We start from the raw sequence: 56,109 nt of genomic DNA on the forward strand, positions 1-56,109 counted from the left end.
AGGTCAAAATTCTTAATCTGAAATGGAAAGTGATTATTATACCTTCCTACCCTACTGTGTGTGTTCCTACCCTTTCCAGTCTTCTTGCAGTACATTTTAAGTATAGCTCACATAACATTTATCTCAGATTTCAGAGCATGGGGGAAATCCCATTCATGTGGCACCAGGTACAGTGTGTGCGTTCCCAATGGAACCCTATTCCCTGTATAGTGCACTACTTTTGACCAAAGCCCTATAACATAGGGATCATAGGAGCATAGGGCCCTGGTCAAAAGTAGTGCACTATATAAGGAATAGGGTGCCATTTGGGACACAGATTATAACCGTTATGACCTTCTAGATGCTTGTGAGGCCAGGACTGGAGACAGTGGCAAGGGAACAGTTACTGTAGTATGTAGTTTAATGTATGTAGTTTACTAGAAACTTTTTTTTATTTATTGTTTATCGGTCTGACCTGATATAACTTTAACGGTACATTAGCTATAACATCATAAGAATGCATTGTATTAGAAAACATGGATAAACTAAAATACTTTTTTTTATTGATTAAAACATAATGAAAATTCTGTTTGATTAACACACCCAGACAATCAGAATAATAATTAGTCAGAGAACTGGCCCTCGGTGTGGCTTTCCATTGAGAGGCATTATGTGTTTTGCAACGCAGTCAAACATTTGACTTCCTCTTCTGACGGGCAAACAGGTTCATGTCAACAACACGCCTTGAGTCACACACATACGCGTGCTCACACACACACACACACACACACACACACACACACACACACACACACACACACACACACACACACACACACACACACACACACACACACACACACACACACACACACACACACATAGCTCTCTCTCACACACACACACACACACACACACACACACACACACACACACACACACACACACACACACACAAAAACCACAAAATCACACACGTTGAGGGACTTAGATGGAAAGTACCCATAGAAGCCTCAAGCCACTCAGATGTGCTGCCCGGCAAATAACATGACGCAACGTCACAGGAACACAATAATTTCTCTGGGCAGGAACTGTATAGGAACTGAGTCACATACAACCTTTGAAAAAGGAGAAAAATCTCCTGGATGCAGGAACGTGGGAACATTTCCTTTACATTTAACGTGTTAGCGCAGATCCTCCGCACTGCATATTGAATCTAGGCCTTCACTGTCATTAAGCAATGGTCACACAGGGACAGAGATGGTCACACGGGGACAGAGATGGTCACACGGGGACAGAGATGGTCACACGGAGACAGAGATGGTCACACAGAGACAGAGATGGTCACACGGGGACAGAGATGGTCACACGGGGACAGAGATGGTCACACAGAGACAGAGATGGTCACACGGGGACAGAGATGGTCACACAGGGACAGAGATGGTCACACGGGGACAGAGATGGTCACACGGGGACAGAGATGGTCACACGGGGACAGAGATGGTCACACGGGGACAGAGATGGTCACACGGAGACAGAGATGGTCACACAGAGACAGAGATGGTCACACGGGGACAGAGATGGTCACACAGAGACAGAGATGGTCACACAGAGACAGAGATGGTCACACGGGGACAGAGATGGTCACACGGGGACAGAGATGGTCACACGGGGACAGAGATGGTTACACAGAGACAGAGATGGTCACACAGAGACAGAGATGGTCACACAGAGACAGAGATGGTCACACAGAGACAGAGATGGTCACACAGGGACAGAGATGGTCACACGGGGACAGAGATGGTCACACGGAGACAGAGATGGTCACACAGGGACAGAGATGGTCACACGGGGACAGAGATGGTCACACGGAGACAGAGATGGTTACACGGAGACAGAGATGGTCACACGGGGACAGAAATGGTCACACAGGGACAGCGATGGTCACACAGAGACAGAGATGGTCACACGGGGACAGAGATGGTCACACAGGGACAGAGATGGTCACACGGGGACAGAGATGGTCACACAGAGACAGAGATGGTCACACAGGGACAGCGATGGTCACACAGAGACAGAGATGGTCACACAGAGACAGAGATGGTCACACAGAGACAGAGATGGTCACACGGGGACAGAGATGGTCACACAGAGACAGAGATGGTCACACGGGGGCAGAGATGGTCACACAGAGACAGAGATGGTCACACGGGGACAGAGATGGTTACACGGGGACAGAGATGGTTACACGGGGACAGAGATGGTCACACGGGGACAGAGATGGTCACACAGAGACAGAGATGGTCACACGGGGACAGAGATGGTCACACGGGGACAGAGATGGTCACACAGAGACAGAGATGGTCACACAGAGACAGAGATGGTCACACGGGGACAGAAATGGTCACACAGGGACAGAGATGGTCACATGTAGACAGAGATGGTCACATGTAGACAGAGATGGTCACACGGGGACAGAGATGGTCACATGTAGACAGAGATGGTCACATGTAGACAGAGATGGTCACACGGGGACAGAGATGGTCACACGGGGACAGAGATGGTCACACAGAGACAGAGATGGTCACACGGGGACAGATATGGTCACACAGGGACAGAGATGGTGAATAGAAGGGGAATGTCTAAACTTTCTCTGTCTTCTCAATTTGTCTCAGGTGCCGCTCACGCTTGAAACATTAAGATTATATTTCCTGCTTGTCCCCATTGTTTGGTGTAGCAGTAATGTTAGGGGTTTGTCCCCATTGTTTGGTGTAGCAGTAATGTTAGGCGTTTGTCCCAATTGTTTGGTGTAGCAGTAATGTTAGGCGTTTGTCCCCATTGTTTGATGTAGCAGTAATGTTAGGCTTTGTCCCCATTGTTTGGTGTAGCAGTAATGTTAGGCTTTGTCCCCATTGTTTGGTGTAGCAGTAATGTTAGGCGTTTGTCCCCATTGTTTGGTGTAGCAGTAATGTTAGGCGTTTGTCCCAATTGTTTGGTGTAGCAGTAATGTTAGGCTTTGTCCCCATTGTTTGGTGTACCAGTAATGTTAAGCTTTGTCCCCATTGTTTGGTGTAACAGTAATGTTAGGCTTTGTCCCCATTGTTTGGTGTAGCAGTAATGTTAGAGTCGTCATTGTTTGGTGTAGCAGTAATGTTAGGCGTTTGTCCCCATTGTTTGGTGTAGCAGTAATGTTAGGCGTTTGTCCCCATTGTTTGGTATAGCAGTAATGTTAGGCTTTGTCCCCATTGTTTGGTGTAGCAGTAATGTTAGGCTTTGTCCCCATTGTTTGGTGTAGCAGTAATGTTAGGCTTTGTCCCCATTGTTTGGTGTAGCAGTAATGTTAGACTCCCCATTGTTTGGTGTAGCAGTAATGTTAGACTCCCCATTGTTTGGTGTAGCAGTAATGTTAGGCTTTGTCCCCATTGTTTGGTGTAGCAGTAATGGTAGGCTTTGTCCCCATTGTTTGGTATAGCAGTAATGTTAGACTTTGTCCCCATTGTTTGGTGTAGCAGTAATGTTAGGCTTTGTCCCCATTGTTTGATGTAGCAGTAATGTTAGGCTTTGTCCCCATTGTTTGGTGTAGCAGTAATGTTAGGCTTTGTCCCCATTGTTTGGTGTAGCAGTAATGTTAGGATCCCCAATGTTTGGTGTAACAGTAATGTTAGGCTTTGTCCCCATTGTTTGGTGTAACAGTAATGTTAGGATCCCCAATGTTTGGTGTAACAGTAATGTTAGGCTTTGTCCCCATTGTTTGGTGTAGCAGTAATGTTAGGCTTTGTCCCCATTGTTTGGTGTAGCAGTAATGTTAGGCTTTGTCCCCATTGTTTGATGTAGCAGTAATGTTAGGCTTTGTCCCCATTGTTTGGTGTAGCAGTAATGTTAGGCTTTGTCCCCATTGTTTGGTGTAGCAGTAATGTTAGAGCCCCCATTGTTTGGTGTAGCAGTAATGTTAGGATCCCCATTGTTTGGTGTAGCAGTAATGTTAGAGTCGTCATTGTTTGGTGTAGCAGTAATGTTACAATCCCCATTGTTTGGTGTAGCAGGAATGTTACAATCCCCATTGTTTGGTGTAGCAGTAATGTTAGGATCCCCATTGTTTGGTGTAGCAGTAATGTTAGAATCCCCATTGTTTGGTGTAGCAGTAATGTTAGGATCCCCATTGTTTGGTGTAGCAGTAATGTTAGAGTCGTCATTGTTTGGTGTAGCAGTAATGTTAGGCGTTTGTCCCCATTGTTTGGTGTAGCAGTAATGTTAGGCTTTGTCCCCATTGTTTGGTGTAGCAGTAATGTTAGGCTTTGTCCCCATTGTTTGGTGTAGCAGTAATGTTAGGATCCCCATTGTTTGGTGTAGCAGTAATGTTAGGCTTTGTCTTCAGCTGCTGAAACTGTGTGAACAAAACTTTTTTAATTTGATTTGATTTATTTGATCATGTAAAAACACAATTCCACCACACATGTAGATGCAAGGTATTTTAAATCATCAAGGATAACAGTTTTTGTTTTCTATTTCCATTGTGGTCCTCTTGTTTTTGCCCGGTAGCCAGGGACTTTGAACCACTTTGCAGAATGTGAATGTGCAGCTATACCTCTTGGCTGTGGGTGAGAGGAGGAGGGGGAAAGGAGGAAGTGGAGAGGAGGAGGTGGAAAGGGGTGGATGACAAGCCAACAGAGCCCAAAGGTCACATTTCGAACCAAACCCCAAACACCACGACCACCACCAGTATTCTCATACACCCCCACACAGTGACATCACAGTCTAGAATCCCACCTTACATTTGGGATCCCAACAAGATGGAAATGCATGGCCAGCAGCTACAGTGTGCACCATAGAGGATACAGTCCTGTTAAACACAGGGATAGATACAGAACACATCACCAACACACACACCTACCTATCTAACCTCTCTCTCTCTCCTACCCTCCCACCCCCTCTCCCTTTCACACACATATATACGTAAACAGTGACATCAGAAAGCACTTTCAAGATTCACACCTTTTATCAAATACTCAACAACCAGAAGAGATGTCTCTGTCTGCACACCCCGCCCTGTGCAACTGGGTCCTGGACGTCCTGACGGGCCAACCCCAGGTGGTGAAGGTAGGCAACAACACTTACATTATGCTGACCCTCAACACAGGGGCCCCACAAGGGTGCATGCTTAGCCCTCTCCTCTGCTCCCTGTTCACCCACGACTGCGTGGCTTCACACGCCTCCAACTCAATCATCAAGTTTGCAGACGACACTACAGTGGTAGGCTTGATTACCAACAACGACGAGACGGCCTACGGGGAGGAGGTGAGGGCCCTGGCGGAATGGTGCCAGGAAAATAACCTCACACTCAACGTCAACAAAACAAAGGAGATGATCGTGGACTTCAGGAGACAACAGAGAAAGCACGCCCCCATCCACATTGATGGTGGAGAAGGTGGAAAGCTTCAAGTTCCTCGGCGTACACATCACAGACAAGGAGACAGGAGGCTGAAGAAATGTGGCTTGGCCCCTAAGACAGATGTACCATTGAGAGCATCCTATCGGGCTGTATCACCGCCTGGTATAGCAATTGCAGCATCTGCAACCGCAGGGCTCTCCAGAGGGTGGTGTGATCAGCCCAACACATCACCCGAGTCACACTGCCTGTCCTTCAGGACACATACAGCACTCTGTGTCACAGGAAAGACAAGAATATCATCAAGGACCTCAGCCACCCGAGCCACGGCCTGTTCACCCCACTACCAGGCAGAGACAGAAGGCAGAGACAGTACAGGTGCATCAAATCTGGGACCGAGAGACTGAGAAACAGCTTCTATCTCCAGGCCATCAGACTGTTAAACAGCCACCACCACTAGCCGGCCACCGCCCAGTACCCTGCCCTGAACTTAGTCACTGTCACTAGCCGACTGCCGCTCAGTACCCTGCCCTGAACTTAGTTACTGTCATTAGCTGGCTACCACCCGGTACCCTGCCCTGAACTTATTTACTGTCATTAGCTGGCTACCACCCGGTACTCTACCCTGAACTTAGTCACTGTCATTAGCTGGCTACCACCCGGTACTCTACCCTGCACATTAAGCCGGGTGTACACGACACGACTTTGGCCACGATTTAGCTGTCCCAGACAAGTTTTTGAGATCTGAGACAAAATCCCCCATGTCGTTGCCTACCTGGGGCGCACGGCTGTCACTGATGATCTGAGCGGGTCAAAGACACAATCTGAGGGATACCGATCTCGTCTTTGAGCCGTCCCAGACGTCCTGATATTTTAAACATGTTTGATTTTATTGGCACAAAATCTGGAATGGTCTTGAGGTGTGAGATGTGCAACGACACGTTTTGAGAACAGTGATCAGCAACAGCCAATGAGAGCTCGTCAGAGAAGAAGCCAGTGAGATGATGACGTTGTTTCACATCAACCAGAATGTGTAGACTAGAGCAGGACTAATGACTAATACTGGTATGAATATATAGACTAGAGCAGGACTGATGACGAATACTGGTATGAATGTATAGACTAGACCAGGACTAATGACTAATACTGGTATGAATGTATAGACTAGACCAGGACTAATGACTACTACTGGTATGAATGTATAGACTAGAGCAGGACTAATGACTACTACTAATATGAATATATAGACTAGACCAGGACTGATGACTACTACTCGTATGAATATATAGACTAGAGCAGGACTAATGACTACTACTGGTATGAATATATAGACTAGAGCAGGACTAATTACTAATACTGGTATGAATATATAGACTAGAGCAGGACTAATGACTACTACTAATATGAATATATAGACTAGAGCAGGACTGATGACTAATACTGGTATGAATATATAGACTAGAGCAGGACTAATGACTAATACTGGTATGAATATATAGACTAGAGCAGGACTGATGACTAATACTGGTATGAATATATAGACTAGAGCAGGACTAATTACTAATACTGGTATGAATATATAGACTAGAGCAGGACTAATGACTAATACTAGTATGAATATATAGACTAGAGCAGGACTAATGACTACTACTGGTATGAATATATAGACTAGAGCAGGACTAATGACTACTACTGGTATGAATACATAGACTAGAGCAGGACTAATGACTACTACTGGTATGAATATATAGACTAGAGCAGGACTAATGACTACTACTGGTATGAATATATAGACTAGAGCAGGACTAATGACTAATACTAGTATGAATATATAGACTAGAGCAGGACTAATGACTACTACTGGTATGAATATATAGACTAGAGCAGGACTAATGACTACTACTGGTATGAATATATAGACTAGAGCAGGACTAATGACTACTACTGGTATGAATATATAGACTAGAGCAGGACTAATGACTAATACTGGTATGAATATATAGACTAGAGCAGGACTAATGACTACTACTGGTATGAATATATAGACTAGAGCAGGACTAATGACTACTACTGGTATGAATGTATAGACTAGATCAGGACTAATGACTACTACTGGTATGAATATATAGACTAGAGCAGGACTAATGACTAATACTGGTATGAATATATAGACTAGAGCAGGACTAATGACTACTACTAGTATGAATATATAGACTAGAGCAGGACTAATGACTACTACTGGTATGAATGTATAGACTAGATCAGGACTAATGACTACTACTGGTATGAATATATAGACTAGAGCAGGACTAATGACTAATACTGGTATGAATATATAGACTAGAGCAGGACTAATGACTACTACTAGTATGAATATATAGACTAGAGCAGGACTAATGACTACTACTAGTATGAATATATAGACTAGAGCACGACTAATGACTAATACTGGTATGAATATATAGACTAGACCAGGACTAATGACTACTACTGGTATGAATATATAGACTAGAGCAGGACTAATGACTAATACTGGTATGAATATATAGACTAGAGCAGGACTAATGACTACTACTGGTATGAATATATAGACTAGAGCAGGACTAATGACTAATACTGGTATGAATATATAGACTAGAGCAGGACTAGTGACCAATACTGGTATGAATATATAGACTAGAGCAGGACTAATGACTAATACTGGTATGAATATATAGACTAGAGCAGGACTAATGACTACTACTAGTATGAATATATAGACTAGAGCAGGACTAATGACTAATACTGGTATGAATATATAGACTAGAGCAGGACTAATGTAATGACTACTACTGGTATGAATATATAGACTAGAGCAGGACTAATGACTAATACTGGTATGAATATATAGACTAGACCAGGACTAATGACTAATACTAGTATGAATATATAGACTAGACCAGGACTAATGACTACTACTGGTATGAATATATAGACTAGACCAGGACTAATGACTACTACTAGTATGCATATATAGACTAGAGCAGGACTAATGACTACTACTGGTATGAATATATAGACTAGAGCAGGACTAATGACTACTACTAGTATGAATATATAGACTAGACCAGGACTAATGACTAATACTAGTATGAATATATAGACTAGAGCAGGACTAATGACTAATACTGGTATGAATATATATAGACTAGACCAGGACTAATGACTAATACTAGTATGAATATATAGACTAGAGCAGGACTAATGACTACTACTGGTATGAATATATAGACTAGACCAGGACTAATGACTAATACTGGTATGAATATATAGACTAGAGCAGGACTAATGACTAATACTGGTATGAATATATAGACTAGAGCAGGACTAATGACTAATACTGGTATGAATATATAGACTAGACCAGGACTAATGACTACTACTAGTATGAATATATAGACTAGAGCAGGACTAATGACTACTACTGGTATGAATATATAGACTAGACCAGGACTAATGACTAATACTGGTATGAATATATAGACTAGAGCAGGACTAATGACTAATACTGGTATGAATATATAGACTAGAGCAGGACTAATGACTAATACTGGTATGAATATATAGACTAGAGCAGGACTAATGACTAATACTGGTATGAATATATAGACTAGAGCAGGACTAATGACTACTACTAGTATGCATATATAGACTAGAGCAGGACTAATGACTAATACTGGTATGAATATATAGACTAGAGCAGGACTAATGACTAATACTGGTATGAATATATAGACTAGAGCAGGACTAATTACTAATACTGGTATGAATATATAGACTAGAGCAGGACTAATGACTACTACTAGTATGAATATATAGACTAGAGCAGGACTAATGACTACTACTAGTATGAATATATAGACTAGAGCACGACTAATGACTAATACTGGTATGAATATATAGACTAGAGCAGGACTAATGACTACTACTGGTATGAATATATAGACTAGAGCAGGACTAATGACTACTACTGGTATGAATATATAGACTAGAGCAGGACTAATGACTACTACTCGTATGAATATATAGACTAGAGCAGGACTAATGACTACTACTGGTATGAGTTTGTACTTGCCTTTAACCAAAGCTAAAGTGTAAAATCCTTCCAGCTCTGAATATTTCAATCTATGTTATTCAATTCAACATGTATTGATATTTCAACTCTGAATGACAGCGTGAATGTCTGACTGAACGTCTATGAGTCTGCTTTGAGCCACAGCTCATCGTAGCTATGTTAACCAAGTGAATAATCATGTAGTGAATGTCTGACTGAACGTCTATGAGTCTGCTTTGAGCCACAGCTCATCGTAGCTATGTTAACCAAGTGAATAATCATGTAGTGTGTGAATGTCTGACTGAACGTCTATGAGTCTGCTTTGAGCCACAGCTCATCGTAGCTACGTTAACCAAGTGAATAATCATGTAGTGAATGTCTGACTGAACGTCTATGAGTCTGCTTTGAGCCACAGCTCATCGTAGCTATGTTAACCAAGTGAATAATCATGTAGTGAATGTCTGACTGAACGTTTCTGAGTCTGCTTTGAGCCACAGCTCATCGTAGCCACGTTACAATCTAATCACAACATTGTTTTTCACGAGACAGCGTGGTATCAAGAATCATCACATCCAAGTGAATAATCATGTAGTGTGTGACTTCCTGTCTGTGTCACATCGTTTAGTGTGCCCACCACTACGTTGGCAACAACACAACAAACTACAGGAAAGATGGTAGTTTAAAGTGAGACGCTCAGTAATGTTAGATTAAAGTTATGTAGTGTCCACCCGGTTTTAGAGACTGCTGCCCTATGTACGTAGCTATTGAACACTGGTCACTTAATGTTTACATACTGTTTTACCCACTTCATATGTATATACTGTATTCTAGTCAAGGTTCATCCTATACAACTACTGCTGTACACATTTTCTATTCATATACTGTCCATACTGTCTATACACACCATCATCGTACATATATATTTAAATTCTGGACTCTGACGTTGCTCTTTCTGATATTTCTTAATTCCTTTCTTTTTATTTTGGGGATTATTGTGTATTGTTTTGTATTGTTAGGTATTATTGCACTGTTGGAGCTAGAAACACAAGCATTTAGTTAGGTATTATTGCACTGTTGGAGCTAGAAACACGAGCATTTAGTTAGATATTATTGCACTGTTGGAGCTAGAAACACGAGCATTTAGTTAGATATTATTGCACTGTTGGAACTAGAAACACATGCATTTAGTTAGGTATTATTGCACTGTTGTAGCTAGAAACACAAGCATTTAGTTAGGTATTTAGTTAGGTATTTATGTTGACTTGACCAAATATTTTGATATGGTAGACCATTCCATTCTTGTGGGCCAGGTTAAGGAGTATTGGTGTCTCTGAGGGGTCTTTGGTCTGGTTGGCTAACTACCTCTCTCAAAGAGTGCAGTGTATAAAGTCAGAACATCTGCTGTCTCAGCCACTGCCTGTCACCAAGGGAGTACCCCAACTCTCCATCCTAGGCTCCACGCTCTTCTCAATTTACATCAATAACATAGCTCAAGCAGTAGGAAGCTCTCTCATCCATTTATATGCAGATGATACAGTCTCAGCTGGCTCCACCCCGGATTTTATGTTAAACGCTCTACAACAGCTTTCTTAGTGTCCAATTAGCTTTCTCTGCCCTTAACCTTGTTCTGAACACCTCCAAAACAAAGGTCATGTGGTTTGGTTCTCCCACAGGTGTGATTACTACCTCTGAGGGTTTAGAGATTGAGGTAGTCACCTCATACAAGTACTTGGGAGTATGGCTAGACGGTGCACTGTCCTTCTCTCAGCACATATCAAAGCTGCAGTCTAAAGTTAAATCTAGACTTAGTTTCCTCTATTGTAATCGCTCCTCTTTCATCACAGCTGTCAAACTAACCCTGATTCTGATGACCATTCTACCCATGCTAGATTATGGAGACGTAATTTATACATAGGCAGGTAAGGGTGCTCTCGAGCAGCTAGATGTTCTTTACCATTCGGCCGTCAGATTTGCCACCAATGCTCATTTTAGGACACATCACTGCACTCTATATTCCTCTGTAAACTGGTAATCTCTTTATACCTGTCGCAAGACCCACTGGTTGATGCTTATTTATAAAACCCTCTTAGGCCTCACTCCCCCCATCTGAGATATCTACTGCAGCCCTCATCCTCCACATACAACACCCGTTCTGCCAGTCACATTCTGTTAAAGGTCCCCAAAGCACACACATCCCTGGTTCGCTCCTCTTCTCAGTTCACTGCAGCTAGCGACTGGAACGAGCTGCAACAAACACTCAAACTGGACAGTTTTATCTCAATCTCTTCTTTCAAAGACTCAATCATGGATACTCTTACTGACAGTTGTGGCTGCTTCACGTGATGCATTGTTGTCTCTACCTTCTTGCCCTTTGTGCTGTTGTCTGTGCCCAATAATGTTTGTACCATGTTTTGTGGTGCTACCATGTTGTGCTGCCGCCATGTTGCGTTGCTACCATGTTGTTGTCATGTTGTGTTGCTACCATGCTGTGTTGTCATGTGTTGCTGCCATGCTATGTTGTTGTCTTAGGTCTCTCTTTATATAGTGTTGTGTTGTCTCTCTTGTCGTGATGTGTATTTTGTCCTATATTTATATTTATTTTTTATCCCAGCCCCCATCGCCGCAGGAGTCCTTTTGCCTTTTGGTAGGCCGTCATTGTAAATAAGATTTTTTTCTTAACTGACTTGCCTAGTTATATAAAGGTTCCATTAAAAGATAAGGATTTAGCTAGGTAGTACTAGCATTTAGCATTTAGCTCGGTAGTACTAGCATTTAGCATTTAGCTCGGTAGTACTGCCCTGTTGGAGCTAGGAACACAAACATTATGCTGCACCTGCAATAACATCTGCTAATATGTGTACGTAACCAATAAAATGTTATTTGATTTTGATATTACACGGCACCTGTTAAAACCACACATGACACATCATCATCCGTCTCACTAGGCTGTAGAAGAGCCGTGCTTCTGTCTTTGAGGTCACAGCGTCAGTCCTCTCACAATAGTCAAGCAGACATCATGCACCATACACACACTGTATGGCTCACTTCTGCTTTTACTTTTACAGGAGCACTGTTAAAGGGGAACTACTGTACACACGACCATGGCTCTTCTGCACAACTACTAAAACACTTCTCTGGACAGTATTGTCTTGATTTTGCTTACAGAAAACCAAGTAAAATCGCAGTCTGACATTCAGGAAACCAATAAATAATACAGTGATCTATGTTTTTTTCTTAAATAGACCTTGTTTTATAGAAACGTGATGATGGAGATCATTTGACATGAACAATACATCTGCTAAATGTTGATCAAATGTTTTGAATTGGGTAATCTTAGTATGGATTCTGTCAGTCAAATACACCAATGGTTGTTTCATCTAAATTGTGTATTATCTCTCCCAGTTGATAAAACTCCCCCACCTTTGATACTTCAGTATAATTTCCATCAGCCTCAGGGCGACCTCTACTGGCTGAAAGGGAATAATGCAATGGAGCCACATCTTTGATGGAACTGACATCCTCAAGAAAAGACAAAAAGTTAATCACTTCAGTGCAATTTTCTCAAGTACGTTGTACATTTTCAGAACACTAAGGTTAAACATCTAAATAGATTATCAAAATGGCTCGCATTTCAAAACTCCAAGCACATTTTCAATTGACTGAGTACAACAAACAAATTCACAATATCACTTGTTCACTGCACCAAATCACTCTTTCAATTTCAATACATATTCAGTATCCACTTTTCAAAATGCAATATTCATTTTACTTTTGATATGATTTTCTTGTAATTTGCTTATAATACATTTAACTATCACTTAATCAAACTGCTCAAAATGGATTAACTACTGAACCAGGATTATGTATTTATTATATTTAACTAGGCAAGTCAGTTAAGAACAAATTCTTATTTACAATGACGACAAACCAAAAGGCAAAAGGCCTTCTGGGGGGATGGGGGCCTGGGATTAAAAATAAAAAATAAATACAATATAAATATAGGACAAAACACACATAACAACAAGAGAGACAACACTGCATAAAGAGAGACCTAAGACAACAACATAGCAAGGCAGCAACACAGCATGGTAGGAACACAACATGGTAGCAGCACAAAACACGGTACAAACATTATTGGGCACAGACAACAGCACAAAGGGCAAGAAGGTAGAGACAACAATACATCACACAAAGCAGCCACCACTGTCAGTAAGAGTGTCCATGGTTGAGTCTTTGAATGAAGAGATGGAGATAAAACTGTCCAGTTTGAGTGTTTGTTGCAGCTCGTTCCAGTCGCTAGCTGCAGTGACCTGAGAAGAGGAGCGAACCAGGGATGTGTGTGCTTTGGGGACCTTTAACAGAATGTGACTGGCAGAACGGGTGTTGTATGTGGAGGATGAGGGCTGCAGTAGAAATCTCAGATGGGGGGAGTGAGGCCTAAGAGGGTTTTATAAATAAGCATCAACCAGTGGGTTTTGCGATGGGTTTACAGAGATGACCAGTTTACAGAGGAGTATAGAGTGCAGTGATGTGTCCAAAAAGGAGCATTGGTGCCAAATCTGATGGCCGAATGGTAAAGAACATCTAGCTGCTCGAGAGCACCCTTACCTGCCGATCTATAAATTATGTCTCCGTAATCTAGCATGGGTACAATCGTCATCAGAATCAGGGTTAGTTTGACAGCTGGGGTGAAAGAGGAGCGATTACAATAGAGGAAACCAAGTCTAAATTTAACTTTAGCCTGCAGCTTTGATATGTGCTGAGAGAAGGACAGTGTACCGTCTAGCCATACTCCCAAGTACTTGTATGAGGTGACTACCTCAATCTCTAAACCCTCAGAGGTAGTAATCACACCTGTGGGGTTACCAAACCACATGACCTTTGTTTTGGAGGTGTTCAGAACAAGGTTAAGGGTAGAGAAAGCTAATTGGACACTAAGAAAGCTTTGTTGTAGAGCGTTTAACATAAAATCCGGGGTGGAGCCAGCTGAGACTGTATCATCTGCATATTAATGGATGGGAGTGCCTCGTTAACGTATATAGTTTGATAACTGCTGAACACTGTAACGTTCGATATTTTTACATCATAAATGTATCAATATACATCAATTTATGTTAGAAGTTTTCAAACCAAATCATATATATTCCACACATTATCTGAATGTTGTCAAGCAGAGAGACAGCTGATTCTGTATTAGCTGCCAAGTTACATAGAAAAGGTGATCTTGAACAATGGAATGCACACACCGTGCTAATCCAATGCTACACCAATACATTAACCAACTGCTTTACAATACCCCATCAAAACCCCTTTATCTGATGGTTCTATGTATGTACGTTATAATCATAATGAAACTGTAAGACTGACATACAACATGCTCACGATCTGCCATCGGATACAAAAAAATATGGTTTGTAAAAAACAATTCTGCGTGTCAAGTTATAGCTAAATACTGACTAAACGATGTTCTCAGGATATTTCACAGACAACTCTTCATGAATGACTCAGGGGTGAAAGATGTGTTCACCTCAAATGAATGCACAATCAAAGGTTCTGAACATAAGACAGGGGGCATTACAAGTGTTCTCAGTTTAGAGTTTTGTACTTACAGTTTTGAAAATATACTACTTTACATCTTAAAAACGCACCGAAGCTATTTAAAAAAAACTGTTATTGACACCAAAATGCTACAGCCAAAGTTAATGTCAGAGAAGTGAAGCTTGCTCAGCTGGATTACAAATACAATATCAGTGCTTTATTAAATAATCCCTCCATGGCTTTGAGTAGGGAGATGGATCAACTGAAGTTGAGGATCCCTGGTGTCTGATACACGCCGTTTGGTGAGAAGAAGACCCTGTGGTGAGGACGAGACTGAGGAGACCATGTCTATCCTTTTGTATTTTGATTGAGTGTTTGCCTGATAAAGTCATGCTAGGAGATGTTAGTTATCCCATGAGACCGTTTGTTCCGAACCCCATACTGTGTTTCAGGTGCCAATGGTTATGGCCACTCATGTTGCAGCAGTGTGTAGGAGGGAGATTCCTAGATGTGAGAAGTGTGCAAGAGGGCATGGGACAAAGGAGTGTGTAATTTCTGAGGAGAAAGTAGTTTGTTGCAATTGTGGGGGGAGACCATTTTGCTGGGGATCAGAAATGTCCTGTGCGAGTGAGACAGGTATTGGCTGCCTTGGCTATGAGACAGGTTAAGGTTTCCAGGGTTCGAGCAGTGCAGAACGTGACATGGGTGATGGGCCAAGGGTGAGGGATCATGAGAGGATACCAGTAAGTAGTAGGCCAGGACTGAGTGACCCGGACAGTTGGTGTTTTAGCAAGGTTGGTTTCTTGGTGTTCATTTCTATGATAATTAACTGTAGCCTAATGCACAGATGGAGGAAGTCACAGAAGATAAAAGCAGCAGCAGCAGAAAGGTTATTGGGAGTGAAAGATTTTACGCAGGGCAGGCTCCAGGCATAAGCGACATAAGCTGTCGTATAGGGCTCCCCCCAAAAATATATACACTGAGTGTACAAAACATTAAGAACACCTTCCCCCCCCCCCCTTTTTGCCCTCAGAACAGCCTCAATTTGTTGGTGTCGAAATCTGTAGCCCTGATATCCAGGGGGCCCCCACTGATTTTGTTAGATACTCTCACTCAGATATCATAGCATAAGTCATGGCAAAATGCGTAAAATTGCAGGAAATTAGCTTTAAAACAGCAAAACTTTCTCTCAACGGCAAAATTGGTAGAATTTAAGGAAATTAGCTTTAAAACTGCAAAAAACTTTCTCTGCCCTATTGGAAAATAAGTAAAACTGGATAATTTTTTAATAAAATTGCTACATTTTCTCTCGACCCATTGGCAAAACGTGTAGAATTGTAATAAATTAGCTTTAAAACTAAAAATGTTCTCTCCGCAGTCAAGAGGGGGGCCACTAAAATGTTTTGCCCGCTTGGTGGGGGGGTCCCCCAACCAAATAATGGTCTAATGCCAACAATGAAACAAGGGTTTCATTGCGCCTTGCGCCCTGTGACTTTAATGTAGATGACTTAATGTAGATGCCTTAATGTAGATGACAAGGTGTTTACCCATGTGATTGCTAACAGACTGAAAGAGGGCATGACATTATTAATAAGTGATACTCAATCTGACCTATTAGATTACAGACATATGATTGATGATGGTTTTATTTTTTATTTAATGTATTTTTATAAAGCTTTTGATATGATTGAACACCCATGTATGTTACAAACACTGGAATATGTAGGTTTAGGTGAAAACGGTGTAAAGGTGATTGGAATGTTATATGATGGTAATAATAGTTCAGTATCTCTTCAACATGGAACATCTAAATGATTTGACGTGAAGAGAGGAATTCGTCAAGGATGTCCCAGCTCACCATTACTGTTCATTCTTGCGGCTGAGTTATTAGCTATCCTTATAAATGTTAGTCTGAAGAACAAATCTTACTGCAGAGACTTACTACAAGATTTCACTAGAAGTTCTACAGTCAGAATAAGAACTAGATCATTTTCCTTTATCACCTAAAGCTAAATAACTTGATCTCAAAACAATGAATGACATTTACCCATGTAATGATTTCATAAGACAGAGATTCAACTTTGACTTTAACCATTGTGTGTTTTGTTATTCGGATATTGAAACGGCAGAATAATTGTTTCCCCCATGTCAACCTACTAAAGCCTTTTGGGGTGCATTTCAGTACTAAATCACATAATGATCTATTCATTTCAGTACTAAATCACATAATGATCTATTCATACGCACGTTAACGTTTATCAGTTTGGTTTTCTAATGGAGGACAGGAAAGGTGAATGTACAGTATGTATAACTTGATCATAATTGGGGGGTTTTTAACTACCCCATTTATTGTTTTCTTAAACAAGGTAAAGTGAAATAAACAATCTTTGAAATTGGTTCAATCCAAACAAGCCCTTAATCTTTATCTCTGTAATTTGATTCCTGAATAAATTCCTGAATATTTGTACAAGTTTGCTCAGTCTGTTTATTGAAATAAATGTTATTTCTACATGTGAATTATGTCTGTTTGATTTTTAAATGTCTAGGAAAACAAAACACTTCTCTGGACAGTATTAGTATTGTCTCGATTTTTTTGCATTGTTAACAGCAGTAAAATAGCAGTCTGACATTCAGAATATCATAAATAATACAATGATCTATATTTTAAAAAATAGACCTCGTTTTATATTTAAAAAAATTTGACGATTGAGATCATTTGACATGGACAATAAATGTGATAAAAGTTGTATTAGTATTGGTTCTGTCAGGCAAATACACCAATGGTGTTGCGTATTTTCGCTCCCAGTTCTCTCAGTTGAAAAAACTGTCCCACCTCATCTTCGATACTTTAGTATTATCTCCATCAGCCTCGGGACGACTTGGAACGGAATAATGCAATGGAGCCAGAGCCCTCTAGGCTCTACTAATCAACGCCGAAAAGATACAACAAAGTTGCTGACTTCAGAGACGTTAAACTTGCCCAGCAAGAATGAAAATACAATATCAAATGCGTTATAAAATACATCCTCTCTGACTTTATGCTTTTAAACCAATTATGTATTGTTTAAAACGTTTTCCGTATCGTCTTATTGATTATTTTGGTCTGGCACACAGGAGTCAGCCATGGAGCTAGATCGGTAGCAATTTGCTAGTTACTACGGGGAAGTGAAGGAAAAACGGTTAAAAACGGTGTAACTTCAGACAATTTGTACGATGGCATCGCAGCCTCCTCCTAAACCGTGGGAAAGGCGGATTCCAGGAGCAGCCATGAGTGCACCAGTTAACTATCGGTAAACAAGTTATTGCTTACTTGACTAACTATGTATGAGTTAGCTAGCTAGCGTTAGCCTCTTATCAAGGCCCAGGCCCTAACTAGGTCGGAGCTTGTTGTTTTGCGTTTGCCTAACGGACAGAACTAGCTAGATTTCTATATTTGACAATAGTTTAGTATTGGACTGTTATTGGATAATAACTCAACCAAAAGTGCCCACCGAGTTCCAATCTAGTTATTGTAACGTTAGTTAGCTAACGTCGTTACCTGTGACTGGCATGTCGTTTGTTTGTTATCTAGCTAACGTTAGCTAATAGACGTAACCCATTGCACTACGTTAAACACACCTAGAGTGCTCAGACTTCTCTTTAACTACGAAACCAAAGGAAACTAGTTTTGAGGCGTTTTTATTTTTAACATTTTGACAACACGAACACGTGATTGATTTGAATGTTCACTGTTTTATAAGTTATGCCCCTCTTTCCAATCCACCAGGTCAACTGACTTTGCCCCACCAGGTCCCTCCACCTCCGGCCTCTCTGGTCCCGCCGGTCCTCCCGTCTTGACCCGCATGGTGCCCCCTGTCCCCCCTCGCCCTGTCCAGTCCATCCAGCCCTACCGTCCCTCCTACGGCTCCTTCCCTGGCTCCTCACACAACCCCTATGGTAGCTCCAGCCTCTACGGTGGAGCATACAGCCCCTACAGTCCCTACAGTGGTGGCTATGGCATGGGAGGGGGGCTCGGTGGTGGCCTTGGTGGGAGCCTGGGCTACAGCCGCTTCGGCCAAACCGGTGGTGAAGACGTGGCGCCCAGTCGGTTTGTCCAACAGGCAGAGGAGAGCAGCCGTGGCGCCTTCCAGTCCATCGAGAGCATCGTCCAGGCCTTCACCTCGGTCAGTATGATGATGGACGCCACCTTCTCGGCCGTCTACAACAGCTTCCGAGCCGTGCTGGATGTAGCCAACCACCTGACACGGTTACGGATGCACTTTACTAAGGTTCTGTCGGCCTTTGCCCTGGTGCGCACCCTGCGCTACCTGTACCGCCGCATACAGAGGATGCTGGGGCTGAGGCGTGACGGTGAGGTGGAGGACCTGTGGGCAGACAGTGAAGGAGCTGTTCTGGCGACCAGAGGTGCTGGAGCCGCAATGGAAGACCCCAGAGCCGGAGCGGTCAAGTCGTGGCCCATCTTCCTTTTTCTGGCTGTGGTCCTAGGAGGGCCCTATCTCATCTGGAAGCTGCTGAGCTCCGCCCAGGGGCCCGAGGAGAGCGGTGAGGCCCCTTACTGTCTGTGTGTGGGCTCTCCTGTATATCCTTTGTCTCTCTGACTGCCTGTCTGTTAACCACAGTTTCACGACCTCAAACAGATGGGTTAATCTGAACATACACTGCTAATCTGGCTCTGTGTATGCTCATAAGAAAGAGAAGTATGCTACATGCATTTTGTTTGTTACGTTAGTCAGCACCTTACCAAAAGGATGTTTTTACATTTTTACTTCATTAATATTCCCTACAAGGACTATATAATTACATTTTGATTGATTAAATCCCTATGCAGTCACCAACTGGGCTAGTGGGGAGGATGACCATGTGGTTGCCAGGGCGGAGTATGACTTCACAGCTGCGTCGGAGGAGGAGCTCTCACTGAATGCTGGAGACATGCTCAACCTGGCTCCTAAAGGTAAGAAACCAGGAGGAGAGGGGGGAATCAAACCCACAACCAGCACCATGCTCTAACCCAGTGTTTCTCAACTCCAGGCCTCCAGTACCCCCAACAGTTCACCTTTTAATTTAAAAAAAATTGTAGCCCCGGACACCTTATTCAACTTGTTAGCTAGTCATCAAGCCTTCGATGAGTTGAATCAGCTATGTTTGTCCGTATATTTGTCCGTATGTTTGTCCGTATGTTTGTCCGGATGTTTGTCCGGATGTTCGTCCGGGTGTTTGTCCGGATGTTTGTCCGTAACTTCACATCAACGTAGTTGAGGGGAGACGAGAGTGGGCGGAGTGTACCTCCGACTACATCTAGTCGCTGTCAGTTAATACGAGGAAACGGTCGGTGGTTGTATTAGATTAACATTTTATTATAAAGGTAAGGGTTAAAGAATTTTCATTTTTACAGGTATCAACTGTCAGCGACTCGATGTAGTCGGAAATACAGTCCATACTCTCGTCTCCGCTCAACTCTGTTGATGTGAAGTACATGGTGGAGTTGAGTTTTACTAGGCTAGTTTGCCTGGGACATGTGCTGTTGGGGGTACTGGAGGAGCGGAGTTGTTTTACTAGGCTAGTTTGCCCGGGACATGTTGTTGGGGGTACTGGAGGAGCGGAGTTGTTTTACTAGGCTAGTTTGCCTGGGACATGTGCTGTTGGGGGTACTGGAGGAGCGGAGTTGTTTTACTAGGCTAGTTTGCCCGGGACATGTTGTTGGGGGTACTGGAGGAGCGGAGTTGTTTTACTAGGCTAGTTTGCCCGGGACATGTGCTGCTGGGGGTACTGGAGGAGCGGAGTTGAGAAACACTGTTCTAAACCAGGAAGCCATTGGAGCCACCAGATTAACCTTGAGATGCCGAAGGAGCCTACTGCCATCTCTCAGGGTTACCCAGTGCTGCAGGCAGGGCTCGCGACTAACTTTTTCCGTCACTGTCCCAAAGTGCAATTTCAACTGAACATAAATCGTCCCAAAATGTAAAATGCTTATTTTTTTATTTGTTGATATGCCAACGTGGATCTAGGTAATTTGCAATGCTTTTTAAAGTCATTGGTGTATTTCTGAGACAAATACAGTCAATATTACATCAACTTAATTAGTTAAACAAAACTTTTTCATCTTAATGAGAACAGACAAACATCCATTATATAATTGTAATGTTTCTAAAACAATACATGTATTACTAGTAAGATGTCATGTGGTGTATTGTTTAATTTCATTTTTTGTGATCTAAGTCTTTTAACCAATGTTCACCTGTCCCTTTCTTAAGGGTAGGAGGTTAAAGTGGTAATGGGACTTGTCTTTTTTGTGCCTGTGAGATAGAGGGCTGCAGTCCAAACACATTTTACCCCCCTCAGCCCTCGCGCTAGCCACTTCCCTCGGGGGGGAATCCCTGTCGAAACCAGATGCAGTTTGATTGCCATCTTAAGTAGAGGTCCAATTCACACAAACGTTACCCCCTCGGCCGTCGATTCAGCTCAAGGGAGCAAGTGAACTACTTTAATCGCTTGTGGGGTTGATATGACCCACAATTCAATGCAAACTGTAGTCATGTGTCAAACTCTGGTGGCCTTGAAGTGTCATTTAGTCAACATAGCTGAGGTACACTTGGATGTGACGATGTAAAATGTCATTCAAAGGCTGAGGGTTTAGGGCTGAGGGTTGTCTACTTTGTGTTTGGACTCCAACCATAGTCTGACTAGTATCCCTAGCAGTTGAAACTCCAACATAGAATAACAACCTAGCTTGAGAACAAAACAATGTCAATAGCCAAGAAAACACAAGGACAAAATCTCACTTCAGTAGACTTTCATTTAGAGTAAATTAAACAAACGTTTGTGCCTGTGCACAGCGCTTCTAAAAATGAACCTGTCATTCAGCTCTTCACATGCACGCAACACCCAGACAGGAAGTGTTGCAGCGCGAAGCAGAAATGAACCTGTCATTCAGCTCTTCACATGCACGCAACACCCAGACAGGAAGTGTTGCAGCGCGAAGCAGAAATGAACCGGTCATTCAGCTCTTCACATGCGCACAACACCCAGACAGGAAGTGTTGCAGGGCGAAGCAGAAATGTGTTTGGTTCAGGTCAGTAAGATACCATATTGTCTAGAATACCATAGGTGACCCCGTTTCAGGAAACTAGATGTATGCCGCGTGTCACTACTTCACAGGAGAGACGTTTGATCATAAACATAAAAAAATTGAAATGCGTTTTTTTTTTTTTGCGGAAATGCAGTCTTGAACATGTGAACTTTCATGTGCCTTTTAATAACGAACTTGTATGCCGTCTGTAAATACGAATACAATTGTTAAATTACGCAAGAGAAATGACACAGGACTTCTTATTTAATGAAGGGGTTTGCAGTCTGCCGTGAAGAGTTCATCCATATATACGGATAAGAGTCTAGCTAGTTTCAGATATTATACCTTTCTAATTTTGTCAGTTATTTTCATTGCAAGTTAAAGCTTACTGTTAGCTAGCTAGCTGACGTTAGATGGCTGGCTCGCTAGATAACATTACGTTTATGATCTGTGTGTAGTAATGTTGCAACCAGTCAGGATATTCTCGATGGTGCAGCTGTAGAACTTTTTGAGGATCCATGCTAAATCTTTTCAGTCTCCTGAGGGGTAATAGGTTTTGTCATGCCCTCTTCATGACTGTCTTGGTGCGCTTGGACCATGTTAGTTTGTTGGTGATGTGGACACTAAAGAACTTGAAACACTTGACCTGCTCCATTACAGCCCTGTCGATGTGAATGGGGGCGTGTTCAGCCCTCTTTTTCCCGTTGTCCATGATCAGCTCCTTAGAGAGAGACTGGCACTACATTACCAGGACTCTGACCTCCTCCCTATAGGCTGTACCGTTGTCCATGATCAGCTCCTTAGAGAGAGACTGGCACTACATTACCAGGACTCTGACCTCCTCCCTATAGGCTGTACCGTTGTCCATGATCAGCTCCTTAGAGAGAGACTGGCACTACATTACCAGGACTCTGACCTCCTCCCTATAGGCTGTACCGTTGTCCATGATCAGCTCCTTAGAGAGAGACTGGCACTACATTACCAGGACTCTGACCTCCTCCCTATAGGCTGTCACATCATTGTCGGTGATCAGGCTGTTGTCTGTTGTCGTCAGCAAACTTGATGGTGTTGGAGTCGTTCTTGGCCATGCAGTCGTGGGTGAACAGGGAGTGCAGGAAGGGACTAAGCACGCACACCTGAGGGGTCCCGGTGTTGAGGAGCATCGTGGCAGATGTTGTTGCCTACCTTTACCACCTCAGGGCAGCCTGTCAGGTCCAGGATCCAGTTGCAGAGGGAGGTGTTTAGTCCCAGGATCCTTAGCTTAGTGATGAGCTTTGTGGGCACTATGGTGTTGAACGCTGAGCTGTAGTCAATGAATAGCATTCTCACGTAGGTGTTACTTTTGTCCAGGTGGGAAAGGGCAGTGTGGAGTGCAATAGAGACGGCATCATCTGTTGGGGTGGTATGCGAATTGGAGTGGGTCTAGGGTTTCCCGGGATGATGTGTTCATGTGAGCCATGACCAGCCTTTCAAAGCACTTCATGGCTACAGAGGTGAGTGCTATGGGGCGGTGGTCATTTAGGCAGGTTACCATGGCGTTCTTGGGCACAGGGACTGGTCTGCTTGCAACATGTAGGCATTATATACTGGGTCAGGGAGAGGTTGAAAATGTCAGTGAAAACACTTTCCAGTTTGTCTGTGCAGGCTTTGAGTACACACCCTTGTAATCCATCTGGCCCCCCGGCCTTGTGAATGTTGACCTGTTTAAAGGTCTTACACACATCGGCTACGGAGAGCCTGATCACACAGTTGTCCGGAACAGCTGGTGCTCTCATACATGCTTCAGTGTTGCTTGCCTCGAAGTGAGCACAAAAGGCATTTAGCCTGTCTGGTAGGCTCGCGTCACTGGGCTACTTGCGGCTGTCCAAAGGCAGTAAGACACAATCCTATTGTTGCACCTTCAGATATTCCCTCTAAGTTTCCACCATTAGGCTGAATATCCATCTGTCGCTTTATTATGAGGTGCGCGTTTGAGAACGTTGTTCTCCTGTAATAGAATTTTGGAACATTGACATGAGACGAGTGAACACATTTCTGTGCTTGTAATATAAATGTATTCATAGATCAACTTTGAAGCTACATGTGATATGTTTCATCAGCCTCGTCTTTGTGTTTAAACATTTTACTATGGAACCGATGAATGCATTTTATATTTTTCTGGCCTATCGTCCCGGCAACTGTCCCAACGTCTGTTTTGAACCGTCCCAGACAGTTTTTTATCGTTCTTGAGACGACAGGACGCCCTTAATTTCAATCCCTGACTGCGGGAACAGGATCCGGCACTTCCGTTTGGATGCCTACGTTCTGGAACCTACTTGCCAGGTACTTCTCATGGCATGAAACACAATTGTCACTGTTTGCAATGTAAAAAGGATATTAAGAGCGATCAAAGAGAAATCAAGTTGACTCCTCGTTAATTATCCTGCCCCCTGCTTTGGCCTGGGCAGGACCATTCTTATAGGGAGGGGGGGTTGCGCAGTAGTGTGTTAGAGCGTGTCTTACAAGATGTCTACCCTTCTTCTCTATGGTCCGTAGTAGCAGAGTGTTTGGGATCTGACATGGGGCACGTGGGAGGTTCCCTCAGCCCCACAGAAACGTCATAGATACAACCCACAGACTCTTAGACCTACTCATCCACACAGAAATATAGGTCCCCCCCACCCCCACACACATATACACATGCATTAACGGTTTTGACAGCCCAAAAGTGTCACACCCCCACACACACACGTACGGTGACCATGTTTCACATCAGCCCACGCTTTCTCTCTCTGTGTTCTCTCTCTCTCTTCTCTCTTCCAATTCAAGGGGCTTTATTGGCATTGGAAACATGTTTACTTTGGCTTAGCAAGTGAAATAGATAATAAACAAAAGTGAAATAAACAATAGAAAATGAACAGTAAACATTATACTCTGTGGGTTCTCTCCATCTAGAGGCTATCCCTCCTACAGTGTCACCATTGTGATGTCACCGCAGGTGGAAATATCAGTGTGTGTGTAACGCAGACTTGAGAAAGGAGATTGTCAGGGTTCTGACTCGAAAGAGAGGGGGAGAGAGGAGAATTGACGTAGACAGCAGCCTTGGTAAAACCACAATGACGAGAGGGAACAAGGAGGTAGGGTCCACACTTAGAGAAGATTACTAGAGTTGGTTTAATTTTGCAGTAGGCCTAGATCAATTATTTACTAAGACATCTTAAATCGATGGGTTTTCCTGTGCGTATACCGGTAGGATTTATCTGCTGCATTGTTGGTCACTTCATTGTTTTCTCATGCACTCTGGTACCTCGGAGCCCCCTCCTTCTCTCTTGCACTCACTTTTGTTCCGGCACCTTCCGATTTAGAAATGAAGTACTGCGGTTACCACTATATGTTATCAGGGGGAAAGAGTGCTGGAGGCCTTGGGTGGAAGACAGCTAGCACTGTAGCAGGCAGGTCAACAGAACACCATTCAGAATGGGTTACATACTGAATGTGTTCCTGTTAACTAAGTCTGCTAAATGACCATGTTATATCCTCTCTCTCCCCTGTGTGCAGAGCATCAACCCAGGCTGCGTGGGTGGCTGCTGGCCAGTGTAGACGGCCAGACCACAGGCCTCATACCTGCCAACTACGTCAAGGTCCTGGGGAAGAGGAGAGGCAGGAAGCACGCTGAGCTGGAGAGGCTGGCTCAGGTTCAGGCCCAGCCAGGGAACCCACTGGGCACCTCCCTTCAAGCCCTCCAGCCTAACCTGGCTACGGGCCCAGTGCCAACTCTAGCCCCAGGCTTGGTTTCAGGCCTAGGCCCAGCTGAAGCCGTCCCAGTAACTATCCCAGAGGAGCTGCTGGAGTGCGTGTATAGGGAAACACCAGCCGGTTACAGCAGCCTGGGCCTGGGTGTAGTGCCTAGCACCACTACAGCTTCAAGCACAGTGCTCACCATACCAGAGAAGATGGACCTGTGATGTCTGACTTTGTGTTTTCCCACACATCTGTTGAGGCTGTACGTGGTTTGTTGATGAGCTGTTCTGTATAGCTCGGTCCCGTCCAGCAGTGGGGAACCACTTGATCTACATCCAGAAGGTGATTCATGTTCACAATTCAGTGGCTTTGGTTTGCCATTTAATCTGCCTGGAAGCAATTAGTAAGGTTGGTATATGAGGTATTGAGTACCTGGATAAAGGAGAAGTGGTTCTATCAGACATCTAGATATGAGTGTTTCCAGAACACTATCTTGGTTTGGATGTCTTGTCAGTAGTTATCTAAACCAACCAATACCTATCCTGTACCAGCCTTGTCAGTACGGTTACACTACATTTTAGCCCAATAATGATGCATATTTAAATGTTTTTGATATAGATTTATTTAACAGTGAATGAGTACATTAAGATCAAATTAAGTACGCTAAGCGATTATGCTAATATTTGAGAGAATATTGCATCGTTTGACGTTGACAGGACAAAGCCATAATATTATGTTTCTGAAATTCACCGATTTGTTCCACGTTAATGTCGTTGGTTTGATATTCAAAGATAAATTCATGGGAATAGAACGGGCTTGGAAGCTCTAACCCTGGCAATTTGACTGGTAAACTCATGGGTACACTCACAATGGCTGCCTGATTGTGACTCAATCGTTTCCATGGTATTTTGGAATGTTCTATCAACTCCTGGGTTGCCATGGTAATGTAAAACATTTATTCAAATGATGCTAGCTGATGTGGCTCATGGAATGTATTGTTTTTGTAATGTCAGTTGACATCACAGGCCCAATTGAAGAGTACAACTTCCTACTTGTACTTCCTGGCTCGGGTCTAGGTTGAAGATGGGAATATTTTAGACCTAGGCATGGGTACGCTCAATGTCTACCAGTCCACCTATTATGTCAACATTGACTTGGAGACTATTTATATGGACAAATTACTATCAAGGTTCAGATTTGGTTCCAATGGAAGGATTGACTTGGTTTTAAATCGGTGTTAATATGGTTGTAAAATGTTGTTTGAAATTCGGGAATGGTCCAACTATATCTTGAATGTTCTGTAAAATGTCCTAAATATTCAAAGTGCAGTTTTGAACTTGGAAAATAGAACTATCAAGATATATTAAATCAAGCAGTTTTGTTGAATGCATCTGTGTAAGAACTGAAATAGCGGTCCTCATTTTGGGGTGTTTCAGTGGCATTTTTAGTCCTCACTCTCCTGAAAAACTGTAATTATGTAAATACAATTATTTTGGAAATAAACATTTTCAAAACCTGAAAAGTGGCCTTTGGCTTTTTCTTATTAAGAAATGAAAAACGTATTATACACATCACATGGCAAAAATACATTACTAACTTAACCTGTTTAGTTTTATATCATTGGATGTTAATTGTTTTGAAAATGTAATGCGTCCATTATAACAAGGTTAAACACGTGGTTACACACCTGCTGGATACAAAATAATTTCCCTTCATTTGATTTAGCCGAAAAGGGCACTTCTGTCGCTAAGCAACCCCGGGACGCGGGACCACTGCACCGGCTGCTGCACTGCGGCACCGGAAAAGCGGAATCAACGCAACAGAAGATTTGGGGACGTTACAACGACTGGCGGTTCGTTATCTAAACGTCATTCACGAGCGTTTTAGGGTGTTTCCATCCCGTATGCAATGCTGATTGAATGTCTTGTCTGTCCATCAAATCGTCCCCGGGATGATACTGCAGAGAGAGTGCACTTATAGCTAGCTAGCTAGTAGCATTAGCGTTAGAAGTGGATGACGGCTACTGTACACCGAACGTCCTATCATCCGGACCACAGAAGAATCCGGTGTCATCATTGAATCAGTAAGATACAAGATAACCGTACAGCCAACTAGATACTACAAGTATTTTGGAACTATAATACAAACTAATCGTATTTAGCTTCTAGTACAGTGATGTGCACTATAGGTAGCTAGCTTGCTAGAATAAGCTTCTGACAAAAATGCCATTAAATTTGCGTTGGACAGTTCGACTACAGCCAAAGACAAAGGGGCGTTCCAAGGGAGGAGAATCCATCCTTTTTGCAAGAAGATAATCGACGTAGCCAAAAGTATGTGTGCGTTGTTCACCGCGTATGCTACTGACAGTCAGCTTTTTAATGACAACGTTGGGACAAAGTAGGAGTAGCCTATTCCAGAATTTGGTTTAGAGATGCTGTTGGATGTCAAGGCTTTCCATACATGCTCTTGTTATTCTTATGTATCTATGTCAAGTAGACCGTCCCATTACTATTGTTGATTGAAGAAACCTCAGCTTTCTGTGCGCATAAAGTCGCCTCCACCTTTTGTATGATGGTGTCCTCTCACTGAGTCTACCTTTAACAGAATAATGCTCTGATCTCTCTCACCCTTCAGACGTAATAATGTCATATCGCTGAGTCAACCTTGATCTCTCACCCTTACCTGCTGACAGACATGAGTCGTTACTGCACCCTGAACAACAACTTCCCCAATGACAACAACCTCCTGGTCCTGGACATGGTGCTGAGCTCTCTCTGGAGCGTTCCACAGCCCGTCAACTGGGACAACGTGGCCATGCTGGTCCCTGGCTTCACACCCAAGGAGGTAAGCTCTACATGCACTGCAAATTGGGACAATAAACATATTGATTGATTGAAGCTATAGTAGCTGACGGCTACAGTGCAACACCCCTTGTGGATTGCGAACCCGGGTCTCCCAGTCTGTAGGCAAGCTTCCCAGTCTGTTGGCAAGCTTCCCAGTCTGTAGGCAAGCTTCCCAGTCTGTAGGCAAGCTTCCCAGTCTGTAGGCACTGCTCCCACTAAGGAGAGATCGTAAAAGGCTATTCGCCTGGTCTGAGATCTGTCTGTATTGTCTCACTCCCTACGGTCACTGTTTGGCGTGACAGGTAGCCTCGAGGTAAGAGTGTTGAGCCAGTAATCTAACGTTCGAATCCTAGAGCCGACAAGGTGAAAATCTGTCGCTGTGCCCTTCAGCAAGGCACTTAACCTGGTGACCCTAGACTTGACCCCACTCTCCACGTCTGTTTCAGGGGGGAGTTGGGATATGCCAGAAACACATTTCCATTGCACTTGTACACATGTGTCACATGATAAATAGAAGCACCCACCAATGTCTTAATAGGTCAGCTGTCCTATAGTTTAGTCTGGACTGCTGTTGAATGTTGTGCAGGGGTTACTGGAACCAAGATGATGTGGTCTGAGGGATGTTGTTGTCATGGTATAGTAGTGACATGGTTGCCATGGTGGTTGTCGTGCCTACCTTCAGTGTGCGCAGAGGTTCGAGGAGCTGAAGAGCACCGGAGGGTTCCATCACGTGGACGACCAATGCAACGCGCTGACGGCAGGAGGCTCCTCCCCTGTGGACTCGCTGGCCACCTACATCAAATCCACACTATTGGACACCACGGGAGACGTGGAGGAGACGCGGACCAATCAGAGCTCCATCTCAGTGACGGGTAAGGCTGACTGGTGTTGATGTGCTAGTGCATATGTAGTGGTTTTAGTCCCAGACTTGGTGCTCCGGTAACGCTTGCCGTGCAGTAGCAGAGAGAACAGTCTATGGCTGGGGTATATAGGTCCTGGATGGCAGGGAGCTCAGCCCCAGTGATGTACTGGGCCGTCCGCACCACCCTCTGTAGCGTCCTTGTGATCGAGGGCGGTGCAGTTGCCATACCAAGCGGTGATGCAGCCAGTCAAGATGCGAAAGTTCTGCGTCCAATGTAGCAGGCAGTAAGACCTGAAGACTCTTCGTGTCTGAATATCTAGGCTTTAGTTCAGTGTAGCAGGCAGTAAGACCTGAAGACTCTTCATGTCTGAATATCTAGGCTTTAGTTCAGTGTAGCAGGCAGTAAGACCTGAAGTCTCTTCATGTCTGAATATCTAGGCTTTAGTTCAGTGTAGCAGGCAGTAAGACCTGAAGACTGTTCATGTCTGAATATCTAGGCTTTAGTAAAGTGTAGCAGGCAGTAAGACCTGAAGACTCTTCATGTCTGAATATCTAGGCTTTAGTTCAGTGTAGCAGGCAGTAAGACCTGAAGACTCTTCATGTCTGAATATCTAGGCTTTAGTTCAGTGTAGCAGGCAGTAAGACCTGAAGACTGTTCATGTCTGAATATCTAGGCTTTAGTTCAGTGTAGCAGGCAGTAAGACCTGAAGACTCTTCATGTCTGAATATCTAGGCTTTAGTTCAGTGTAGCAGGCAGTAAGACCTGAAGACTCTTCATGTCTGAATATCTAGGCTTTAGTTCAGTGTAGCAGGCAGTAAGACCTGAAGACTGTTCATGTCTGAATATCTAGGCTTTAGCTCGGTGAGCTACACAGTCTTGTTTGGTGTCTCCACTCTCCAGGCCTGGCGGTGAACCCTTCAAGAGGTAGCTCGGTGGAGAAAGAGATCAGGGAGTCTGCAGAGGAGGGCGAGAAGCCCCAGGAGGGGAAAGGGTGAGTGCCTGGTCTAACTACCGTCAAACAGAAATACACTGTTAATCAGTCCAGCTCAAGTCAAGGTGATCAAAGAGTTTCATAGAGCAGGATCAAGAACTTAGTCTCCTAACAAATACTCAAATGTAATCTACTACAAAAATCAAGAGTTATTCCTCTCTGTGTGTGTGTGTGTCTGCCTGTCTGTATCTCTGTATCGCTCTCCCCATGCAGGCCCAATATGGTGATCCACGTGTGTGACGAGGCTAAGAACCTGAAGCAGGACTTCATGTGTCCCCGTGACCTTCTGATCAACGAGATGCGTTACTTTGCTGAGTACCTCTCTGTTGACCTCCAGCGCTGGGAGGAGGTGGACATCTCTGTGCACTGTGACGTGCAGATCTTCCACTGGCTCATGAACTACGTCAAGAGGCACAAAATGGCCGTCGATGGCAACAATGACAAACCCAAACTCGGTAAAGAATTGAATTGATGCTCTCGCATCATACGTACTGTAGCTACATACACTGATGCTTGTATAGTACTATACCATCACTTACCTGGGTGTGGCAAATGATAACCATGGAGACGGCAGTGATGTGGTCACTCATAGCTGTGTGCTTGTTGGTTGGCCTGGCAGTGTGTTTGGTTGGTTACGTGGGGGTTGTTGGTTGTGTGCTAACATTGGTTGGTTATGTGGTGTTTGTTGGTTGTGTGTTAACATTGGTTGGTTATGTGGTGTTTGTTGGTTGTGTGCTAACATTGGTTGGTTATGTGGTGTTTGTTGGTTGTGTGTTAACATTGGTTGGTTATGTGGTGTTTGTTGGTTGGCCTGGCAGTGTGTTTGGTCGGTATGTGGTGTTTGTTGGTTGTGTGCTAACATTGGTTGGTTATGTGGTGTTTGTTGGTTGTGTGTTAACAGAGCCCAGCAATGTGATCTCAATCCTCCTCTCCTCCGAGTTCTTGAAGATGGACACGTTAGTAAGTGTTGTAATGGCGGGAGCTGGGTTGCTATGCCGGTTCCAATGTACCGTACGTTTCGGGGGCCCTGGTTTTCTGTTGTAGCGGAAGAACGAACGCAAAGTGGCTGAACTGAAATTGGGAAAAAGGCTATTGGGAACCTTTTACAACAAAATAAAATATTTTGGACCGATTTTTGGCGAGGAGTGAGACCTCCCGCTTCGCCTCTTCCTCTCTGCTACAGTAAATGACCCAGCGAGCTCTTGTTGGTCGTTGAATAAAATGTCACTCAAGAAAAAAACAGAAAACCAATCAGCTAATTAGGTAAAGAGGCTTCACTCTTCACTTTAGTCTCAAACAGAAAACGAAGGGCCTTTGGAACGGTTCACTTCCTGTTGCATGGTTACCATTACAATTGTTTTTAGAACTGTAAAATGTTACTTTTATTGCAAGTAAGTGACACATGACTTCCAAGGCATTGAACAAACTCAATGACCTATTTATGTCGACCTCTCATAGGTGGAGGAGTGTATTCAGTCACATGTTGTCCTCTCATAGGTGGAGGAGTGTATTCAGTCACATGTTGACCTCTCATAGGTGGAGGAGTGTATTCAGTCACATGTTGACCTCTCATAGGTGGAGGAGTGTATTCTGTCACATGTTGACCTCTCATAGGTGGAGGAGTGTATTCTGTCACATGTTGACCTCTCATAGGTGGAGGAGTGTATTCAGTCACATGTTGACCTCTCATAGGTGGAGGAGTGTATTCTGTCACATGTTGACCTCTCATAGGTGGAGGAGTGTATTCAGTACTGTCACAAGCACATGAGTGCCATCGTGGCCACACCCTGCAACATGAACTGCATCAACAGTAACCTGGCAGCGGACATCTCTGACCTCTTCAGCCACAACGAGGCAGACGACATCATGGACAGAAAAGACAAGTTCAAAAGGTAGACCCTAGTGATTTTGTCAGGCCTGGTAGACAGATCATTCTGCTTCAGCCAACACCTTTCATTTCTCCCTTTCCTCAGTAAGTTATTCCAGAAGAAAATTGAGTGTCTCTTCGATCCTGAGTATAAGAACCAGGACTCTCCAGGCAACGCATCGACTCTGTACAGGTGTGTGGCAGCTCTGGAATGCACTGCTCTGTCTGTCATTGGTATTATTCATTTGGGCACACAACAGAAAACATTTTGCATCACAAAACAAAAATTAGCGTTTCTTACTGGACAAGTGTAGGTAGATCCCTACCTGTTTGTCTGTTTTCTTCTGTTTGGTTCCCAATGAATACGACTCGTGTTAACCTCGCCTAACCACCGAACTGCAACTTGTCTTTCCCAGATGTGGTCTGTGCCTGAAACTGCTGACCAAGGACACAGAGAGGAAGATCTCCTGCATCCCAGGGAAGATCAACATCGACCCTCGAGGAGACATCACCTACACTCACAGCAGGTCTTGTACCACCCAGTTACACCTTGGTTGTGGGTTCGATTCCCTCTGTGGCCACCCATATGTCAAATGTAATCGTGCATGACTGTAAAGGGTCTCTCAGAGTACCACATTTGGACGCCATACGCACAGCAGTGTTCTAGAATATTGCAACGTTGGCTTTCATACTTTTTGAATTCTCAGCGCAGCTCAAGCAATTTCTCCAACTGTCAACACATTCAAATGAATAGAGGACGTGTCCCGGAAAGTTGTTGGTTGGGATTTGTGGGGAGGTGCACGTTGGAGAGGTGCACGTTGGAGAGATGCACGTTGGAGAGGTGCACGTTGGAGAGGTGCACGTTGGAGAGGTGCACGTTGGAGAGGTGCACGTTGGAGAGGTGCACGTTGGAGAGGTGGCCCCGCGGATGATGGTCTCAGAGCTGCGTAGCCCCGCGGATGATGGTCTCAGAGCTGCGTAGCCCCGCGGATGATGGTCTCAGAGCTGCGTAGCCCCGCGGATGATGGTCTCAGAGCTGCGTAGCCCCGCGGATGATGGTCTCAGAGCTGCGTAGCCCCGCGGATGATGGTCTCAGAGCTGCGTAGCCCCGCGGATGATGGTCTCAGAGCTGCGTAGCCCCGCGGATGATGGTCTCAGAGCTGCGTAGCCCCGCGGATGATGGTCTCAGAGCTGCGTAGCCCCGCGGATGATGGTCTCAGAGCTGCGTAGCCCCGCGGATGATGGTCTCAGAGCTGCGTAGCCCCGCGGATGATGGTCTCAGAGCTGCGTAGCCCCGCGGATGATGGCCTCAGAGCTGCGTAGCCCCGCGGATGATGGCCTCAGAGCTGCGTAGCCCCGCGGATGATGGCCTCAGAGCTGCGTAGCCCCGCGGATGATGGCCTCAGAGCTGCGTAGCCCCGCGGATGATGGCCTCAGAGCTGCGTAGCCCCGCGGATGATGGTCTCAGAGCTGCGTAGCCCCGCGGATGATGGTCTCAGAGCTGCGTAGCCCCGCGGATGATGGCCTCAGAGCTGCGTAGCCCCGCGGATGATGGCCTCAGAGCTGCGTAGCCCCGCGGATGATGGTCTCAGAGCTGCGTAGCCCCGCGGATGATGGTCTCAGAGCTGCGTAGCCCCGCGGATGATGGTCTCAGAGCTGCGTAGCCCCGCGGATGATGGTCTCAGAGCTGCGTAGCCCCGCGGATGATGGTCTCAGAGCTGCGTAGCCCCGCGGATGATGGTCTCAGAGCTGCGTAGCCCCGCGGATGATGGTCTCAGAGCTGCGTAGCCCCGCGGATGATGGTCTCAGAGCTGCGTAGCCCCGCGGATGATGGTCTCAGAGCTGCGTAGCCCCGCGGATGATGGTCTCAGAGCTGCGTAGCCCCGCGGATGATGGTCTCAGAGCTGCGTAGCCCCGCGGATGATGGTCTCAGAGCTGCGTAGCCCCGCGGATGATGGTCTCAGAGCTGCGTAGCCCCGCGGATGATGGTCTCAGAGCTGCGTAGCCCCGCGGATGATGGTCTCAGAGCTGCGTAGCCCCGCGGATGATGGTCTCAGAGCTGCGTAGCCCCGCGGATGATGGTCTCAGAGCTGCGTAGCCCCGCGGATGATGGTCTCAGAGCTGCGTAGCCCCGCGGATGATGGTCTCAGAGCTGCGTAGCCCCGCGGATGATGGCCTCAGAGCTGCGTAGCCCCGCGGATGATGGCCTCAGAGCTGCGTAGCCCCGCGGATGATGGCCTCAGAGCTGCGTAGCCCCGCGGATGATGGCCTCAGAGCTGCGTAGCCCCGCGGATGATGGCCTCAGAGCTGCGTAGCCCCGCGGATGATGGTCTCAGAGCTGCGTAGCCCCGCGGATGATGGTCTCAGAGCTGCGTGGCCCCGCGGATGATGGTCTCAGAGCTGCGTGGCCCCGCGGATGATGGTCTCAGAGCTGCGTGGCCACGCGGATGATGGTCTCAGAGCTGCGTGGCCCCGCGGATGATGGTCTCAGAGCTGCGTGGCCCCGCGGATGATGGTCTCAGAGCTGCGTGGCCCCGCGGATGATGGTCTCAGAGCTGCGTGGCCACGCGGATGATGGTCTCAGAGCTGCGTGGCCACGCGGATGATGGTCTCAGAGCTGCGTAGCCCCGCGGATGATGGTCTCAGAGCTGCGTGGCCCCGCGGATGATGGTCTCAGAGCTGCGTGGCCCCGCGGATGATGGTCTCAGAGCTGCGTAGCCACGTCACAATGGGACCAACGCCTCTCGGCGTCTGTGGACTGTGATTTACGGTTAAGTCACTTTGGATAAAAACTGATGCTATATGGCTTCTGATAATTATTTCTGCTCTATCGAGAGACATCTTCACTGTTATTCTATGGATGTTTATAGTGAAAAATGCTAAAGAAACCATGTCGTTATTTGGTAAATATCTTATAGCTACAATTTACCATATAATTTCAAAGTATATCCCAGGTAGTGTATTTAGCGATAAAGCACAGTAAACCAGAATATCCGGCTCCATGAACCAGTAAGACCAGTCATCTCCTGTTTCTGTAGCGAGGCAGCGTGATGGGAAATCAAATCTTATTGGTCACATGCAGATGTTATTTCGAGTGTAGCGAAATGCTTGTGCTTCTAGTTCCGACAGTGCAGTAATATCTAACAAGTAATCTAACAAATTCCACAACAACTACCTAATACACACAAATTTATGACAGAGCGTCATAGAATATATAGTATAAAATACAGTATATACCAATGAGATGAGTAATGCAAGATATGTAAACATTATTAAAGTGGCATTATTAAAGAGACTTGTGATCTATTTATTAAAGTGGCCAATGATTTAAAGTCTGTATGTAGGTAGCAGCCTCTCTGTGTTAGTGAAGGCTGTTTAACAGTCTGATGGCCTTGAGATAGAAGCTGTTTTTCAGTCTCTCGGTCACAGCTTTGATGCACCTGTACTGACCTCGCCTTCTGGATGATAGCGGGGTGAACAGGCAGTGGCTCGGGTGGTTGTTGTCCTTGATGATCTTCATGGCCTTCCTGTGACATCGGGTGCTGTAGGTGTCATGGAGGGCAGGTAGCTTGCCCCCGGTGATGCGTTGTGCAGACCCGCACCACCCTCTGGAGAGCCTTGTGGTTGTGGGCGGTGCAGTTGCCGTACCAAGTGGTGATACAGCCCGACAGGATGCTCTCGATTGTGCATCTAGAAGTTTGTAAGGGTTTTAGGTGACGAGCCTAATTTCTTCAGCCTCACTACACTGTCTGTGTGGGTGGACCATTTTAAGTTTGTCCGTGATGTGTACCCCGAGGAACTTGAAACGTTCCACCTCCACTGCTGTCCCGTCGATGTGGATAGGGGGGTGCTCCCTCTGCTGTTACACCCCCTGGACAGGACACTAGTCTATCACAGGGCCAATCTATCTCCTTAATGCTGAGTTCCAAGCAGAACTCCTGACCTTCCAATCTCAGGGTGGACACTCTAACCACAAGGCCACTGAGTTGGTTCCAAGGACCAGGCTGGCCAACATGGTTTTGTGGTGGAGCTGCTTTGAGAAACATGGACAGAATAAAGGAGAGTCATTTCTATCACTACCTCTGGTCTGTAGGCAGAAGAGATGGGAGGTCCATGATTACATGACCGGACTGTATGAGGAGCTGAAGTCCTGGGTGCTGGTCTACTGGAGGATCTGGGGAACCATCAACCACCTCACCTGCTCCCACTGCCAACAGGTAGGGGGGGGGGGGGGGGGGGGGCTGTCAACCACCTCACCTGCTCCCACTGCCAACAGGTAGGGGGGGGGGGGGGGGGGCTGTCAACCACCTCACCTGCTCCCACTGCCAACAGGTAGGGGGGGGGGGGGGGCTGTCAACCACCTCACCTGCTCCCACTGCCAACAGGTAGGGGGGGGGGGGGCTGTCAACCACCTCACCTGCTCCCACTGCCAACAGGTAGGGGGGGGGGGGGGGGGGGCTGTCAACCACATCACCTGCTCCCACTGCCAACAGGTAGGGGGGGGGGGGGGGGGGGGGCTGTCAACCACCTCACCTGCTCCCACTGCCAACAGGTAGGGGGGGGGGGGCTGTCAACCACCTCACCTGCTCCCACTGCCAACAGGTAGGGGGGGGGGGGGGGGGGGGGGCTGTCAACCACCTCACCTGCTCCCACTGCCAACAGGTAGGGGGGGGTGGGGGGGTGGGGGGGCTGTCAACCACCTCACCTGCTCCCACTGCCAACAGGTAGGGGGGGGCTGTCAACCACCTCACCTGCTCCCACTGCCAACAGGTAGGGGGGGGGGGGGCTGTCAACCACCTCACCTGCTCCCACTGCCAACAGGTAGGGGGGGGGGGGGGGGGCTGTCAACCACCTCACCTGCTCCCACTGCCAACAGGTAGGGGGGGGCTGTCAACCACCTCACCTGCTCCCACTGCCAACAGGTAGGGGGGGGGGGGGCTGTCAACCACCTCACCTGCTCCCACTGCCAACAGGTAGGGGGGGGGGGGGGGGGGGCTGTCAACCACCTCACCTGCTCCCACTGCCAACAGGTAGGGGGGGGTGGGGGGGTGGGGGGGCTGTCAACCACCTCACCTGCTCCCACTGCCAACAGGTAGGGGGGGGCTGTCAACCACCTCACCTGCTCCAACTGCCAACAGGTAGGGGGGGGGGGGCTGTCAACCACCTCACCTGCTCCCACTGCCAACAGGTAGGGGGGGGGGGGGGGGGCTGTCAACCACCTCACCTGCTCCCACTGCCAACAGGTAGGGGGGGGCTGTCAACCACCTCACCTGCTCCCACTGCCAACAGGTAGGGGGGGGGGGGGCTGTCAACCACCTCACCTGCTCCCACTGCCAACAGGTAGGGGGGGGCTGTCAACCACCTCACCTGCTCCCACTGCCAACAGGTAGGGGGGGGGGGGCTGTCAACCACCTCACCTGCTCCCACTGCCAACAGGTAGGGGGGGGGGGGGGGCTGTCAACCACCTCACCTGCTCCCACTGCCAACAGGTAGGGGGGGGCTGTCAACCACCTCACCTGCTCCCACTGCCAACAGGTAGGGGGGGGGGGGGCTGTCAACCACCTCACCTGCTCCCACTGCCAACAGGTAGGGGGGGGGGGGGGGGGGGGCTGTCAACCACCTCACCTGCTCCCACTGCCAACAGGTAGGGGGGGGTGGGGGGGTGGGGGGGCTGTCAACCACCTCACCTGCTCCCACTGCCAACAGGTAGGGGGGGGGCTGTCAACCACCTCACCTGCTCCCACTGCCAACAGGTAGGGGGGGGGGGGCTGTCAACCACCTCACCTGCTCCCACTGCCAACAGGTAGGGGGGGGGGGGGGGGCTGTCAACCACCTCACCTGCTCCCACTGCCAACAGGTAGGGGGGGGCTGTCAACCACCTCACCTGCTCCCACTGCCAACAGGTAGGGGGGGGGGGGGCTGTCAACCACCTCACCTGCTCCCACTGCCAACAGGTAGGGGGGGGGGGGGCTGTCAACCACCTCACCTGCTCCCACTGCCAACAGGTAGGGGGGGGGGGGGGGGCTGTCAACCACCTCACCTGCTCCCACTGCCAACAGGTAGGGGGGGGGGGGGGGCTGTCAACCACCTCACCTGCTCCCACTGCCAACAGGTAGGGGGGGGCTGTCAACCACCTCACCTGCTCCCACTGCCAACAGGTAGGGGGGGGGGGGGGGGGGGGGCTGTCAACCACCTCACCTGCTCCCACTGCCAACAGGTAGGGGGGGGGGGGGGGCTGTCAACCACCTCACCTGCTCCCACTGCCAACAGGTAGGGGGGGGGGGGCTGTCAACCACCTCACCTGCTCCCACTGCCAACAGGTAGGGGGGGGGGGGCTGTCAACCACCTCACCTGCTCCCACTGCCAACAGGTAGGGGGGGGGGGGGCTGTCAACCACCTCACCTGCTCCCACTGCCAACAGGTAGGGGGGGGGGGGGGGGGCTGTCAACCACCTCACCTGCTCCCACTGCCAACAGGTAGGGGGGGGGGGGGGCTGTCAACCACCTCACCTGCTCCCACTGCCAACAGGTAGGGGGGGGGGGCTGTCAACCACCTCACCTGCTCCCACTGCCAACAGGTAGGGGGGGGGGGGGCTGTCAACCACCTCACCTGCTCCCACTGCCAACAGGTAGGGGGGGGGGGGGGGGGGCTGTCAACCACCTCACCTGCTCCCACTGCCAACAGGTAGGGGGGGGGGGGGCTGTCAACCACCTCACCTGCTCCCACTGCCAACAGGTAGGGGGGGGAGGGGGGGGGGCTGTCAACCACCTCACCTGCTCCCACTGCCAACAGGTAGGGGGGGGGCTGTCAACCACCTCACCTGCTCCCACTGCCAACAGGTGGGGGGGGGTGGGGGGGCTGTCAACCACCTCACCTGCTCCCACTGCCAACAGGTAGGGGGGGGTGGGGGGGCTGTCAACCACCTCACCTGCTCCCACTGCCAACAGGTATGGGGGGGGGGGGGGTGGGGGCTGTCAACCACCTCACCTGCTCCCACTGCCAACAGGTAGGGGGAGGGGGGGGGGGGGGGCTGTCAACCACCTCACCTGCTCCCACTGCCAACAGGTAGGGAGGGGGGGGGGCTGTCAACCACCTCACCTGCTCCCACTGCCAACAGGTAGGGGGGGGGGGCTGTCAACCACCTCACCTGCTCCCACTGCCAACAGGTAGGGGGGGGGGGCTGTCAACCACCTCACCTGCTCCCACTGCCAACAGGTAGGGGGGGGGGGGCTGTCAACCACCTCACCTGCTCCCACTGCCAACAGGTAGGGGGGGGGTGGGGGGGCTGTCAACCACCTCACCTGCTCCCACTGCCAACAGGTAGGGGGGGGGTGGGGGGGCTGTCAACCACCTCACCTGCTCCCACTGCCAACAGGTAGGGGGGGGGTGGGGGGGCTGTCAACCACCTCACCTGCTCCCACTGCCAACAGGTAGGGGGGGGGGGCTGTCAACCAGCTCACCTGGTCCCACTGCCAACAGGTAGGGGGGGGGGGTGGGGGGGCTGTCAACCAGCTCACCTGCTCCCACTGCCAACAGGTAGGGGGGGGGGGGCTGTCAACCACCTCACCTGCTCCCACTGCCAACAGGTAGGGGAAGGGGGGGGGCTGTCAACCACCTCACCTGCTCCCACTGCCAACAGGTGGGGGGGGGGGGGGGGGGAGGTGCTGTCAACCACCTCACCTGCTCCCACTGCCAACAGGTGGGGGGGGGTGCTGTCAACCACCTCACCTGCTCCCACTGCCAACAGGTAGGGGGGGCTGTCAACCACCTCACCTGCTCCCACTGCCAACAGGTAGGGAGGGGAGGGGCTGTCAACCACCTCACCTGCTCCCACTGCCAACAGGTAGGGGGGGGGGGCTGTCAACCACCTCACCTGCTCCCACTGCCAACAGGTATTTGGGGGGGGCTGTCAACCACCTCACCTGCTCCCACTGCCAACAGGTAGGGGGGGGGGGCTGTCAACCACCTCACCTGCTCCCACTGCCAACAGGTAGGGGGGGGGGGCTGTCAACCACCTCACCTGCTCCCACTGCCAACAGGTAGGGGGGGGGGGGGGGGGGGCTGTCAACCACCTCACCTGCTCCCACTGCCAACAGGTAGGGGGGGGGGGGCTGTCAACCACCTCACCTGCTCCCACTGCCAACAGGTAGGGGGGGGAGGGGGGGGGGGCTGTCAACCACCTCACCTGCTCCCACTGCCAACAGGTAGGGGGGGGGGGTGGGGGGGCTGTCAACCACCTCACCTGCTCCCACTGCCAACAGGTGGGGGGGGGTGGGGGGGCTGTCAACCACCTCACCTGCTCCCACTGCCAACAGGTAGGGGGGGGTGGGGGGGCTGTCAACCACCTCACCTGCTCCCACTGCCAACAGGTATGGGGGGGGGGGGGGGGGGGGGGGGGGGGGCTGTCAACCACCTCACCTGCTCCCACTGCCAACAGGTAGGGGGGGGCTGTCAACCACCTCACCTGCTCCCACTGCCAACAGGTAGGGAGGGGGGGGGCTGTCAACCACCTCACCTGCTCCCACTGCCAACAGGTAGGGGGGGGGGGCTGTCAACCACCTCACCTGCTCCCACTGCCAACAGGTAGGGGGGGGGGGCTGTCAACCACCTCACCTGCTCCCACTGCCAACAGGTAGGGGGGGGGGGGGCTGTCAACCACCTCACCTGCTCCCACTGCCAACAGGTAGGGGGGGGGTGGGGGGGCTGTCAACCACCTCACCTGCTCCCACTGCCAACAGGTAGGGGGGGGGGGGCTGTCAACCACCTCACCTGCTCCCACTGCCAACAGGTAGGGGGGGGGGGCTGTCAACCAGCTCACCTGGTCCCACTGCCAACAGGTAGGGGGGGGGGGTGGGGGGGCTGTCAACCAGCTCACCTGCTCCCACTGCCAACAGGTAGGGGGGGGGGGGCGCTGTCAACCACCTCACCTACTCCCACTGCCAACAGGTAGGGGGGGGGGGGCTGTCAACCACCTCACCTGCTCCCACTGCCAACAGGTAGGGGAAGGGGGGGGGCTGTCAACCACCTCACCTGCTCCCACTGCCAACAGGTGGGGGGGGGGGGGGGGGAGGTGCTGTCAACCACCTCACCTGCTCCCACTGCCAACAGGTGGGGGGGGGTGCTGTCAACCACCTCACCTGCTCCCACTGCCAACAGGTAGGGGGGGCTGTCAACCACCTCACCTGCTCCCACTGCCAACAGGTAGGGGGGGGGTGGGGGGGCTGTCAACCACCTCACCTGCTCCCACTGCCAACAGGTAGGGGGGGGGGGCTGTCAACCACCTCACCTGCTCCCACTGCCAACAGGTAGGGGGGGGGGGGGGGGGCTGTCAACCACCTCACCTGCTCCCACTGCCAACAGGTAGGGGGGGGGTGGGGGGGCTGTCAACCACCTCACCTGCTCCCACTGCCAACAGGTAGGGGGGGGGTGGGGGGGCTGTCAACCACCTCACCTGCTCCCACTGCCAACAGGTAGGGGGGGGGGGCTGTCAACCAGCTCACCTGGTCCCACTGCCAACAGGTAGGGGGGGGGGCGCTGTCAACCACCTCACCTGCTCCCACTGCCAACAGGTAGGGGGGGGGGGGCTGTCAACCACCTCACCTGCTCCCAACAGGTAGGGGAAGGGGGGGGGCTGTCAACCACCTCACCTGCTCCCACTGCCAACAGGTGGGGGGGGGGGGGGGAGGTGCTGTCAACCACCTCACCTGCTCCCACTGCCAACAGGTGGGGGGGGGTGCTGTCAACCACCTCACCTGCTCCCACTGCCAACAGGTAGGGGGGGCTGTCAACCACCTCACCTGCTCCCACTGCCAACAGGTAGGGGGGGGGGGGGGGGGGGCTGTCAACCACCTCACCTGCTCCCACTGCCAACAGGTGGGGGGAGGCTGTCAACCACCTCACCTGCTCCCACTGCCAACAGGTAGGGGGGGGGGGGAGGCTGTCAACCACCTCACCTGCTCCCACTGCCAACAGGTGGGGGGGGGGGGGGGCTGTCAACCACCTCACCTGCTCCCACTGCCAACAGGTAGGGGGGGGGGGGGGGTGGGGGGGCTGTCAACCACCTCACCTGCTCCCACTGCCAACAGGTAGGGGGGGCTGTCAACCACCTCACCTGCTCCCACTGCCAACAGGTAGGGGGGGGGGGGGGGGGGGCTGTCAACCACCTCACCTGCTCCCACTGCCAACAGGTGGGGGGAGGCTGTCAACCACCTCACCTGCTCCCACTGCCAACAGGTAGGGGGGGGGGGGAGGCTGTCAACCACCTCACCTGCTCCCACTGCCAACAGGTAGGGGGGGGGGGGAGGCTGTCAACCACCTCACCTGCTCCCACTGCCAACAGGTGGGGGGGGGGGGGGGGCTGTCAACCACCTCACCTGCTCCCACTGCCAACAGGTAGGGGGGGGGGGGGGGTGGGGGGGCTGTCAACCACCTCACCTGCTCCCACTGCCAACAGGTGGGGGGGCTGTTTGCGTGTGTGCATGTGCACTCCAGGCATTGTGTAATGCATCCAGACGTGTGTGTGTGTCTCCAGGCGTTTGTGTGTGCAGAGCTGTCCCACTGTCGGTATCACCCAGAGGTTGTGTTGTACCCGGGCATGGGGACAGAGCATGGCTGGCACGGGACGGGCATCTACCCCTGCTGCAACCAGAGGACACTACGCTTTGACCCCACCGGCATGCCCAAGGTAGGAACACACTCACTGACCCCACCGGCATTCCCAAGGTAGAAACACACTGACCCCACCAGCAATCCCAAGGTAGGAACACACTGACCCCACCGGCATTCCCAAGGTAGGAACACACTGACCCCACCGGCATTCCCAAGGTAGGAACACACTGACCCCACCGGCATCCCCAAGGTAGGAACACACTGACCCCACCGGCATCCCCAAGGTAGGAACACACTGACCCCACCGGCATCCCCAAGGTAGGAAACACTGACCCCACCGGCAATCCCAAGGTAGGAACACACTGACCCCACCGGCATTCCCAAGGTAGGAACACACTCACACTGACCCCACCGGCATGCCCAAGGTAGGAACACACTGACCCCACCGGCATGCCCAAGGTAGGAACACACTGACCCCACCGGCATTCCCAAGGTAGGAACACACTGACCCCACCGGCATTCCCAAGGTAGGAACACACTGACCCCACCGGCATTCCCAAGGTAGGGACACACTGACCCCACCGGAATTCCCAAGGTAGGAACACACTCACACACTGACCCCACCGACATTCCCAAGGTAGGAACACACTCACACACTGACCCCACCGGCATTCCCAAGGTAGGAACACACTCACACTGACCCCACCGGCATGCCCAAGGTAGGAACACACTGACCCCACCGGCATTCCCAAGGTAGGAACACACTGACCCCACCGGCATTCCCAAGGTAGGAACACACTGACCCCACCGGCATGCCCAAGGTAGGAACACACTGACCCCACCGGCATTCCCAAGGTAGGAACACACTGACCCCACCGGCATTCCCAAGGTAGGAACACACTGACCCCACCGGCATGCCCAAGGTAGGAACACACTGACCCCACCGGCATTCCCAAGGTAGGAACACACTGACCCCACCGGCATTCCCAAGGTAGGAACACACTGAAACACACTTGGAGTTGTGAGGTGACCATGCTTTGAATAGTTTGCATCTCACACAATACAGATTTGACACATTTCACACTTGAATCTGGTCAAAACGGTGTGTGTGTGTCTCAGGGCTGTAAGATGCGGGACCACATAGTGAATGCGTCAGACAGTGGAGACTGTACTGGGGACCACCAGGTAAACTCAGCCCAGACCAGACTACTCAACGACCTGCTACTACACAGAGAGGCAGTGTGTGTACCCAACACACCCCTACCAGAGACAGGGTAAGAAACTGTGTGTGTGTACCCAACACACCCCTACCAGAGACGGGGTAAGAAACTGTGTGTGTGTACCCAACACACCCCTACCAGAGACAGGGTGAGAAACTGTGTGTGTGTGTATTTTTGTATCGTATGACAGGTTTTGTGTTTAGTGATACTCCCTTGTTCTCTCTCTGTGTATCTATGTGCCAGGCCTGTAGACTCCCCCTCCAGTGGTTCAGAGAGGGGGGAGAGAGGGGAGCGGGTACTGGACTGTGACATCCTGGTAGAGCCGGGGCTTCAGAGAGTAGAGGGCACCACCGTGAGTTTACAACTTATTTATTTATTTATATATTTATCCAGGCAAGTTAATTGAGGTCAAATTCATACTCACAAGTAGAATGATACGTTTTAAGAAACTTTAGTGTGTTTGCTCAAATGTGTTATTTACAATGACAACCAGACCTCCATGATATACCTATCTGGCTACACATCTGTCTACTAGCTACAGAACATCTGATTTTAAACCTAACCTTAACCACACTGCTAACTCTAATGCCTAACCCTAACCACACTGCTAACCCTAATACCTAACCTAAACCACACTGCTAACTCTAATGCATAATCAAACAAAACCTTAAATAAGACCAAAAAGCACATTTTTGTTTTAAAGAATTTTTACGATATAGCCAATTTTGACTTTGCAGCTGGCCCATCTTCGGAAATCACTCAGTTCTGCCTCCAGGGCAAGATTGATGACAATTAACGTCGACCTGCACTTGATTTGTGGAGTCATAGATATGCCTATAGTCTTACTCAACCTATTTCAAATAGACTATAGTCTAACTCAACCTGTTTCAAATAGACTATAGTCTAACTCAACCTGTTTCAAATAGACTATAGTCTTACTCAACCTGTTTCAAATAGACTATAGTCTTACTCAACCTGTTTCAAATAGACTATAGTCTTACTCAACCTGTTTCAAATAGACTATAGTCTTACTCAACCTGTTTCAAATAGACTATAGTCTTACTCAACCTGTTTCAAATAGACTATAGTCTTACTCAACCTGTTTCAAATAGACTATAGTCTAACTCAACCTGTTTCAAATAGACTATAGTCTTACTCAACCTGTTTCAAATAGACTATAGTCTTACTCAACCTGTTTCAAATAGACTATAGTCTTACTCAACCTGTTTCAAATAGACTATAGTCTTACTCAACCTGTTTCAAATAGACTATAGTCTAACTCAACCTGTTTCAAATAGACTATAGTCTAACTCAACCTGTTTCAAATAGACCTATAGTCTTACGCAACCTGTTTCAAATAGACTATAGTCTTACTCAACCTATTTCAAATAGACTAGAGTCTAACTCAACCTGTTTCAAATAGAGTCTAACTAACTCAACCTATTGCTTTGCAGTTTTCCCTGTTGAAAAACTGGAGCCGGCAACTGGTATGATCAACGTTTATTGTTTCCAAATGTAATTGTGCTGCAGTGTGTGTGTCCGTGTCTGTATACGTGTGTTTGTGTGTGTGTATGACGTGACATATTACAGTAGTGACATAGTATACCTTTGTACCACCAGAAGCCTGAGGGCCAGTCTGTTTGTGCTACCATGCCAACTCCTCATGCTTAGTTAATGAGCAGTGGTGATAGGCTGGTCCCAGATCTGTTTGGTGTCCAGCCTATCTAAACTCTGATATGCCCTCCTCTGCCCTGTGTCAGAGGCAGCAGACGCTGCTTTCTGAGGATGAGGAGTATACCACGGGGTCAGAGGTCACTGAGGATGAGGTGGGAGATGAAGAGGAGGCCAGCAAGAAACAAGGTAGAGTAATTAGGCTCTCTGATTGGTTTATACTCTAATTGGAAAAACTGTATGGCTGAGAGGGATGAGGCAAAGGGAATAGCAAATATGTCTGACAACACAGCAGACTGGTAAACATACATTAAATATAGAAATCACTAAACTAAACTAAAAGAAGAAACTATACTATGAAAAAAAAGAAGCTCTGGAGTACATTTAATGAAATTCTAGGCAAAAAAGCAAACTCATCTGTCATTGAGGCAGAGGACTTGTTCATAACAAAACCCTTTAATATTACCGACCACTTTAATAACTTTTTTGTTGACACGATTAGCAAATTTAGGCCTGACATGCAAATAACAAATGCTGAGCGTTCATATTCATACATAATGGACCAAGTAATGGAAGACAAGCACTGTAGTGTAGAGTTCCACAAAGTGGGTGTGGAAGAGGTGAACAAAATGGCTGCTAATCTATAAATAAGGACAAACCACCTGGTACCGACAACCTGGATGGTAAATTGCTAAGATTTGTAGTGGAATACATTGTGACTCCTGTTGGCCACATCTTCAATTTAAGCCTAGAAGACGGTGTGCCCTCAGACATGGAGGGGGGGGGGGGGGCAGGCAAAGGTCATTCAGCTACCCAAGAACAGCAGAGCACCCTTTAAATGGTTCAGACAGCCGACCAATCAGTCTGTAAAAAAGTGCTTAGCAAACCTTTGGAAAAAATTGTGTTTGATCGAAAACTAATTAACAACAGACTTTCAGCATGCTTATAGGGAAGGGTACTCAACATGCTTGGCACTGACACAAATTACAGATGCTTGGCTGAAATAAATTGATAGTAAGAAGATTGTGGGAGCTGCTCTGTTAGACTTCAGTGCAGCTTTTGATGTCATTGATCGTAACCTATTGCTGAAAAAATCCTAGGTGTCATGGATTTGCATCCTCTGCCTTATTATGGATTGAGACTTACCCGTCTAATAGAACACAGAGTTACCCGTCTAATAGAACACAGAGTTACCCGTCTAATAGAACACAGAGTTACCCGTCTAATAGAACACAGAGTTACCCGTCGAATAGAACACAGAGTTACCCGTCGAATAGAACACAGAGTTACCCGTCGAATAGAACACAGAGTTACCCGGTCGAATAGAACACAGAGTTTTCGTTAATGGTAGCCTCTCTCATGCAAATTCAGTTGAGTGTGGTGTTCCGCAGGGCAGCCGACTAAGGCCATTATTGTTTTCCTTTTTTACTAATGACCTTCCACTGACTTTGAATAAAGCCTGTGTGTCTATGTACGCTGACGACTCAACTGTATACACGTCGGCTGCAACAGTAGAATAAATAACTGACACCCTGAACATAGAGCTCCAGTTAGTTTTAGAATGGGTAACTAGCAATAGGCTGGTGCTAAATATAAACAAATATGTAAAGCATCGTTTTTGGGACAAATCACTCAACGCTAAACCTCATTTAGATCTATTATTGAATAATGTGGTGATTTAGCAAGTTAAGGAGACTAAACTGCTGGGTGTCACTCTAGATAGCAAGCTGTCATCAAAACATATAGACTCAATGGTTGCTAAAATGGGAAGAGGTTTCCGTGATTGGGCGTTGCTCTGCCTTCTTGACATCTCAGTCGACCAGACAGGTCCTACAGGCCCCAGTTTTGTTACACCTGGACTCCTGCCCAGCCGTGTGGTCATGTGCGGCAGAGAAGGACAATGGTCAATTGCAGTTGGTCCAGAACAAAACAGCAAGTATCGCACTTTGATGTACACGGAGGGAAAGTGGCAAACATGTTACTGCCAATCTCTCCTGGCTCATAGTAGAGGAGAGATTGACTGCATCACCATTGGTCTTTGTGAGACGTGTTGAAGGTACAGAACTGTCTGTTCAAGCAGTTGGCACACAGTTCAGACACTCATCGGTACAACACAAGACATGCAGCCAGAGATCTCTTCACAGTCCCCAGGTCCAGAACAGAAGCTGGGAAACACACAGTATTAAATAGAGCCATGACTACATGGAACTCTCTGGTAACCCAGGTAACTCAAGCTAGCAATGAAACCAGATTCAAACCCTGATTAAAGAACACCTTACATCACAAAGGGACAGTGAGGAGACACAGCCATGTTATGTTACTGATTATATTGTATTATAATTGCACTGTACTATGTATTAGACCTAGATATGGTGTGTATGTACTGATATGTAGACTGTGTGTGATGTTTTAAATGTAGTTCAGTCCTTCACTAATAATGTTCTGTATTATGTCATGTTTCATGTGGACACCAGGAAGAGTAGCTGCTGCTTTGGCAGCGCCTAATGGGATCCTAATAAATGGCAATTACCAAAGAGGCTTTGAAATGGGGGGGGGATTTCAATTGCGTTTTCTTGATTCCTTGTGAGGGACCAGAGGGGAGGGACCTCTGACCTCATCTAATGGGTTTTGAGAAGGAGGCAAGGATGCAAGGAATCAAATCGAGATTCTCCCTATGTCATAAGACCACACTTTGATATCTGTCTGCAGCTATGAGCTATCAGTTGTAATTGAATCATGAATGTATGTGTACACTGCTTATGGTTGTAACAACATAGGGGTTTTCTATGTGTTCATTGTTAGCTGCTAAGAAGGCCAAGAAGTTGAGCAAACCTTTGAAGAGGCAGATGTCTTCACCTAATTTCCATCGCAAAGAGAAAGCAGTGGAGAAAGTGAGTGTGCTTCACTCGTTTACCTGAGACTTAAATAATTGCAATTTTCTTACTTTTCCAAATTCTGTTGGTTGTTTACAGACCCCTTCGAGGGACAACACTCCATTCAGGTGAGCTCAACTTCGTCAACTACATGCTTCTTCATCTATTTCACCGCTGTATCTGTTTGAAATGGTTTGTGTTTCCAGAGTGAGTGCCCAGAAGAGTAAATGGGACAGCTCTCGCTCCATCCGCTACAACCAAGATGCCCAAAGAGAGGAAGGTAACACAGGCCTCAGTTAACTTAGTGTGTGCGTGTGTTACGATAGATGTGTGTATTCTAATTGTCCTCTCTCTCCCCTCTCTCTCCCCCTCCCTCCCCTCCCCCTCCCCCCCAGACCAGCGGCGTATGGTGGAGATCATTGGTCATCTGACTAAGATCAGGTTCGGAGATCAGGAACAGAGAAAGTCCAAGGACACTAAAGAGGTGTGTTTTACTGAGTCGATTACACCTTTATTTTTAGCAGGGGATCAAACACTAGAACGTTGAAACATGAAACTTCATTTACATTGTGTGTGTATAGTGTGGTTGTCACTGGTGTACCACCCCCCCCCCCCCCCCCCCCCCCCCCCTGTTGTGGTTGTCACTGGTGTACCCCCCCCCCCCCCTGTTGTGGTTGTCACTGGTGTACCCCCCCCCCCCCCTGTTGTGGTTGTCACTGGTGTACCCCCCCCCCCCCCTGTTGTGGTTGTCACCGGTGTACCCCCCCCCCCCTGTTGTGGTTGTCACCGGTGTACCCCCCCCCCCCTGTTGTGGTTGTCACTGGTGTACCCTTCCCCCCCTGTTGTGGTTGTCACTGGTGTACCCCTGTTGTGGTTGTCACTGGTGTACCCCCCCCCCCCCCCCCCCCCCCCCCCCCCCGTTGTGGTTGTCGCCGGTGTACCCCCCCCCGTTGTGGTTGTCGCCGGTGTACCCCCCCCCGTTGTGGTTGTCACCGGTGTACCCCCCCTGTTGTGGTTGTCACTGGTGTACCCCCCCCCCCCCCCCCCGTTGTGGTTGTCACTGGTATACCCCCCCCGTTGTGGTTGTCACTGGTATACCCCCCCCGTTGTGGTTGTCACCGGTGTACCCCCCCTGTTGTGGTTGTCACCGGTGTACCCCCCCTGTTGTGGTTGTCACCGGTGTACCCCCCCTGTTGTGGTTGTCACTGGTGTACCCCCCCCCCCCCCGTTGTGGTTGTCACTGGTATACCCCCCCGTTGTGGTTGTCACTGGTGTACCCCCCCCCCCCCCCCCGTTGTGGTTGTAACTGGTGTACCATCCCCCCCCCCCCCCCGTTGTGGTTGTATAATGTGTGATCATGGTTGTATATGTGATCGTGGTTGTATAATGTGTAGTTGTGTGATCGTGGTTGTATAATGTGTAGTTGTGTGATCGTGGTTGTATAATGTGTAGTTGTGTGATCGTGGTTGTATAATGTGTAGTTGTGTGATCGTGGTTGTATAATGTGTGGTTGTGGTTGTTCCAGCGTGCAGCAGGGATCTACTCCAGGCTAGAGGCCCAGTTCAAGTCCTCCTCCCAGGCCAGTGGACGACAGAGTGGCCCTGAGAAAACCCTCAGGTACGTATACATACACACACACATTGTCTCCCCCTACCCTCCTCTGTCTGTCTCCCCCTTTTCTGAATTAGTTGTCCCCCCTTTCTGTCTTCTTTCAGAGTGAAGCCACGCTTCAACCAAGCTCGGACCACATAGATACTGGAACGAGAAGAGGGAGGAAGACAGGAGGAAGAGCGGAGGACCACATAAATACTGGAACGAGAAGAGGGAGGAAGACGGGAGGAAGAGCGGAGGACCACATAGATACTGGAACGAGAAGAGGGAGGAAGACGGGAGGAAGAGCGGAGGACCACATAGATACTGGAACGAGAAGAGGGAGGAAGACAGGAGGAAGAGCGGAGGACCACATAGATACTGGAACGAGAAGAGGGAGGAAGACAGGAGGAAGAGCGGAGGACCACATAGATACTGGAACGAGAAGAGGGAGGAAGACAGGAGGAAGAGGGAGGAAGAGAGAGATCCTCATGTGAGAACTCAGTGGATCAAACTGACCCAAATGGGTCCTGGCAACCTGGCAGAAGCTAAACCTCTCAACCCCACCTTGCTTGCTCCACTGTGCCCCTGGTAATATTTGTGCCTGTATTCATAACGAGCCTAAGAGTAGGAGTGCTGATCTGGGATCAGTTTGTCTTTTTAGAACATACTGAGTGGACAGGGGAGACCTGATCCTAGATCAGCCCTCCTACTCTGAGACACTTGATAAATACAGGCCCTGGTCCTGCATTGATCGTCTTTAGTTCAGGAGGCCTGGTTTTGCCGTAGGGCTTTGTAGCCCACTTAGAACCCAGTCCAGCCCGTCTGACTCAGGTGACTTTGTATCGATCACATCTCCTACCTCCCATTAACTGTATATTACAATGCAATAGGTCACCTAGCTCTAAACCTGTATGCCATAGAATATAATATACTTTAACATAGAAGCTACCTTGTGGTGAGTAATAGGAGTGGTTAGCAGTAGGTAGATGATGGTGAATGAAATGCCCGTTGTTTCTATTTCTATATCTGTCTGTGTTGGCAGTATCGCACACTACTGGGACTAAGAGGACATGGGTGGACTAGGCAGTCAGAAATAAAAGTTACATTCCCACCATTTATCTGTGCCTGAGCTTCTTTTCTGTGTCTTGCATGAGGGTGCAGGTACATGTGGGGCATTTTGTTCAGTTCAACTACTCTCCATTAGATGTCATTATAATATCACAGAAGGAAAATCAATCAGTTATTCTTTGTTTGTGGTAAGTTTCTGTACACAGGTAATTATAGTGGGTTCCCGAGTGATGCAGCGGTCTGAGGCACTGCATCTTAGTGCTAGAGGCATCACTACAGATCCTGGTTCGATTCCAAGCTGTATCACAACCGACCGTGATTGGGAGTCCCGTAGGGCGGCGCACAATTGACTCGTCTGGGTTATGGTTTGGTCGCGGTAGGCCGTCAGTTAATTGTTCGTGGTAAATTCTGTGCACTGGTTATTAAAATGCCATTATTGTCCATTAGATGGCAGCATTGTCTTTCACATTGACTACAGAACAGTTTCTGCCTGTCAAATCCACTTTACCCCACCTAGATTGCATGACATTGTTTTACTATTGTTTGTGCTGTTCACTCTGGCTGTCTTGCCCTCAGAGAAAGAAAATGATCAAATGGAGAATATGGGCTTTTGATCAGAAGGGTAACGCATATTATTAAAACCTCTAGGTCTTTTATTTAACGAGGCAAGTCAAGGTCTAAGCCCTTAAATCGCAATATCTACTAAGCGAACATATGGAATTGTTTTAAGATGGTTTAAAATGGATAATTTAGCCATTTGATTTGGAATTTTAGGATGAATATATTTCAAAAAAATAATTTAATGAAACATTGAATTTAGCCTTTACTGCTATAGCCAATAGAAACGCAATGAATAACACATTTGTACGTGGCAACACAGACAGTCAAAATGTATAATCAGGTTGAAGTGTCTGTCCTTTATCCCCGAGAGAGAAGAAAACTCTGGGAAATAAAACAAGTACAGTGAGGGAAAAAAGTATTTGATCCCCTGCTGATTTTGTACGTTTGCCCACTGACAAAGAAATTATCAGTCTATAATTGTAATGGTAGGTTTATTTGAACAGTGAGAGACAGAATAACAACAAAAAAATCCAGAAAAACACATGTCAAAAATTTTATAAATTGATTTGCATTTTAATGAGGGAAATAAGTTTTGGTCACGTTGTTCATATTAGTTTGTCACGCAAACGGTTGGTTCGGGTTTTATAGACAATTTCGTGACGATTTTCTTTTCCGGATCCTCTCATTTGTAGAAAAAGACTGCTTGTTATTGAATAGCCGCAAACTTTATATCGTCCGAAAGAGGGGATTGAGTTGCAGCCACTACAAGAAACTGCAAATCTAGTATCAACACACCCGGAGCTATTCAATATTTTAAATGACGTCACCAAGTGACCCACGGGTGCGTCGATCTACTATCGGGTTTTTAAAAGTTGTTCTTCGAAAGACGAGGCGGGTAAAAATAGGAACACCTGGGCATGAGTTTGTGTGGGGGTTCATTCTCTCCTCCCCCCTCCCATACAGTATGGGCATTGGGGTCTCTCTTACGCTCTTTCTCCGTCATGTGGCTGGCCAGCTGGGTGGTTTGCGTAGGTAACAGGCTTCCTCCACAACTCTGAGAAGTCTATATTTATAACCTCAGCATGGAGCCATGTGCGGGAGGGGGGGCTAGGATGCTGTACCAAATGGCACCCTTTTCCCTACAACAGTGCACTATATAGGGATTAGGATGCCATTTGGAGTGTATCTGGACACCTGCCCAGCCTGCTGTGAGCTCTTCAAAAGGGAAGCCATACCAGGGCTATGGCTCACTGGAAGCAGACCTGGGTTCAAATAATACTCAACATCTTTCAAAAGCGTTTCCTCTAGTCTTCCTGGAGTGCCAGGTGGGCAGCGTTTGCACTTTTAAAACTATTTAATTGGTTCCATTAAGCCAGGCAAGCTCAATCAAGCACCTATACAGTATTTCAAATGATTTTGAATAGTATTTGAACCCAGGTTTGTTCCCTGGAAGTGGGTCATATGGGAGAGGGTCTCTGGTTACCCCCAGAGAACTGCCCCCCTGTGTGAGATGGGGTCTCTGGTTACCCCCAGAGAACTGCCCCCCTGTGTGAGATGGGGTCTCTGGTTACCCCCAGAGAACTGCCCCCCTGTGTGACATGGGGTCTCTGGTTACCCCCAGAGAACTGCCCCCTGTGTGAGATGGGGTCTCTGGTTACCCCCAGAGAACTGCCCCCCTGTGTGAGATGGGGTCTCTGGTTACCCCCAGAGAACTGCCCCCCTGTGTGAGATGGGGTCTCTGGTTACCCCCAGAGAACTGCCCCCCTGTGTGAGATGGGGTCTCTGGTTACCCCCAGAGAACTGCCCCCCTGTGTGAGATGGGGTCTCTGGTTACCCCCAGAGAACTGCCCCCCTGTGTGAGATGGGGTCTCTGGTTACCCCCAGAGAACTGCCCCCCTGTGTGAGATGGGGTCTCTGGTTACCCCCAGAGAACTGCCCCCCTGTGTGAGATGGGGTCTCTGGTTACCCCCAGAGAACTGCCCCCTGTGTGAGATGGGGTCTCTGGTTACCCCCAGAGAACTGCCCCCTGTGTGAGATGGGGTCTCTGGTTACCCCCAGAGAACTGCCCCCCTGTGTGAGATGGGGTCTCTGGTTACCCCCAGAGAACTGCCCCCCTGTGTGAGATGGGGTCTCTGGTTACCCCCAGAGAACTGCCCCCCTGTGTGAGATGGGGTCTCTGGTTACCCCCAGAGAACTGCCCCCCTGTGTGAGATGGGGTCTCTGGTTACCCCCAGAGAACTGCCCCCCTGTGTGAGATGGGGTCTCTGGTTACCCCCAGAGAACTGCCCCCTGTGTGAGATGGGGTCTCTGGTTACCCCCAGAGAACTGCCCCCCTGTGTGACATGGGTTTAATGATCATTTCAGCACAAGCTCTGCGTTCATGAATTATTACCGAAAAGTTGCATGGCTGACTTCATCACTAAACATAGCTGACTTCATCACTAAACAAAACATGGCTGACTTCATCACTAAACATAGCTGACTTCATCACTAAACAACACATGGCTGACTTCATCACTAAACAACACATGGCTGACTTCATCACTAAACAACACATGGCTGACTTCATCACTAAACATGGCTGACTTCATCACTAAACATGGCTGACTTCATCACTAAACAAAACATGGCTGACTTCATCACTAAACAAAACATGGCTGACTTCATCACTAAACAACACATGGCTGACTTCATCACTAAACACATGGCTGACTTCATCACTAAACAACACATGGCTGACTTCATCACTAAACATGGCTGACTTCATCACTAAACATGGCTGACTTCATCACTAAACAACACATGGCTGACTTCATCACTAAACAACACATGGCTGACTTCATCACTAAACACATGGCTGACTTCATCACTAAACAACACATGGTTGACTTCATCACTAAACAACACATGGTTGACTTCATCACTAAACAAAACATGGCTGACTTCAACACTAAACAAAACATGGCTGACTTCATCACTAAACAACACATGGCTGACTTCATCACTAAACAAAACATGGCTGACTTCATCACTAAACAACACATGGCTGACTTCATCACTAAACAACACATGGCTGACTTCATCACTAAACAACACATGGCTGACTTCATCACTAAACAAAACATGGCTGACTTCAACACTAAACAAAACATGGCTGACTTCATCACTAAACAACACATGGCTGACTTCAACACTAAACAAAACATGGCTGACTTCATCACTAAACAAAACATGGCTGACTTCATCACTAAACAACACATGGCTGACTTCATCACTAAACAAAACATGGCTGACTTCATCACTAAACAACACATGGCTGACTTCATCACTAAACAACACATGGCTGACTTCATCACTAAACAACACATGGCTGACTTCATCACTAAACAAAACATGGCTGACTTCATCACTAAACAAAACATGGCTGACTTCATCACTAAACAAAACAAAACATGGCTGACTTCATCACTAAACAAAACAAAACATGGCTGACTTCATCACTACACAACACATGGCTGACTTCATCACTACACAAAACATGGCTGACTTCATCACTAAACAAAACAAAACATGGCTGACTTCATCACTACACAACACATGGCTGACTTCATCACTAAACAACACATGGCTGACTTCATCACTAAACAAAACAAAACATGGCTGACTTCATCACTAAACAAAACATGGCTGACTTCATCACTACACAACACATGGCTGACTTCATCACTAAACAACACATGGCTGACTTCATCACTAAACAAAACAAAACATGGCTGACTTCATCACTAAACACGGCTGACTTCATCACTAAACAAAACATGGCTGACTTCATCACTAAACAAAACATGGCTGACTTCATCACTAAACAAAACACGGCTGACTTCATCACTAAAAAAACACGGCTGACTTCATCACTAAAAAAAACACGGCTGACTTCATCACTAAACAACACATGGCTGACTTCATCACTAAACAACACATGGCTGACTTCATCACTAAACAAAACATGGCTGACTTCATCACTAAACAAAACATGGCTGACTTCATCACTAAACAACACATGGCTGACTTCATCACTAAACACATGGCTGACTTCATCACTAAACAAAACATGGCTGACTTCATCACTACACAAAACATGGCTGACTTCATCACTAAACAAAACAAGG

The 56,109-nt window shown here is 47.8% G+C and overlaps 2 protein-coding genes across 2 annotated transcripts; both read left to right on the forward strand.

Annotated features, from left to right (window-relative positions):
* Positions 1–17,872: 17,872 nt before the first annotated feature.
* LOC120042735 (peroxisomal membrane protein PEX13-like) lies at positions 17,873–27,291 on the forward strand. The gene is made up of 4 exons (XM_038987533.1): positions 17,873–18,286; positions 18,763–19,538; positions 19,825–19,947; positions 25,600–27,291. Exons 1-4 carry the CDS (start codon positions 18,210–18,212, stop codon positions 26,004–26,006), a joined length of 1,383 nt encoding a protein of 460 aa, XP_038843461.1. The 5' UTR covers positions 17,873–18,209; the 3' UTR covers positions 26,007–27,291.
* A 1,185-nt stretch (positions 27,292–28,476) lies between these two features.
* LOC120042736 (uncharacterized protein KIAA1841-like) lies at positions 28,477–51,390 on the forward strand. Its single transcript, XM_038987534.1, has 20 exons — positions 28,477–28,626; positions 29,308–29,497; positions 30,389–30,479; positions 30,693–30,934; positions 31,381–31,439; positions 32,211–32,371; positions 32,453–32,539; positions 32,763–32,873; positions 36,440–36,563; positions 42,878–43,030; positions 44,074–44,228; positions 44,418–44,526; positions 45,629–45,661; positions 45,935–46,034; positions 48,648–48,736; positions 48,818–48,846; positions 48,925–48,998; positions 49,114–49,202; positions 50,244–50,335; positions 50,434–51,390. Exons 1-20 carry the CDS (start codon positions 28,477–28,479, stop codon positions 50,468–50,470), a joined length of 2,175 nt encoding a protein of 724 aa, XP_038843462.1. The 3' UTR covers positions 50,471–51,390.
* Positions 51,391–56,109: the final 4,719 nt, after the last annotated feature.

Source organism: Salvelinus namaycush, unplaced genomic scaffold (assembly GCF_016432855.1).
Source record: "Salvelinus namaycush isolate Seneca unplaced genomic scaffold, SaNama_1.0 Scaffold761, whole genome shotgun sequence".
Lineage (NCBI taxonomy): Eukaryota > Metazoa > Chordata > Actinopteri > Salmoniformes > Salmonidae > Salvelinus > Salvelinus namaycush.

What these genes read in the sequence shown, in the direction of transcription:
- LOC120042736 (XM_038987534.1), top strand. Translation starts at nt 28,477, where the DNA reads ATGAGTCGTTACTGCACCCTGAACAACAACTTCCCCAATGACAACAAC. An exon ending in CTGGCTTCACACCCAAGGAG is followed by an intron (nt 28,627 to 29,307) that starts GTAAGCTCTACA and finishes GCCTACCTTCAG; the next exon opens with TGTGCGCAGAGGTTCGAGGA. An exon ending in ACCCCACCGGCATGCCCAAG is followed by an intron (nt 43,031 to 44,073) that starts GTAGGAACACAC and finishes TGTGTGTCTCAG; the next exon opens with GGCTGTAAGATGCGGGACCA.
- LOC120042735 (XM_038987533.1), top strand. Translation starts at nt 18,210, where the DNA reads ATGGCATCGCAGCCTCCTCCTAAACCGTGGGAAAGGCGGATTCCAGGA. An exon ending in AGTGCACCAGTTAACTATCG is followed by an intron (nt 18,287 to 18,762) that starts GTAAACAAGTTA and finishes CCAATCCACCAG; the next exon opens with GTCAACTGACTTTGCCCCAC. An exon ending in CCAGGGGCCCGAGGAGAGCG is followed by an intron (nt 19,539 to 19,824) that starts GTGAGGCCCCTT and finishes ATCCCTATGCAG; the next exon opens with TCACCAACTGGGCTAGTGGG.